At 38.2% G+C, this 68134-nt stretch overlaps 5 protein-coding genes and 1 long non-coding RNA gene across 9 annotated transcripts in view; 1 reads left to right on the forward strand and 5 right to left on the reverse strand.

Annotated features, from left to right (window-relative positions):
- The window catches only part of LOC116052092, a 17584-nt gene extending 10227 nt beyond the window's left edge, over positions 1–7357 (reverse strand). The window contains exons 1-6 of the mRNA XM_035994251.1: positions 7316–7357; positions 6332–6428; positions 5041–5382; positions 4598–4885; positions 4399–4518; positions 3712–4278 (exon numbers count right to left, since the gene is read on the reverse strand). Coding sequence (XP_035850144.1) covers positions 3712–4278; positions 4399–4518; positions 4598–4885; positions 5041–5382; positions 6332–6419 — 1405 coding nt within the window. The 5' untranslated portion in view covers positions 6420–6428; positions 7316–7357. The remainder of the gene's footprint in view (positions 1–3711; positions 4279–4398; positions 4519–4597; positions 4886–5040; positions 5383–6331; positions 6429–7315) is intronic.
- Positions 7358–7544: 187 nt separating this feature from the next.
- LOC116052097 lies at positions 7545–11101 on the reverse strand. 2 transcript variants are annotated; one of them, XM_031302614.2, is made up of 5 exons: positions 10866–11101; positions 10500–10660; positions 9440–9557; positions 8932–9018; positions 7545–8377 (listed from the first exon to the last, which is right to left on the reverse strand). In XM_031302614.2, the coding sequence occupies exons 1-5, from the start codon at positions 10921–10923 to the stop codon at positions 7962–7964; spliced, it is 840 nt and encodes a 279-aa protein (XP_031158474.1). In that variant the 5' UTR covers positions 10924–11101; the 3' UTR covers positions 7545–7961. The 2 variants fall into 2 exon arrangements, with proteins under 2 accessions (XP_031158474.1, XP_031158472.1); XM_031302612.2 differs by having other exon boundaries at positions 8932–9045.
- Positions 11102–14262: 3161 nt separating this feature from the next.
- LOC116052098 lies at positions 14263–17827 on the reverse strand. 2 transcript variants are annotated; one of them, XM_031302616.1, is made up of 5 exons: positions 17732–17827; positions 17361–17521; positions 15671–15776; positions 15122–15208; positions 14263–14679 (listed from the first exon to the last, which is right to left on the reverse strand). In XM_031302616.1, the coding sequence occupies exons 1-5, from the start codon at positions 17784–17786 to the stop codon at positions 14276–14278; spliced, it is 813 nt and encodes a 270-aa protein (XP_031158476.1). In that variant the 5' UTR covers positions 17787–17827; the 3' UTR covers positions 14263–14275. The 2 variants fall into 2 exon arrangements, with proteins under 2 accessions (XP_031158476.1, XP_031158475.1); XM_031302615.1 differs by having other exon boundaries at positions 15122–15235.
- Positions 17828–29312: 11485 nt separating this feature from the next.
- LOC116052091 (butyrophilin subfamily 3 member A2-like) lies at positions 29313–46323 on the forward strand. Of its 2 annotated transcripts, XM_035994361.1 has the most exons (12): positions 29313–29346; positions 29482–29583; positions 34536–34604; positions 35118–35162; positions 36149–36230; positions 37043–37384; positions 37508–37801; positions 39139–39273; positions 39546–39646; positions 44927–45085; positions 45274–45381; positions 45560–46323. In XM_035994361.1, exons 4-12 carry the CDS (start codon positions 35142–35144, stop codon positions 45683–45685), a joined length of 1368 nt encoding a protein of 455 aa, XP_035850254.1. In that variant the 5' UTR covers positions 29313–29346; positions 29482–29583; positions 34536–34604; positions 35118–35141; the 3' UTR covers positions 45686–46323. The 2 variants fall into 2 exon arrangements, with proteins under 2 accessions (XP_035850254.1, XP_035850253.1); XM_035994360.1 differs by lacking the exons at positions 29313–29346; positions 29482–29583; positions 34536–34604 and having other exon boundaries at positions 35081–35162; positions 36128–36230.
- On the reverse strand, positions 41756–58936 carry LOC116052103. Its single transcript, XR_004105491.1, has 3 exons — positions 58835–58936; positions 49305–49311; positions 41756–41770 (listed from the first exon to the last, which is right to left on the reverse strand). It is a non-coding gene; the product is annotated as an uncharacterized LOC116052103 (long non-coding RNA).
- A 3840-nt stretch (positions 58937–62776) lies between these two features.
- LOC116052094 (butyrophilin subfamily 2 member A2-like) lies at positions 62777–65857 on the reverse strand. Its single transcript, XM_031302606.2, has 4 exons — positions 65636–65857; positions 64987–65083; positions 63674–64015; positions 62777–63525 (listed from the first exon to the last, which is right to left on the reverse strand). The coding sequence occupies exons 2-4, from the start codon at positions 65072–65074 to the stop codon at positions 62777–62779; spliced, it is 1179 nt and encodes a 392-aa protein (XP_031158466.1). The 5' UTR covers positions 65075–65083; positions 65636–65857.
- Positions 65858–68134: the final 2277 nt, after the last annotated feature.

Genomic DNA, 68134 nt, shown 5'->3' on the forward strand with positions numbered 1-68134 from the left:
GGTTTGTCTCTGTGTGCACACAGAAATACATTTAAGTTTAAAGTTGCTGCTTAGCTTAACCAGTACTTACATGCCCTTTTATTAAACTTGGAATACTAGTTCTTTTCTCTACACTACTATCTTGTAATACACTGACAAAAATGTAGTGTTACAAGAAACATTGAACGCACGTATATGTTTTCTATTGAATACCACTATAACCATCAAAGAGCTGTTATAAAAACTTGAATTCTGTCTCAATAACTCATAACATTTCATTACAGTTTTAGTTACATTGACTACTTGTGGATGTAATCCGGGTTTAGAAGGAAGTTAGCTCAGTCTGAGCATAAGACTGTCAGGACAGAAGTAAACCGAGAAGATGATATTCATCCAAGACTGTAAACAGGTTGATAAATGAGCAGTTTCTGCAGCTTCAGTCTTAGGTCCTTTTCCTCCTGGTTGTTTGTGTTGATGGGCCCTGAAGATGGTCCAGTGGTGAAGGTCTTCGACTGGTGACGTGGATGACCTGAGGTATGTCGCTCAGGTGCGTGTGTGTCAGGAATGTGTGTGGCTTTATTTCTCTGCTCCAAATAATGAACACAAAAAATGTGACAAAAATGCGATGCGATTTGTGATTTTGCTTCGATTTGAACTTGTGAATTTCCACCGTTTACCAACGAGGAGGGAACAGAGAACGGGTAAGTTCATGTCAGCCCAGGTATGTCGAGCTAGCTAGCTTAGCCAGATAGCTAGCTTGACAGGCATTATGGCTGATTTAGTTTTCTTTTCACATTTTGTGCACAGAGCAGAATTAATTTAGGCATCGTACAGAAAAGAAAAACTAACTAGTTGTGTATATATACCATAGACTAATTCCCTGTGTGTATCAGACTGAAATAAAGCTGAAGTATATTGTAAATAAAATGTCCTAATCCAGTTTATTTCTGATGTTATTACAAACTGTAATCCGACTCATTTTGGCTTCAACGTACAGTAATGTGGTGCAACCCTGGGTTAGTGGACTAGACACTGACCATACAACGTCCCCAGTTTAAATCTGACTGGGACTTAACTTTGTTGTAAATCGTCCCAGTTTCCTTTCATCTCTACTGTAGCCAGGTTATGTTCAGTGACAACCTTATTTAACATTCTTGCTTAATACAACACCTTTCACATTGTCATGTGATAGTTTATTAATATAAAAGTATTGATTATGGCAGGTTTAATCATTAAATGTTGAAATTAAGAACAAGTAAATTGATCTCTTTTTAATTAATTGGTCTTGTTTAATTGTCTTCCCCTCTCATCGTCTTTATGTCCTGCAGTTGTTTCTTAATTTGCTCCATGCTGTTCTCTACTTTGTCCTTCTTTTACTTCCTTTAGGTTCCATGTAATTATATTAATGTCATCATATGTCCTCTTTATTAGTTTGTCTGTGTTTATTTGCAGGTTTTGAAGTTCTCTCTCCTCCAGGTTCTCCGTTATGATCTCTCTGAGTTTTAAGTATCCCTGAGCTTAGTTAGCTGTTTTATGTCCCGCCGTCTCTGATACTTCTTTCATCACTAAATTAACCGTCTCTTCATTCTCCCTCACCAGTGTCTTTGCCTTCTGCATCTGCTCGTTGAGTTTTTCTTTCTGGTTTTTTCAGTCCCTTACTCAGTGTTTCAATAACCTGTGTCATGTCTTTCTCTTTTTTCCTCTAACCTCTAATTCATTTTCTTGTTTTCTATCATGAGCTGCTCTCTGCTTCCTTCTGCTTCCATCAAACCCTGCTGCTCTGTGGTGTTATTAAAGCGTGGTCTTCTTTTCTTTCTCTTCTTTTTTATCCTTCAGTTGTGTCTTGATGTCTGTGTAGAAACAGAAGCAGTGTTATACAGTTCTGTTTTACTGTGTTGTCTTATGTTATCAGAACCATAAGCCTAAGAGATAGAATTACATGATTTTTTTAAGGCAAGTAAACATGTTTAACCATTAGGCATGAGGACATGCTGGATATGTAGTTTTCAAAGCATTTTCTAATTCAGTGAGTCAGGTTACCCGTGGTTACTGGCAGGCTGCAGAGGACAAAAAAGCCAGAATCCAAACCAGTTGAACAGACGCATAATAAATAAAAAGGCTGGTGGAACACATTCAGTTTACTTTTATTCAAACTTAAACTTATTGAAGGTTCAACAAAGTTTCAAAAAGTTACCTGACAAATACCCCAGAAACCAGGATCAGTTAAAGCTGCCACATTCTGAATGTCAATATATGTTCTTAACTTTAATCTCTTTAAAGCAGCCGCTGGATGAAATTAAAGGAAGAATTCAGTCACAATGGTTTGCATTTGGATCATAAAATACTTTAAATGGTGGTATTTGTCTATCTTTCTTAAACCAGTTTACTTATTTCAACACTGTACATTTACAGACACAGCAGCCTCCATGCTGATTTAGTTTGCTTTAACTTGGTCTGATAATTGCTGTAACGATGCTGCAAAACTAAGTTGTGATAACATAAAGGATCATTAGAAGAGTATCAGGTAGAAATATAATTATTTAATTTCCCTTAGACTGTATTAAACTGTGATTCAAAGTAATTCAAAGTCTGCTTACCTTGAAATAAAGCTGCACGTTGTTTGTCCAGATTGGACTTTAGACAATTTGTGATTTTATGGTTTTATAACCAGATAAACCACGACAGCTGGCTGCTTACTGGTTTTATACTGTATTAACATAAACTTTTCATCCTACAGACGTATCAACCAACGGCTGCAGTGAAGAGTTTCTTTTCTGCTCAAACTTTCTATTTGTACTCCAATTTGATTAACTATTTTGAAAAAGCAAACCACAAATTTAGAAAACTAAATATACAAATGTTGAAGAGAGTAGTTTTACTTGGAGTACAATGTGAATGTTGGAAAACAACAGTACAAGAGCAGAACATACAGTATGCAGCATTTTAGTATTTGTTTTCCTGTTTTTTAACGTGACACTTCAAAAAATAAATAAAGGAAAACTTCACATTGGTCTCATCTGAACATGTTAAATCTATTTTAATATCTGCATAAAATTGGGAGAAATATATACTTTACATATAACATTGTTGTGTTTTGTCTGAACTGAATGTTATGTTTTACTCTATTTGTAATGATTTGATATTTGGTTATATGTCAGCTAGAACAATAATGAAGTTGAATTAATTGGGCATAGTGCTGCTATATATTTGTTGGTCTATTTAATATTAAATATATGTCTCATGGTGAAACTGTGACATGATTTTGAACAGACGATGAAATAGCAAAGTTTATTTATACATCTACAGCAGACTGTTGGCCCAAACTGTTCAAATACACTCACACAATGAGGACAATTTGACCAATGAAAACTTCAAATAAAAACAGACAAGCATGTATTAAAAACCAAAAAACATAGTCAGTAAAACAATGAAAACAATTAAAAAAAAAAAAAACATGCAAATGAAAAAACATCCACAGATACAGATATGTCACATACTAACTGCACAAAATGTTCCTTTTCCTTAAGTACAGTTCCTAACTAGGCCATCCAACATTTAAATCATCTAAAGCTGATTTTCAAATGGCTACCTTTGTTTTAATTCTCTGTAGCTTCATCACCATGTGACACCTTTCACATTGTCATGTGATGATACATGATTTATGTAAAAGTATCGGTTTATAGCCTATTTAATAATTAAGATGAGGAAACCACTCTCTCCCCTCTTGGAGTCAAGTTTCCTCTAAATGTCCTCTGTCTTGTCCAGTTGTTTCTTTATTTGCTCCATGTGGTTTTGTATGTTGTCCTTCTTTTAGGTTCTCTGTAATTCTTTTAAAGTCATCATATGTCCTCTTCATTAGTCTCTCTGTGATCATTTCCAGTTGTTTAAGTTCTTTCTTTCTGTCCTCCAGGTTCCACTTGTTCTTTGTTATGATCTCTTTGAGTTTTAAGTATCCCTGAGCTTTGATAGCTATTTTATCTCCCTCCTTCTCTGATACTTCTTTCTCCACTGAATTAACCTTCTCTTCATTCTCCTTCGCCTGTTTCTCTGCCTTCTCCTTTTGGTCATGGAGTTGTTTTTTCTGCTTCTTCAGTTCCTGTCCCAGTTCAGTCAATGTATCAATAACCTGTGTCATGTCTTTATCTTTCTTCTGTAACTCCTCTTTTATTTTCTTGTTTTCTTCCATGAGCTGCTCTCTGCTCACTTTTGCTTTTATTAAACCCTGCTGCTCTGTGGCCTTATTAAAACCTGTGGTCTTCTCTTCCTCTTTGTTTTCATTCTTGAGTTGCTTCTTGATCTCTGTGTTGAAACAGAAGCAATGTTGTACATTTCTGTTATACTGTGTTGTATCATGTTATCAGAACCATAAAATGAAGCAATAGAAAATCCTTCATTAAAAAATTCTAATATTTTGCTCACCGATTTTGTTCTGTCTCCATTTCCAGACAAAAAGGACGACTGTGAGAACAAACATGAGGCCAAACAACACGCTCATGGCAACAGATGCACTACAGCTAGATGGAGACACGAAGAAATCCTCTGAAATAATAAAAGAGAAAACAACATTTATAGAAAACAAGACTTGATGTTTGACTGAAACCTATGAAAAGTTTTCTACCTGGAACATAAATGTGTGTCTCTCTGGTCTGGTTGATGTTCTTCTGCTGGACTCTACAGGTGAATCTGTTGCTGGGTCTCTTCTCCACAGTCACTCTGCTGCTGACAGTATAGAGATCATCAGGACCTCTGACTGTCTCTGGAGGTCCAGCAGAGAGGAGGTTTCCCTCACCGTCCAGCCACAACACCTCAGGCTCTGGATACCAGCCTTCAGACCTGCAGTCTAACATCACTCCGCTGGTGGCCTTATGGATGCCTGCTAAACTGATAGCAGGTGAGGAGGCAGCACCTAATGATGAGACATATCAAACAGACATTATTGGTCCAATCTTTGGATGATGTACAGCATCCTTTATACCTCAATCATCACATCAATGTACAGATATTGTACAATTCTAAGTTAGAAGAGTTCTATATATAGAACAGTGTAGTCACTTCACCTACCAACAAGAAGCTCAACAAGATATTCTTTATTCAGTTTTGGGAAGTAGCATCTGTATGTCCCGCTGTCAGAGATCTTAACTGAGGACAGTCTCAGTGAAAAGTCTCCGAGCGTCAAATTGTTGATGGACACTGATGCTCTTCCCTTGTAGGCCTTGTTTTGGTCAGTCAGAAGTTCCTGACCATCGTGCCATACAAGGACAAATCTGGGTTCCAGGTCACGTCTTCCCCACTCCATCGTCATAGAAACGGCATTCATCGGAGGTTCCAGTTGACATGGTAAAATGATGTCATCACCGAGCATCGCCACGACGAGCTGAGGTGGACCTGTCTCCTGAGACTGACCTGGAAGACAGTAGGTCTGTTTGAATACACATTTACCGCCGTGAGGTCAAATATTCACAGTAAACATGAAGTGTTGATTGCAGCTTGTGATGCGTCTTTAGAGAGTCAGATCTACAAACATTTCTTGTATGCATCAAGTGGCACGAATAAACTCAAAGTCACATACTGTAGTTACAGAATTTCAGTGTTTGTAATGCAGCGTTCGGGGGTTTTAGAAATGCTGATCACATTCCATTTTTAACACTATCCAATCCAAAACAATACATGATCAAATGTTATTGATAAGCAGGGAAAATATCATTCCTACAGGCAGATTATTCACATTCACTATTCATACTTAATGCCTATGAAAGTTAATGCACAATTGAATTCCTATATAACCCACGTAATCGTGAGCCAGCATGTGCAGGTGTGCAATAATGTCTGTGTAGGTAAGGATGGGTCAAACAAACAGGACTTTTACCCAGGAGACTGCTCTTTATGTCCTGTGTGATACCACAAGTCAACGTTGACTTAATTTAACTTATTTTTGTAAAGTAACTTACATACTCAGCTACTGCTACGTGCATAAGTTAGATGACAATTTCTTTTTTTATCTTTTTGAAATTTTTTTCAAAAAAATGTTGTGCACATATATCAACCATTGCATTAGGATATGTTAAAAAAGGACATTCATTTTTATTTTTCTAAAGTGATGAAATTTGACAGAAAGCAGCTCACACAACTAGTGTGAGTGTCTTTACTGCCTATGCATGGAGTAAATGTCTTGCTGATTAGAGCAAACTGTGCAGGTAATCTACCAAACTACAACCAACAAATGCTAAATGATGACAATGACTCAATAGTGCCTTACGTGTGTTTATATGTAACTTAAACGTGTGTGTGTGTGTGTGTGTGTGTGTGTGTGTGTGTGTGTGTGTGTGTGTGTGTGTGTGTGTGTGTGTGTTACCTCCACGTAAGTGGTTTAGGAGTAGTAAAACAACGATGTGTCGGAAAACACTGACAGGTCTGAGAAGTCCATCCTTGATGTAAACCATCCTGGAGTGCTACAAATTCAAATACACTTTTATGAAATGTAAATTTGTAGAATAAAGGTATTTAAAGCAATATTGTTTCAATAAGTGTTCAGCAGAATTATGTAGGTGTGTAGCATCTGAAGTAGTGTGCATTAACAATGATAACCAATAGATTTGGCTGTCAAACGGTTAATTTCAAGGCCTTCAGACAGGATTAACATTACAGGAGGAGGTGGGAAATGAAATGCACTTTTTTTAGGTTTGCTTCCATATCAAATAAATCCAGTGATAGTTGTGTGTAGATCCATGAGTACAATACAAGCGAAACTGTTAATAGCTAACTTTGCGTACTTTAAAATGTAAATAAATTTAGGCTACAAACACGACTCAAAAGAGAAATCCCGTATCCACTTGTAGCCGACATTACAACAGCACATTTGATTAGCTTTTGCTTTCCTGATGTCTTTAATCTTTTCGGTCGTCATATTGATTCTCAAATAGGTCTATATCTTGGTGTTTGCATGTTGAGATTAGGAAAACCTATTTCACCTGCTCCATTTTTAACAAATTTCACACTGACCTGATGAAGTAAAGTCCGACAAGCACCTCTTTGCGCGTAAAAAGAACTCAGAGATCCACTTTAAAATGGACGTCACATGAACCAGCCAGTTCACTGAAAAATAGGCTGTAGCTGCTGTAATTACAGTATAACAGGGTAGGGTTGTCACATGACCCACATACGCTTCGGACAGGATTAAATGGAGGTAATATTAAAACCACCTCCCTACCACCTCCCTAAAGGCATTAATCCAGTCTGAGTGAGGCATAACAATCTCACACTTCTGTTCTGAAGGAATACCTTCTTTCTTTCTACATATATGTGAATATAATAAATAACATTTGAGAATCTCACATACCTGATGTGTGTGTGTCGTCTCACCTCTCAGTGAGCTGGGCGCTCAAAGTGACAAATGTGTACTTTGAACCTAAGCGTGTATAACAAGAAGAGGTGTGTTCACTCTACAGCATTTATATGCATGTATGAAAATGCGCTTGTTATATTTGTATACTAGTAAGACTTTTGAGAATTAATTTATGCAGGTCCATCCAGAGCTGTAGGAAATCATTTCAGTTCAGCGTTTACAATTATGTAGAAAACTAAATATAGTACAATGCAAACAACATCACAATAGATGTCAGGAGTTGCAGGCTGCTGGTTTGTATATTAGAGTGAACAGCACTGACTGGTTAATATTTAATCTTAGGCCAGTCTCCGCACTGTAAACTGGAGCTGAGCGTCTGCTTCCTTTAGCACCCTTCACCATTTCATGTTGATTGGAATTTGTTTTTCATTCAGGAGATGAAGGCTTGTTCAAAATGTTCATACATTTCTTACTCTCTGCTGCACACTAAATAAACTGACCACAGACCAGATGATACAGAAACAAAAGCAGCACACATTCATTGCAAAAAGCATTTTATATAGAAAATGTACACATATTTGTAGATCCTTTAAAAAAGTAAAAAAAGATAAGCTAAAACAGATTTTCTTACATGGTAATGTCAAACATGTAACAACTCGGAGTCTTCTTCCTTCTTTCTGTGTATTTTATTAACCTGGATCTCTATTGGCTCCAGCAGTCTCTCAGTGTTGAGCAGCTGTCTCTCATTATCTTTCTTTGTCTGGTCCAGTTTCCACTGGGCTTGCAGTAGGTCTTCTTTTTCTCTTAGTAGTTCCTCCGGTTTGTCAAACGCTGCCTCTCGCTCTGTTATTTCCTTCTCCACAGCCTGGAGATTCTGCTTGTTTACTTCCCGCTCCCCCTCCACCTCCTCCAGGAGCTCTTTGAGTCGACCCCTCTGGTTCTCCAGTTCAGTATTCAACTCCATCAGTGTGCTGACCACATCTTCTCGCTCTTCCTCTGTCTTCAGCGACTCCTTCTGAAGCTGTGCGTTTCTCTTCACCGACTCTGCTTTCTCGCCTTCTCAATAATAGAAACAGAAATGTTCGTAAGAGTTAAGCAAATAGTCATTCATATCACAATTGTTTTATCTGATAGCATTTGGCTTGTGACATTAGATATATACGACAAATGAGACACAAATATTTGAAAAAGTTTTGGACTAACTTACGGTTAGTTTTTATAACTTATACATGTAAATAATGCTGCATAACAATATTTATTTGTCTTCATCGGCACAACAATTACAGTCAAGCCTTTGCTGGCTATGACATTCGGATCCCCATTAGCTGCCACTTAAATAGCAGATACTCTTCCTGGGGTCCACACACAACAAAACATAATATAAAAAAACATGTAAAACAAGACGTATAACACAAATAAGTCTTGATAAAAACATGTGTAAGACAAGTAATGTTTTCAGGCTGTTTCCAACAACGCTGCTTCAAAATGTATAAAGGAAAGAAACAGTAAAATGAGAATCCAAGATATAGACATAAAATAGTGCAGAAGTTAAAATGGAAAATATATAATATGTAATACAACTGTGATAGATAAATAGAACTGTGACTTACGTTTCCATCTGTACATGGTAAAAGCAGCTAGAATCAAACTTAAAGCCATATCAACCAGGACACCACCCAGGCTCATGTGGTGACACACTGTGGAAATGGATTCAACCAAACCAGCTGAAATGACAGCAGAACAACACACCATTCACTTTCCAATAGTCCAAATATCTTCAGGTATGGCTGCTAATTAAGATGAATGTTTTGGTTCTTCAGAGCTTGTTGCATCTTTGTAATGCAGATTTGTTTTCTGGAAACCAAAATGCACTTTTGCTAAAAGGATGCCATGTGCAGAACCATGCTTTACTAATGCAAAACTCATTTTTTTTGGAAATGGAGAAAATGTGACATTTAGCTAATTAAAAACTATAATTTTTAAATGTTAGAAGTTGACTTAAAAATTCTATATTTCACATTATGTGTGAATTTAAGACCGATAATACGACCCTTGAACATTAGAGTACAAAACAAATACTACTGCTACTACTGACCCCAAAATAAGTGTGTTAGTTACCTCCACATGTGTGTATAAGCAGAAGGATGAAGACGGTGTCAAGGGGCATTGATCCACTGATGGCTGTGAATGCAGGTTTAAAGAACAGTCCATCTGTCATGTTCAGCTTTGTGGGATTCTAAAAAAAGAAATGAACCGGCTGTAAATCCCAGAAAGAGTGGAATTTTGAAGAAAGAATTTGTGATATAGCAGGCAAAAATATTCATGACACTGATGTGTTAGGATGTTTGCGGTAGATAGTTCAAACATAAGGTGGTGTGGGAGTTAAATAACCAAGATAGAAGTTAATTACAACTTATAAGTTAATCTGGATCAATGGAAGTATACAGTATTTCAGGGTAATTGCCTCACATCACGCACCGGATGTCTCTCCCCTTCCAATCTGTGTGTTGCCATTCTCAAACTCTGTTCGCTACGACATACAACAACAAACTTCAAGCTAGCAAACTAAATGCCGAAAATGGCAACTTTTAAAGAAAATTTGGATCGTGCAATAAGGCAGGTCTGCTTGGTTCTTTCTGGAAATGATTGTAAAGATTTGCAAAGAATACCCGCTACTCCTACACTACGAGAGGGCCCAGCTATCACTTAACAAAGTCAGGACTGTTTGTTTTCCTGGCTCCTCAATGGAGGAACGACCTCCCCACTGACATTATGACAGCATAAACTCTACACATCTTCCATAAGATAAAAAGTTGTAGCTCTAGAAGCAGTTCAGCATATCAGAAGTTGATGTATCTGTGTGTTTCTTGTGCTTTTTGGGTTGTACCCACATGATTAATAGACTTGTTGTAAACAGCTTTGAATAAGAACATTGGCAAAATAAATGTAATGTACTGTATGTTGAAAATAGAGGGATGAAAGGATTTGCATCAAAGGTCCCCAGCACGGCGCAAGCCTCTGTTTATTCAAACATAAAACTATTTGTCAAATTTGCTCTCTTTTGCTACTTTTTCTCCAATAAGACGTTATAAAAAAGGAAATTGTGCATTATCTTTACAACATATAGGAATTTTGTTCATTTAAAACATCTGCAAAATGTTCAGTCTCTCTCTTTTACCTTTGTACATTGTGGTTGGATTTTCCTCGTCATGTTCGCGAGCTCCTTCTCCTGTTCCATCAATATGTTGGGCACATTTTCCAATTCTTTTTCCTTCTGTGACTGTTGTAACGGTGGATTTGTCTCTGCATTGTCCATTTTCTCATCTTTCGGGAAATAGTCTAAAATCAAACAGCACACAAAAGCACAGCAGAATTGTAATAAAACAGTCCATATTTATGTGGGGAGGCAAAAAAAAACAACAGCAGCAATAAGACATTCACTCAAGCCTTCCAAAGAGCAACATAAACCAAACAGTACAACACAACCAGACTTCCATAATGTGATCACAAGTATTTAAAATATGTGTATCAAACTGTGACTTACAATTCACTGTAGACAAGGCTATGAAAGCAGCAGCAACAACAGAGATGGGGGGACGCATGATAGTGATGATACAATATGTAGCACTGGATGACAATCAGCTGGAAAGATAAAACACAATACAATGTGGAACTTAAAGTCACTTACAGAAACATTGCAACTTACATGACAATGGGTTAAGAGTAATGTTTCTGTGATTACAAAACTGAAACCGCTTGCTGCTGCAGACAGCATGCATGCTGTTTAAACATTTCATCTATTTAGTTTGGACTTTGTAATCAACAAAATCATTGTGCATTTTCCAAAACACGAATATTTAGATTGGAGTTAGAAACTGATTTGTTGTACAACTTCAATAGAATGAGCAATGTATGTAGAAGAGTTGAATTTACAAAAGCTTCCCTACCCACTTTCTGCTTTACGGTCTCCTCGGAGATCACAGTCCTCTAATACAATATCTTGTACTTTGATCCCAGTCTGTAATCAGGTAAGGTGTGTTGACTTGTGATTTTCCTGCCTTTGTGATGCAGCTTTTACATAAATAATTATTATCTTTGACTATTAAAACGTTCTCACTTTGCAGCAGCAAGTCACACATTACTCCAGTTTTATCAACTCCCTGCTGGCTCCCTCCCACTTTTAAGACTGGTTTAAAATGTTAGCCTAACTTTTGACGTACAAGGCGTTACATGATCTGCCTCTCTGTAACGGAAGGGCGGTGCCCTCTGTCCAGAGATAGACCTCAAGTCTTTAAAGCAGGGATCTGTAATGTAGCTGTAGTTGCTCCTTGAATTTGAAAACAAAACAAAATCTTCTTAAAAAGGCATCCTTGAACCTGGTTGTTTTCTTTGGATTTTCTTATTTTTATAACTTTAAATTTAGTGGCATGTGCTCTTGTCTTCATTCCTTCTTTTGCTGATCTTCATCCTGTAAAACACTTTGTAACATCTGTTTTTGAAAGTGCTGAAACTTGTTTCTATAGCTTTAACAGTTAGGCAGTAACTCCTTTCCAAAAAACAAGGAAGTTGTGTTTAGTTGCGATTCTTTACAGTAGAATCAAACAGTGATACGATTCACAGTGAAAAAAGACAAACTTCCACAGAAGCTTTTTAGATTCAATTTTATTTAGATTTTCAAAAATACGTACAACAATCAACTAATTCCCAACAAAAAACTGTGACAATACTAAATGCCAAACAAATCAAATCCCAAAGAAGCTCAGTTAATACGGTTTATCTCTGACACCTTATATAAACACCCATATGTGTTATTAAAAATCTTATCCCTATACACATTTTTGACTGCATACAATCAGTTATATCTAGTTGATTTTATAACATCCATCATACATGAACTTCAGCTGCACCTAGTGATAATACACCCCTTTAATACTATAGCCTACACTGTGTCATACAATTGCAAGCTAAATTTAATTATTTTTGTTTAGTCCAAGCATGCATACATGAATTAATCTGTAGTTTTGCATTGAAGCCAGTTTTTGATTTGATTTGATTTATTTAATTGTATCAAAAATGCCTTACACATGAAAAAAAGACATCAATTACAAATAAGGATAAAAACACAATAAAGTCCAGGACTTATTTCAATTCTTCAACACATAACATCAGGACAAGACAAGAAATTCACAGAGTGTATAATAATCAATGACATAACATAAAAACATTTTTCTTAAATAAATAAAAATAAAAATGGTAACTTGCCCTTTGATCTATTCCGCAACCCTCTCTAGTAACCAGACCTTGATACTCTTTTTGAAAGAGTTCAGGCTGGAAATGACTTTAATATAACGATCTAACTTGTTCCACTGAACTGCCCCTATATAGGCAAAGGTTCCTTTCCCTAACATTGTCTTAAATTGATAAGGACACAGGTCAGATATGCTGTCACGAGTATAAATATTGTGTGTGTCCTTTACCTTAGTTATAAGACACGACAAAAAAATTGGGACACTACCAAACAATATTTTATGGATCATGGTCTTAACATAGTAACCCGAGACTCCACAGGGAGCCAGTTGAGCTCAACAAGTTCCGGGGTGTACTAATGACATGTTTGCTGACTTTAAATGTTCACCTGTTGAACTTTTGGTGACTTTGATTTGCTCTGAATGCTTTGTGTCTGCTTGACTAATCTACCCTGATTTGAACATCTCTTCTTTTAATTCTATTCAGCTGAAACTCTATTGGCTCCAGCAATTTCTCTACGTTTAGTTTCTGTCTTTCATAATTTTTCTTTGTCCTGTCAATGTTCCACTGAGCCTTTAAAAGGTTGTCCTTTTCTACTAATAAGCCCTCTGGTTTGTCGAATATCTTTTCTCTCTCTGTTATTTCCATCTCCACTGACTGAAGCTTCCTCTTGTTCTCCTCCTTCTCCGTCTCCACTTCTTCAAGTTGTTCTTTGAGTTGATCTCTCATCTCCTCCAGTCCTCTGGCCTGTTCCCTTAGTGTGGTAACCACCTGTGCCATTTTTTCCTCTTCTTCTGTCTTCCTCTTTTGTAATTCATTTTCAAGGAATAAAATTTTCTTCTGCAACTCTGTTGTGGAAAAAACGAACTATGAACAACATAGAAACAATGAAACCAAATAAAGTGTCATTAAACAGCCAACACTATTTCCTTAAAGTAGAGCCTGATAGCATTTCATACCAAGAGGAGATATTTAAAAAAAATATTGTATGTTTTGTGATGAAAGTAAAATCACTGATATAGGGCCGTATTTTAACGATCTAATTGCACGGTGTGAAGCGCCAGGTGCAGTTGCGTGTAGGGCATGTTCAAATCCACTTTTGCTAGTTTAATGGCGAGAAAAAGGGTCCTTGCGCCGGGCACATGGTTCAGAAGGGTTGTACTTTGTTTCTTAATTAATTCATAGGTGTGTTTCTGGCGTAACATGTTGATTGGAATTTGTTTTTCATTCAGGAGATGAAGGCTTGTTCAAAATGTTCACACATTTCTTACTCTCTGCTGCACACTAAATAAACTGACCACAGACCGGATGATACAGAAACAAAAGCAGCACACATTCATTGCGAAAAGCATTTTATATAGGAAATGTACACGTTTGTAGATCCTTTAAAAAAGTTAAAAAAAAGATACGCTAAAACAGATTTTCTTACATGGTAATGTCAAACATGTAACACGTTCACACCACAAACTCAAGTAAGTCAAGTAAAATGTTTGTAATAAATGAAGCATTTTGAAATATTTAAACATATAAAGGTATTCTCATCCGTTATCTCGAGTAAGCAATGGAGCACGAATCAATTCATCTGTAGTTTTATATTTACGGCTGTTCCCTGGAGTACTACAGTAATAATTTACTCCATAAAAAAAAGTTTATCTTTTAGACTTTTGGTGGCTTTAAGTTAAACACACTTTTTTCCCTCGGAGTACTTTACCCAAAGTCTACTTCCTTCTTTCTGTGTATTTTATTAATCTGGATCTCTATTGGCTCCAGCAGTCTCTCAGTGTTGAGCAGCTGTCTCTCATTATCTTTCTTTGTCTGGTCCAGTTTCCACTTGGTTCGCAGTAGGTCTTCTTTTTCTCTTAGTAGTTCCTCCGGTTTGTCAAACGCCGCCTCTCGCTCTGTTATTTCCTTCTCCACAGCCTGGAGATTCTGCTTGTTTACTTCCCGCTCCCCCTCCACCTCCTCCAGGAGCTCTTTGAGTCGACCCCTCTGGTTCTCCAGTTCAGTATTCAACTCCATCAGTGTGTTGACCACATCTTCTCGCTCTTCCTCTGTCTTCAGCGACTCCTTTTGAAGCTGTGCGTTTCTCTTCACCGACTCTGCTTTCTCGCCTTCTCAATAATAGAAACAGAAATGTTCGTAAGAGTTAAGCAAATAGTAATTCATATCACAATTGTTTTATCTGATAGCATTTAGCATTTCAATATTTAAAAATGTTTTGGACTAACTTACTGATAACTATAAAATGTGTGGAATCTCATGAAATATCACTTTAAATAATATCAAAGATATTTTAACATTTTAAATTATTAACCTTGGTTAGTTTTTATAACTTATACATGTAAATAATGCTGCATAACACTATTTGTCTAGCAGATACTCTTCCTGGGGTCCACACACAACAAAACATGTAAAACAAGACGTATAACACATAAATCTCGATAATAATGTGTGTAAAACAAGTCATGTTTTCAGGCTGTTTCCAACAATGCTGCTTCAAAATGTATAAAGGAAAAAAAACAGGAAAATGAGAATCCAAGACTAGTGACTTACGTTTCCATCTGTACATGGTAAAAGCAGCTAGAATCAAACTTAAAGCCATATCAACCAGGACACCACCCAGGCTCATGTGGTGACACACTGTGGAAATGGATTCAACCAAACCAGCTGAAATGACAGCAGAACAACACACCATTCACTTTCCAATAGTCCAAATATCTTCAGGTATGGCTGCTAATTAAGATGAATGTTTTGGTTCTTCAGAGCTTGTTGCATCTTTGTAATGCAGATTTATTTTCTGGAAACCAAAATGCACTTTTGCTAAAAGGATGCCATGTGCAGAACCATGCTTTACTAATGCAAAACTATTATTTAGGCCTATGTAGTAGTAGTACTAGTAACTACAAATGTAATTGGGCCAGATGTGGAAATGGAGAAAATGTGACATTTAGCTAATTAAAAACTAAAAATTTTAAATGTTAGAAGTTGACTTAAAAATTCTATATCTCACATTATGGGTGAATTTAAGACTGATAATACGACCCGTGAGTACAAAACAAATACTCCTGCTACTACTGACCCCAAAATAAGTGTGTTAGTTACCTCCACATGTGTGTATAAGCAGAAGGATGAAGACGGTGTCAAGGGGCATTGATCCACTGATGGCTGTGAATGCAGGTTCAAAGAACAGTCCATCTGTCATGTTCAGCTTTGTGGGATTAAAAAAAAAAAATGAACCAGCTGTAAATCCCAGAAAGAGTGTGGAATATTGAAGAAAAAAGTGGTGTTGATATAACAATAAATATTCATGACACAAAGTACTCAGACGGCACTGATGTGTTAGGATGTTTGCAGTAGATAGTTCAAACATAAGGTAGTGTGGGAGTTAAATAACCAAGATAGAAGTTAATTACAATATACAAGTTAGTCTGGATCAATGGAAATATATTGCCTCACATCACGCAGCGGATGTCTCTCACCTTCCAATCTGTGTTGCCATTCTCAAACTCTGTTCGCTTCGACAAAACAACAAACTTCGAGCTAGCAAGCTAAAAGCCGAAAATGGCAACTTTTAAAGAAAATGTATACTGTGCAATGAGGCAGATCTGCTTGGTTCTTTCTGGAAATGATTGTAAAGATTTACAAAGAATATATTTTGGCATTTACTCTCTAACTGGGATGTTTTGGGACCGATTGGTGGGATTGCTGTGGATGAAGTACTCAGGGTGATACACTGGTAAGAGCCAATGAGGTTTAACCATGTATCCAGCTAATTTAAATAGCTCATGTTACTGAATTGTGTGAACAGTTAACTTCATTTAATATTGTATGTGGCGTTTTCTTTTGCGGGGTGCATAGGTTCCACCAAAACAAGTTACTTCCTGAGACTATTTTGCAGAGCCGCCGTGGCTCCGTCCGGAGCTTAGCGCTGCTCATGTCGATTGTGATTGGTTTAAAGAAATGCATACAACCTAGAGAACTTTCTCCTCCTGTCCTGGAATGTATCTGTTGTGTAGCCAGATGTTAATCCACAGCACTGTGGAAATAGGGCTGGCAATGCAAGATTATAAGTTAGTTAATACTTTTAAAGACATGACATGTAATGTACACCCTCTCTGCGCAGGTGTTTAGTCATTCCTTAGTTACTGGTGGAAGGGTTAGACCAATAGGAAAACTTAATAATAAAAGAGTCAGAGAAAAACGTTAGCTACTTTATTTTTATTAAAAAGTTATTTTTTTGCACTTATTGAATGCATTTGCCATCACAGCTCTGCAGCTCATCAAGTGTACAGCAGCTCCGCTGGTGTTCAACCTACCCAAATTATTTGAAGTGGCTGCTCAAATACCATTCAAGTCACTGGTACTTGCCTCCCGTACTGTGAATGATTCAGGCCCTCGTATATATCCAGGACATGGTTAAAACCAAACACCCGAGGCCATCCACTACGCTCTGCTACTGCTAATCAGGTCGCTACTCCCACACTACGAGACTACAACACTACAACAGCTTTGAATAAGAATTGGCATAATAAATGTAATATACTGTATGTTGAAAGTAGAGAGATGAAAGGAAATGCATCAAAGGTCCCTAGCAGGGTGCAAGCCTCTATTTATTCAAACATAAAGCTATTTGTCGAATTTGCTCTCTTTTGCAACTTTTTCTCCAATAAGACTGGTGTTTTTATGCAACTCTTTTGCGTTATCAAAAAAGGAAATTGGGCATTGTCTTTACAACGTATAGGAATTCAGTTCATATAAAACATCTGCAAAATGTTCAGTCTCTCTCTTTTACCTTTGTACATTGTGGTTGGATTTTCCTCGTCATGTGCGCAAACTCCTTCTCCTGTTCCATCAATATATTGGGCACATTTTCCAATTCTTTTTCCTTCTGTGACTGTTGAAACTGTGAATTTGTCTCTGCATTTTCCATTTTCTCATCTTTTAGTAAATAGTCTAAAATCAAACGGCACACAAAAGCACAGCAGAATTGTAATAAAACAGTCCATATTTATGTGGGAAAGCAAAGAAAACATAACAGCAGCAATAAGACATTCACTCAAGCCTTTCATTCCAAAGAGCAACATAAACCAAACACAGTACAACACAACCAGACTTCCATAATGTGATCAGTATTTAAAATATGTGTATCCAACTGTGACTTACACTTCACTGTAGGCAACAAGGCTACGACAGCAACAATAGAAATGGCGCGATGCATGATAGTGATGATACAATATGTAGCACTGGATGACACACAATCAGCTGGAAATATAAAACACAATACAATGTGGCACTTAAAGTCATGGTTCGGAGTAATTTCACCCTAGGGTCCTTTGCACCTTGACCTCGAGCCAAACAACCCCCCATAAGCTTTTTTCCCTTGTTATGACGTTGGTCGAGTTAGCGTTACCAGCTGGTTAGCTTAGTGCAGGCACTAATGGATCCAGGTTTGTATCTCGTAAATTACCCCACTAATAATGCCCGAAATGATACCAAACTTCTACAGTAGTACAAATAGGTTATGTACTCATAAAACAATGGATTGGAAAGTTTGTAAGTACACCAAGAGTTTATTTAAATATCACTTGCCTGCTGGCTTCTGCTTTCTGCTGCTACTGCTACCGGGCAGTAAGAGTGCTTAGGGACGTCTACAAATTACAACACCGAAAAGAGATACAACAAAAATATTTATTAATTTAACTTATTTTTTAAAAGTAAGTGCTGTAGTACAACTAGCAGGAGACAAGTTATAATTGAGGGAAGTTTGGAGACACTACCTTATTTAATCATTAAATTAATAAATATTTTTCGGTGTTACAACTCTTTTCGGTGTTGTAATTTGTAGACGTCCCTAAGCACTCTTACTGCCCGGTAGCAGTAGCAGCAGAGAGCAGAAGCCAGCAGACAAGTGATATTTAAATAATCTCCTGGTGTACTGTAGTGGCAAAATTATATTTAGGCATGATTCTTTATATTCTTGTCTTATTTCTGTTTTACTTTGTCTCACAATGCTAAAAGTGAGTTTTTCTTATTCTCACATGTTGAAAGTAAGAGCCACCAAGTCTGGGAACGTAATATGTACGCTGAACAGATAGGGACTACAAGGTCACCTTAAACTATCTGTTATTTCTGCCTGAATAGTTGAGACTTCTCACATAGTTGAGATAAACGGGATGTCTAAACTTTGGGGTAGAAAGTGGTACAGAGGGGAAGAAGTGAGGTGGCTCCTGAATGTCTGACTATGTTTGATTGTAAGAAATGTGTGAGTCATGTTTAGAAAGAGGGGCATGCTCTTTCTATCTCACTGGAGATTCTTTTGTTATTCGTTGAAGAGACCTTTCACACCAGAGCTGCGTGCCTTTTGTGAACCGTGTGCTTCCTGCATTTGCAAATGTAAATAAATACTCAAAGACCAAACTTTGGTTTAATCCTCAAATCGTCCTTATTTGTTTCATCTGGTGTTTTTGATACGCACTCCTGCTGCTAACAAGAAAAACTTCCACTACAGTACTTACAAACTTTCCAATCCATTGTTTTATGAGTACATAAGCTATTTGTACTACTGTAGAAGTTTTGTATCATTTCGGGCATTATTAGTGGGGTAATTTACGAGATACAAACCTGGATCCATTAGCGCCTGCACTAAGTTAACCAGCTGATAACGCTACCTCGACCAATGTTCGATCCAGGTGAAAAAACCTTCTGGGGGGTTGTTTGGTTCGAGCTCAAGGTGCAAAGGACCCTAGGGTGAAATTACTCCGAACTATCACTTTAAAGTCACTTACAGAAACATTACAGCTTACATGACAATGGGTTAAGAGTAATGTTTCTGTGATTACAAAACTGAAACCGCTTGCTGCTGCAGACAGCATGCATGCTGTTTAAACTTTTTATCTATTTAGTTTGGACGTTTTAATCAACAAAATCATTGTGCATTTTCCAAAACACTAATATTTAGATTGGAGTTAGAAACTGATTCGTTGTACACTTCAATAGAATATGTATGTTCAATGTATGTAGAAGAGTTGAATTTACAAAAGCTTCCCTACCCACTTTGTGCTTTACGGTCTCCTCTGCGATCACAGTCCTCACATAAAATACCTTGTACTTTGATCCCAGTCAACTGTAATCAGGTAAGGTGTGTTGACTTGTGATTTTCCCACCTTTGTGCTGCAGCTTTTACATAAATAATGATTATCTTTGACAGCATTAAAACTTTCTCACTTTCCAGCAGCAAGTCACACATTACTCCAGTTTGATCAACTCCCTGCTGGCTCCCTCCCACTTTAAAGACTTAACTTTTAAACCATCATGTTGCATGATCTGCATCTCTGTAATGGAAGGGCGGTTCCTTCTGTCCAGAGATAGACCTCAGGTCTTTAAAGCAGGGATCTTTAATGTAGCTGTTGTTGCTCTCTGAATTTGGAGCAGCATCTCACAAAGTCTCTGAAAAACAAAACAAAATCTTTTTAAAAAGGCTTCCTTGAACCTGGTTGTTTTCTTTGGATTTTCTTAATTTTCTAACTTTAAATTTTGTGACATGTGCTCTTGTTTTCATCCCTTCTTTTGCTGAACTTCATCCTGTAAAACACTTTGTAACGTCTGTTTTTAAAAGTACTGAAACTTGTTTCTATAGCTTTAACAGTTGGCAGTAACCTCCTTTCCAAAAAACAATTAAGTTGTGTTTAGTTGCGATTCTTTACAGTGGAATCAAACAGTGATACGATTCACAGTGAAAAAAGACACTTCCACAGAAGCTTTTTAGATTCAATTTTATTTAGATTTTCAAAATACCTACAACAATCAGCTAATTCCCAAAAAAATAAAAATCCAAAGACTTAATGTAGTAGGCCCATGATGAGAATATGGCTGTATCTCAGAAACTACAGAGCACAAGTATTTGTATCTCTGATATTCAAATGGAAGACATTTAAGAAACACAATACTAGCGTTTTTGCTAACTTTGACTATAGTAAGTATGTGACGACCCTTCCCAATTTGCCTGCCTGTTATGTCTGCTCCTTTGTCTGCTCCTTTGTCTGCAGGTACTGGGAGTGGGCGGGCAGGTGGAGCTGGGAGGGTTGTCTGTACCTGGCCATCTGGGCGTGGCTTACAGAAGGCATAAAAGACTGCCCTCTTGGGAGTCTCACTCTCTCTCAGCTGGTCCTACTGCATCCATCCACCATTTTGTTCTTTGTTTGGTTTGTTGCACCTTACAACACACATCACACCATTTTATTCACTCATCCACACATGGCAAACACGACTGATGTCTTCTACATTTACACACCCCACTAGTGTATTTATGTTGAGTTAATTTGTGTTATTAGTGTATTTAGTTAAATAAACTACTTTTTGACTAACTTATCTGTGTGTGACCTCCCTTTTGTTGCCGGCCTTGAGCCAGACGGTAACAAATGGGGGCTCGTCTGGGATCTTTAGTACTGGGAAACTGGTAAAGAAAAAAAAAAAAAATGGGAGTGTTTCACACAGATTTTTTTTGCTCTTTCTGGTAATTGTTAATGTTAACATGTTTTCCTGTACTGCTGGGCAGAGTTGAAGGCTGGTGAGTCTTTTGGAACCTTTATTCCTGACAGGCATAAGCAATGACGGGCACTCGTTGTTCCCATTGACCTTTTTTTTTGTTTGTTTGTTATTTTTGTGCAGCAGGTGGTTAGAGCAGTTCCAGGAGCTACTCGGGTGCACTCCATGGCTGTCTAGGTGATTTTCAACATGCTGAAAGTTAAACAGGTTACTGGGTTTGTGCTTAATTTATCCCGCTGCTAGCCTGCATGAAGACTAGGGTTGAGTGAGAGAGGTAGTATTGGTTAGGCAGTTAGCCAGAGGAATGAGGTTCCATAACTAAAACAGCCTGTCATCTTTGTCTGGTGGTGGTGAAAACTTGTTTGTGGTGGTGTTTTTGCCTACCTGTAGTGTGTTAATACATTATTTCTATCTGGGAAAAGGTTCTGTCTGGAAAAATGGTTTCAATTGAGGAATTTGTTCAGTGTCCAAGTGAAGAGTTGCTTAATTCTTACAAAAAAGAGCAGCTATTTAGAGTGGCTGACCATTACAGCGTAGATCTCCCCAAGAAGTTAAACAAAGATGAGTTGCTGGACACCTTAAAGGCCAAATTAGTGGAGCAGGATGTTTTGCCTGTCCTAGTGGAGTCTGCTAGTGTGCCTGTGGTAGTGACTAGTTTATCTGATGTAAATGGGGATGTTAAAGTGTCTAACATGGCTCCTGTGCTGGCTGGTTTTGGGGCTGGGTTGTCATTTGAAGAGCAAAAACAGCTACTCTTGCTACAATTGCAGAACGCTATGGAGTTAGAAAAGGCACGACAAGATGTTCGTCTTCGGGAAGCTGAACTTGCCCATGATCAGGCAAGACAACAGGTAGAGTTGGAGTGCTATAGGTTGGACCTTATAAGTAAGGGAAAGCTTCAGCCTGGACCACAGAGGGCTGAGGACTCAGTATGGCTTGCTCCTTATACTCCATCATTTGATGTTTCTGTAAATTTGCGGTTGGTTCCTAAATTTGACGAACGGGATCCGGACATTTTCTTTGTGTTGTTTGAACGTTTAGCGGAGGCCCGAAGTTGGTCTGACACTGAGAGCACTCTACTGCTTCAGTGTGTGCTCACTAGCAAAGCCCAGGAGGCATTCTCAGCCATGAGTGTTGCTGACAGTGTTAGTTACCAATTGGTTAAAGCTGCGGTACTTAGGGCCTATGAATTGGTGCCGGAAGCATATCGTCAGCGGTTTAGGTCAGAGAAGAAAGAGAAGCGGTCTTACACTGAATTTGTTCGTGATTTGGCCACTCATTTTAATCGATGGTGTGCTGCGTCTCAGGTAAAAACCTTTGAGGATTTGCAGGAACTAATTTTGCTGGAACAGTTTAAAAATACTCTGCCTGGTCGTGTTGTAACTTATATAAATGAACAAAGTAAGCAAGGTTACAGATGCTGCTAAATTGGCAGATGAGTTTGTCTTGACCATAGAGGTTTTTTTGGGGAGAACCGTGGTCGTGGAGATGCTGCCCACTCTAACATGAGTTTGTCAGAAGGGACAGAAAGGTTTTCATTTGACGCAGACAGGGGTTTCCAGGGAAAGCTGGATCCAAATCGTGTCTGTAATTACTGTTTGGGTGAGGGGCACTGGAGAAATGAGTGCCCGGTGTTGAAGAAGAAGTTGAAGACTGGGTATTCGCCAGCAAAATCGTCTGCTGCTGCTGCGTCTTTGCGTGCAGAGCAAGTCGTGTCATTGCTGCTGTGTGGGATCACACAAAACCTTCATCAGAGTCGGGGACTAGGGTTCCTGTGATGGAGCAACAGCAGATTGTTTCCTCAGCTAATGAGGAGATTGAACCTGGTTATGCTGCGTTTGTAGCTGATGGTTATGTTTCACTGGTTGGGAGTGGCAGGAGAGTTCCTGTAAAAATATTAAGAGATTCAGGGGCGCTTGACTCATTTATTGTGGACTCTGTGCTATCTTTCTCCTCTGAGACAGACACCGGTTCCAGTGTTGTTGTCCGGGGGATGGGTTTGACTGTGTTTTTTCTGCTCCACAGCATAAATTGACACTTTTCTCAGATCTGGTGCAAGGTGATGTGATCATGGGGGTGCGGCCTTCCTTGCCTATGGGGGAGTACACGTCATTCTTGGAAATGACCTGGCAGGAAATCGTATGTGGCCTGGTTCATCTGTTCCGGTGGACACTCCAACTCACCAGGTAGAAGGTTCTGAGTCACTCAAAAACATTTCTGTGGTGCTTTCAGATTGTGCAGTGACACGAGGTATGAGCCGTGCCAGTGATGGTTCCTGTTTGGATAGTCCAGTTAAGAAAAGAGTCTGTGTTTCCTGTGCCTGCTTTTTCCTTGCCTATGTCTTGCAGTGATCTGGTAAAAGAGCAAAGAGATGACCCAACCCTTCAGGCTCTGTACAGCCAGGTTCTTTCGGATGATGAGGTGGAGAGTGCAGCTTGTGGTTATTTCCTCCAAGACGGCCTGTTGGTGAGAAAGTGGGTTCCCCAGGGGGACGGTTTTGTGGGGGATGAAATTGTGCAAATTGTTCTGCTGTCTACATTGAGACTTACTGTACTTCAGATAGCTCATGATGGTATGGCAGGTCATTTAGGGGTAAGGAAAACCTATGATCGAGTTTTGCGACATTTTTACTGGCCTCTTTTGAAGAGACATTTCTGCTTTTATTAAAACTTGCCATACATGTCAGTTAACTGGTAAACCAAATCAGGTAATTAAACCTGCCCATCTGTATCCTATTCCAGTTGCTGAACATCCGTTTGAGAATTTGATCATTGAGTGTGTTGGTCCTTTGCCACGCTCAAAAGCTGGAAATACCTTTTTTGCTTACAGTAATGTGTCAGGCTACACGTTATTCTGCTGCTTATCCCCTCAGAAACATCACCACTAAGTCAGTTGTGAAAGCTCTTACACAGTTCCTGTCTATTTTTGGTATTCCAAAGGTTATTCAATCTGATCAGGGTTCTAACTTCTGTTCAAAGTTGTTTGCAGAGGTGTTAAAGCAGCTAAATGTCAAACATTCTCAGTCCAGCGCTTACCATGCTCAGAGCCAAGGAGCTCTAGAAAGGTTTCATCAAACCCTAAAGTCTCTTCTCCGTGCTTACTGCACTGAGTTGGATCGTGACTGGGAGGAGGGGTTACCGTGGTTAATGTTAGCTGCCAGAGAGGTGTCCCAAGAGAGTTTGGGCTTTAGTCCTAATGACCTGGTCTTTGGTCACAAAGTAAGAGGCCCTTTAGCCTCACTACATGATGACTGGAAAGCTGAGGAGGCTCCAACCAATTTGATAGATTATGTAAATGGTTTCAGACAGCGGTTGTACCATGCAAATAAGTTGGCAAGAGATAATCTTCAGGGAGCTCAGAATAAAATGAAAACGCTGCATGATCGGCGGGGAGAACAGCGTGAATTTAGTCCAGGTGATCAGGTTTTGGCACTTCTGCCGTTGGTTGGCTCTCCTTTTCAGGCAAAGTTCTGTAGTCCCTATAGAGTGACCCGAAAAGTGTCAGACCTGAACTATTTTGTCTCAACTCCAAATCGAAGGAAGTCTGTACAGTTGTGCCATATTAATTTGTTAAAACCCTATTATGCTTGCTCTGCTATGCCAGGTCCCGGGTCTACGGTTTCCTCAGGTGCTGCAGCAGTTACAGTAGAGCATTCACCTCCATCTGTGGATCCAACAGTGGAAAATGAGGAGTTGATTACACCCGATGATGGTGTGTTAAGAGGGTGTCTTAAGAACTTTGAGTCACTTGCTGAACTGGAGGGAGTGTTAAAACATTTACCTGAACCAAAGCGTGCACAGTTGGTGAAATTGATGAGAACGTATCCGTGTTTATTTGTTGATGTTCCGTCTCGTACTCATCTTACTGAACACGACATTGAGGTGGGAGATGCTAAGCCAGTCCGACAATGTTTTTATCGCATGTCTCCGGATAAACGAGAGCAGTTGGGAGCAGAGGTCAGTTATATGTTGGAAAATAACATTGCTGAGCCATGTGCGTCTAGTTGGTCCTCTCCATGTTTGCTTGTAAAGAAGCCTGATGGTACGTTTAGACCATGTACTGATCTTCGTAAAGTGAACCAAGTGACGAAGCCTGACTCTTTTCCACTTCCACGTATGGAGGACTGTGTGGACCAAGTTGGCTCTGCTAAGTTTGTCAGTAAGTTTGACCTACTTAAAGGTTACTGGCAGGTTCCTCTGAGTCCTAGAGCTAGAGAGATTGCGTCCTTCATTACACCCAGTGGTTTGTAATCCTATTCAGTGATGCCATTTGGGTTACGTAACGCCCCAGCCACCTTCCAACGTCTAATGAATAAGGTTGTGTCAGGACTGGTGGGTTGTGCTGTCTATTTAAATGATGTTGTGATATACAGCGACTCTTGGGAGGATCATCTTCAGCGCATCCAGTCCCTGTTTGATCGGTTGGCCTGGGCTTGTTTGACCATCAATTTGGCAAAATGTGAGTTTGCTAAGGCGACAGTCACCTACCTGGGTAAGGTGGTTGGTCAAGGGCAGGTTTGTCCAGTAAGAGCAAAGGTGTTAGCTATTGACCAGTTTCCTGTTCCGACTACCAAGAAAGAACTCTCTCGTTTCTTGGGTATGGTGGGTTACTATCGTGGGTTTTGTAAAAATTTCTCCACAGTAGCAGCTCCACTCACTTCTTTACTAAGCCCAAAGGTGAAGTTTGTATGGTCGCTTCCATGTCAAGATTCCTTTGAGTCTGTGAAGTCGTTATTGTGTTCTGCCCCTGTCCTAGCAGCCCCACAGATGGACCAGCCTTTTTCGCTGTATGTGGATGCTAGTAAGGTGGGAGCTGGTGCTGTACTTATGCAGACTAATGAAAATGGTGTCGGCTGTCCGGTGAGTTTCTTTTCTAAAAAATTTAACTCTCATCAGCTGAATTATTCGATCATTGAAAAAGAGGCACTGGCCCTCATCTGGGCATTGCAGCACTTTGAAGTTTATGTGGGGGGTGGAGTGAGTCCGGTGGTGGTTATACCGATCATAATCCTCTAACTTTTCTCCACTCACTCCAAAATCCAAATCAGCGGCTTATGCGTTGGTGTCTTTTCCTCTAACCATTTCATTTAGACATGCGACATGTAAAAGGAGCTGAAAATACGGTGGCTGATGCCATGTCCAGAGCTATGACTATTTAAGTGACTTGGGTTTGCTTCATGTAGTATCTTTTTCTATTCGTTTGGTGGTAGTCTCTCTTAAATTGCTTCCTATAGGTACCAAGGTTTCTCAGAGGGTGACCTTGATGGGTAAGCTATGAGGGCGTCTGCAGGTTGTATTGACATACACAGGTTGAAAGTGATGTTCCAGAGTCATATTGTTGAAGATCTGAAATTTGAATTTTGAGTTGAGTTTTTTTTTTTTTTTTATAATGTCCTTGGGACAGCTGGAGTTACATGTTGAAATAGTCAGGACTCCCATCTTAAGGGAGGGGGTGTGACGACCCTTCCCAATTTGCCTGCCTGTTATGTCTGCTCCTTTGTCTGCAGGTACTGGGAGTGGGCGGGCAGGTGGAGCTGGGAGGGTTGTCTGTACCTGGCCATCTGGGCGTGGCTTACAGAAGGCATAAAAGACTGCCCTCTTGGGAGTCTCACTCTCTCTCAGCTGGTCCTACTGCATCCATCCACCATTTTGTTCTTTGTTTGGTTTGTTGCACCTTACAACACACATCACACCATTTTATTCACTCATCCACACATGGCAAACACGACTGATGTCTTCTACATTTACACACCCCACTAGTGTATTTATGTTGAGTTAATTTGTGTTATTAGTATATTTAGTTAAACTACTTTTTGACTAACTTATCTGTGTGTGACCTCCCTTTTGTTGCCGGCCTTGAGCCAGACGGTAACAAGTAGTATAATAAGATTTTTTTTTTTAATGTGATCTGAAATTTTCGAAGTTGTACTGTTAGATAATTAACCAAAGTATGTCTGTACCAGATTTCAAGACTTAATACCAATCGGTCATTTTTCCTTATCATACTAAATACTGTCTTTGGCACAACAGGGTTACTATATTAGTGTTGACTCTGGCTCTGAGGACAGCAGTGTCTGATGGCAGCTGTGATGCTGGACCAGCTTTTTCTACTTATGTTTAAGGTTAGCCACCTGTCTTTGATCTCTAGCATGACACTTATCTGCACTATAGCAGTTCTGCCTCACATAGATATTTTCTAGATAAACATTATTAAACCAGAAATAATGCAGACAGGAAGGGGAGGTTCTGATGTACATCATGTGTTGGTTGTATTTCAGTCGGTTGCTCAGACAGTCAGCAGGAAGACAGCATGGAGGTCACAGCTCTCTGCATGAGACTGTGAGTATGAAACTTTGTATCACTATTTTACTTATCTTTCCTTTTAGCCAGTGGAGAAATATCTGTGTTTTATTTGATAAACCGCTCTCTTTATGTGTCTCTCCAGGGATGGACATGTTGGTCATGCTGCTTGTAAGAGTTGACCACAGTTACTTTGCTCAGAAAGCTAGTAAGTTGGATTTAAATAATTAGGTGCATACTCCGTTTGAACACTCAGTTTGTGCTTGGCTGTGTGATATTCTGAATAATTATCTTATCGTTGTTTCTTTATTAACTGCTGAAATGTGTCATTTGTTTATACCTTAGCAACAAAGAGACCAAGAAAGATGAAATATGTAATCATGACATTGTAACCACAGTACTCTGAACACAAGCAGACCTTGACCAAGTTATCCTGCTGCTCCACAAACTGCTAAGAGTACCTTAAAATGTAGATGTTTTAATTATATGCTGTTAATACTAATGTAAAGATTTGTCTTGTTTTTTTGTAAATGGTAGTCTAGACCAGCTCTATATGAAAAGTGTCCTGAGATAACTTGAATATTTGGTTTGATTGCTCACTTTCTGTGTGTCCGTCTCAGATGCAGCTTTTCCTCGTGTTCTTCCAGACAGACTGCAGTTTTTTGAATATGAGAATGTCAGCGTGATCCTTCAAGAGTTAGGTGGTTTGACTGAATGGCGAGTGATGAGGAGGCTCAACAAAAGAAGTCCAACAGATTCTTGCACCTGGAACTCATCAGCACCATCCTGCACTATTAATCCCACCTTTAAACATCATAGTGGAGAGTACTGGTGTGAAGATGCAGAGGGGAACACACACAATGCTGTCATCATCACCATCAATCGTATGTTTAGCAAATAATCAAGAGGTTCAGTTTATTTGACGCAGTGACACAGTAAACTCAATTTAGCATTTTGAAAGAAGTTCTACAGTTCAACTATGGAACATTTTAATGCAAGTCAAGAGACATATTTAGGACAATAATATGAAGAATTACACATTACATTACACACAACTTTCTTTGCCACCTAAAAAATTGTCTGCTTTTTATGATAAAGTTTCAAAGTGTGATGTCTGTTACACTTGAAGTAGAAGGCAGCCATGTAGACAGTTGGTCCGTGTAACGATCTGTCCCCAAATTTCTGAGCTGCCAGAAATCCAACTGATTGTCCAAGAGCCAGTTTAAGGATCAGATAAATGAATCCAGTGTTGTGACCTCACACTGCACATCAGACAACTGTTAAGGTAGAAATTAGTCTGATTCTAAAATTAGTTGGAAGACCAATTTGGGGCTAAAGTAGGGCTTCATCTGTACCGTGTCGGCACGGCTTAAGTGACTCATGTTCATTAACCATGCAATTTCGTTTCCCTTAATTTTATTTATTTCTCTATTAATCATTTCCTGCTCAAAAAGTCCTGTAAGGGTTACTGTTCCTTTCAACAATATAATTTCATTCATACCAAATACAGGAATGGTCCCTTTCTTCCTTGTTCAGAGACTGGTTGTTTTCTACTAAACATACATGTTCAAAATTAAATCTGTTTTTATCACACTGACCAGCTGGTTCTGTGATCCTGGAAGTTCCTGCCAGTCCTGTTATGGAGGGAGACAACGTGAGTCTTTATTGTAGAAAGAAGGATACTCAGTCAAATCACATGGCTGAATTCTACAAAGATGGATCCACACTCGGGACCTGGTATTCAAACATGACCATCCAAAATGTTTCCAAGTCTGATGAAGGACTCTACAAGTGCAGCATCTCTGGAGCTGGGGAATCACCACAGAGTTGGCTAACTGTCTTAAAAGTAAAAGGTGATGAGGGCATGTTTAATAACTCCATTCCAGCAGCCGACGAAGAGAGTGATGGGACTTCTTCTCTGTAGGAAACACAGGGGTACAGCAACACTGTCTCCCAGAAATTACATGTGCATATTTACTTCAGTAAATGACTTGATTGATTCATGTCTCTCATCTCTGCTTTTTTACCTCCTCTGCTCTTCATTCTGTACACGTTCCTGTTCTTTTCTAGTTTTTCTATTGATGGCATTTGGTCTTTTCTGTCCTCCAGTATTGGGCTGTTTGTCGTCTGGAAAACCAACAAAAGGATCGCACTCACCTGCAGATCCTGCATGTGAGAAAAAGCCAAGATGTAACAAGGCAAACATCATATGCAAAATATTAACATTAACACATTGACTGCATGTTACCAAACTCCCTTTACAGTCTCATAGCTTCAATGGCCTGGTTATAAACTCTTCTTTCCATATCTCTTTTTAGCTACAACTTTTTCAGACACTTGTTTGCAATGTAATATGTTATCTGGCGTATTTGAGCAATTTGTGTTCAGTAATACCTGTGCAACGTTTTGCTGATATGTTAATCCATTTTGTGCTGTATTACTTTACTGGCACTTTCTTTTAGAGAACAATGAAGCCTCTGGAATTTAAGTTCAGTTTTATAAGGATAGGTCAGATTCTTTTAAGTGGGATTACTGTACACCAATGCCTGCCTGTCTTTGCTATATAGCTTAAATGCTATGCTATATGCTGCGTATAGATGAAATATTGTATGCCCATTAAGTTTTTCAGATAAAATACAGCATAAATGTCTGTTTTCCTTTTTCAGATTCAGGAGAGGACAGTATCGCTGATCCACATCATGCAACATACAATGTCAAAAAACAAAGAAGAAAGGTACGTTATATTGTTTCTACCTTCAAAGTTTGTGTAAAATCTTTTATTATAATTGTCATATTTTAAGTGATATAATGCTATATGTGCAGAACACATTTAACCCCTTTAATTATGATTAAACAGCTTAACAATGGAAACAGCCGTGAGAAAGTGTCCGTTTCTTTCAGTGTCTGATGGTGACATGCAGGTGATCTAGACCTTATGACATACGCTGTTTTTAAAAAACAAAGGAAAGGTAGTTTATATTTACTTTATTGCTTTACTGTTTACTGATTTACTTCCTTTCAGAATAAGACTTAAGCAAGTCTGTGGTGCAACATGTGTTGTCTTCAGTAATAGGCAACGCTACAATTACACAGAATATTCAACACCATGTTTAGGGAAGAACTAAATTAGTAATTAACCCTAACAAACCTGAGGCCATTTTTACAATTCTAGTCTTTTATTTTCTAAAAAAGCTTGTAAAAAAATCAACCCTGTTGTCTACAGCCAATCTATGTACATAATTTTTTTTGAGGAAAAACTGGGCTGCAGTGAGGTCATTTGAATGTAAAAAAGGTTGTAGGACCATAAAGACAAATAAATAAAACGGAACATGAATCTCACAGATATGTATTGACACCACACACAGAGCAATACAAGCTAAACCAATCTCCTGTCTAAAACACTTCTCATATGTCTTGGGAGTCAAACTGTGAAGAAATAAACATAATTTATACAGTTGACAAAATATATAATTTTTTTCAAAAAAAGTCCAGATGCTTTTGCCCTCATGACATTCACTTATGCCAATAATCAAAATAATGTCATATTTATTGATATCACAAACAACAATGCAAAGCATTCGTTTTGTCTATAACAGTTCTCCTATATATTTGGAGTCATGCAGTGCAAAAATAAACATAATGAACATTATAACTCATATAAAGGACAAACTATTTACATTTCTTCAAAAAAGGCCCAAATGTATGCCAAATCGCTAAACAGTGATGCCATTCTTCTCTGAATGGTAATAGAGCGGAGTGATCTATCTTTTCCACTATATACTCTTTGTGTGACGGACCTGCCTTCCAATTGGTTGAAAAACATCAACACTCGCAAAGCATCATGGGAGATTTACGCTAGACGGTAGCACGGAGCTAGCGGCAGAAATGACCGAAAAACGTGATAAATTATTGCTCAACAACTCACAAAAAAGGCACAAGTTCCAGGCTGGATTGAAAACCTCCTGTAGGGACTACAAAGACACCCCCGTGACGGCCAGAGTGATAACTTTTAGCTGGAAAAGACGGTAAGCATCTAGCTCTTATCGCTGTAAAATGATTAAAATATGAATCCGAGATGCCGTTTTCAATCGTGCACGATTGTTTAGGGTCCAGAGGGTGTTAATCTGAAATCAACTAAAGAAGAACGTAATGAATATTAAATCAAACACTACGTTTTTGTTATTGGGGTAAGTTCAGCAATTCATAACATGTTTTATTTGAAATGTGGTGAACATCTGCATCTTCCTATTTGGACACAATGAAAAACACTTCATTATGAAAATCTCAAATATTGAACTGTTATGAAAACAAACACAAAATCAACATATGAACTAATATAACAGGGATTTTATTTAGCATTTTTATCTGAATTGGATATATTAAATCTTAACAGATCTTTGTTATTCTGTGTTTTGTTTAGTTTAACTGTAATTGAGTTTATATAGGCTAGCCAATGTAGAATTTTGTAATAAAGAGATAAAAAGACAAACACAAGTTTGATTTCAATTCTGTTGAACTCCAAGTATTTAATTGGCAAAGACTTTTCTCATTCGTCGTCTTTGTTGTGCATGTGTTAATAAACAATTGTTCACTCATGCTGATGTACATTTATGATCAATATTTGCTTTGTAACATAAGACATTTCTGTGTTTTTGCTTGAATACTAAAAAATTATGAAAAAAAATAGTAAAACTGTTTAAGGCTGAAGCTGCAGGTTGTGAAAAAGAACCACTGTTCTTGTTTTCTCATCAAAAGCTGATCAACAATCTCTTTTTGAAGAACGCTAAAAGTTCAGCAATGATGGTAAAATCATCCAGTCGATACAGCAGATGTATATGTTTTTTCTGCTTTTTCCCCCTGTTTATCATCTCCTGACCCCTGAGATCACTTATAGGCACAGGTGCTCTGAGCTAAATGCTAAAGTCGTTAGGCTTGCATGCTCTTAATGAAAATCCTGACATGCTAGCTGGGGGAAATGTTTACCATTTACAGTTTTGTTAGCATTTGTTATATTATTATTGTACTATGTTGGGACATGCAGCCTAAACAAGGCAGGTGATGCAGTAACAGCAGATGGTTTAATATTTAGACAGACTCTATTCTGTCCTTATACTTCCCAATATACAAGACAGTTTACCCTTTACAGTGCTCTTTGTTGTTTCTACAGAGTCTCCTGAACGCCTCTTCTATAGACATGTTCTCATGTGGTTTGTGTCTGAGAATCTCAAATTATCAGCAGCATCTGTAGAGTCTAAAATAAAACAGACCAACACATACTGAGAAAACAGACAGCTCGCCTTTTAAAAATACTCCATGCATCAGGTCCCTCTGTGGTTTGTAACCTTTTCTGTGTGAAAAGCACACGTATGAATATGAAGAGAAGTTTGACACAGTTAAACACCCTACATTAACAAATGCCAAAGAAAATAAAAGATGAAAATAAAATGTTAAGAAATCTTGGGCACCTGGGTAGCTCACCTGGTAGAATATGTAGAGTCTTCTAAGAAGAAATTAAGAAAACTTGAGACTCGGTACTCACACAGTCTGATGCAGAGAGCTGTTACCTCCATGTTGTCTTGTTGCTGACTGTCTGGGTATAAGACTGAAGTCCTGTATAATGTGCATGAGGACTTCCTCTTCCTGTGCAGTTCTTCCTGCTAGACTCACAATGGCTTCAACATACAACATTCTGCCTTTATTTTATTTATAGTACGGCATTCTGCTTGTATTTGATTAATAGTCATTCAGTCACGATCATCTAACTTTGATCTTAGAAATGCACGCCAGTTATTTAAATAGGATCAGGGAGGGGAATTAATAGAAAACAACCCTTAACACCCCCAGCAGACATGAGTATCTTGTAATGCCATTTACACTGACTAATGTCCCAGCTGTTGTCCAGGGCCTAGTTAATGAGTTCCTCCTGGACGTGAATTTGGGTTTCCCAGGATGGCATGTCCCATCCTAAACTGCCTGACTCTGCCTCTGATTGGCTTACCCTGGTATTCTTACCCTAATCATCTTACGTATCACACCTAATCAATCAATTACTGGCCAATCAGAGTAGTGTGGGTCATGCCTTCGCCATCCTAGGAAATGCAAATTTTTCTCCTGGATATGTTGAACATACTGTATACTATTCACTTCTCAATTAGCAGCAATAGCAGCTATTAAAGCAGAGAAGTGTAACAACTTCCACCATGTCTTGATCTCACATTTTTCATTCATATTGGCTTTCTTTTCCTACCAGTTACTAGCTCTCCTGTCATTTCAGGGTTCTTTTGGACTTTTGCTCACCTGGCCGTTCCCCGACTGGATAAGTTTGCCTTGTTTTCTTGTCTGCCTGCTATTGAACCTTGCCTGACTTTTACTCTGACTAAAGCTGAACTTTTGATATCACCTGCCTGGTCTGCTTTTGGGTCCAATCCATTATGATCTGGCCAGTAAGGACCCAGTTGGCTCTGACTCTGTTACAAAAAGAACTAGCAGTGTAGGTGGGCCCCATTCATGATTACGTGCAGCAGCCTACGTCCATAGACCATTCTTCATCCATTCTTCATCAACAACAAGAAGACGATGATGGTGGACTTCTACTCAGCCATCCTCGAGTCTATCCTCACCTGCTCCATCACCTTCTGGTACGCTGCTGCCACCTGCTGGAAAATTAGATAGAATGCAGTTTTAAGGCACTTCAGCATTGGATTTACTTTTCGGAATGGGAAGCACCGTCCATTATTGTTCTATTTATGTATAATGTAACACTGAACAAATTGGCCGTTAATGACATTGATTGGGTTGTGAATTGCTTATGCTGATTGTGTCCTTAGTGTTTTCTTAAGCATTCTTCAGACCATACTGTAATGTTCATCACAAATGTACTGTACTGAAACGTTATCCATTAAGCCCTTCTCACTATCTTTCACAGAATCCAATGAGGGCAGCTGCAGAGTGTTCAGAATGACTTTCAGAATGCTCACACTCATTGAAAAGACAAATAAGTCATGTCAAGCTTAACCTCCTTCTGGTGGTTTCCAGTAGGGCAGGGGAGCCATGGTTTATTAGTGCTCAGATGCAATATGCATGCAAAGGGGACTGTTTGCCTGGCTTTGTGTCTCTCCTTCTAGGTAATGATTGACATGGCTGGATCCACCCCAACCAGCCATTGAAAGACAACTGATCTTTTTCTTTTGCAGGTACTAATTAGAGAAGAGCTACAAAAGTCAGCTTTAACATGACATAGCCTAATATCAAACTTTTTTCTTAACTGCTAATATAAGACATGAAAGAAATGTTATTGTTCATGATGGATTTGATTGCAGCTATATTATTTTATAACTGTGATCTGTAATCTGGAACTAGGCTCAACGTGCAGTTCAAACATTCAATATATCTATATATAAATATATACTTTGCCAAACTTGGATTTTATTTGGTAAGTGATATGAATCAGTTATATTATGTCTTTTGTAAATCTAAAATGTTGTTTTTTTGCTTTTTCATTTTAACTTAACTTGAGTAAAATGATTCTCTATAAATTAATCAATCAGGCAAACATTAAGGCATTCATATTCATGTGGTTTTAATATTTGTAAATTGGTATGCTTTGCTTTCACCATTAAACCACACAATTTATAGGGAAACACTGAATGGCTTCTTGGAAGTTTGTGGGAAGAAAATTATAAACCGAGTCTATCAATGATTTACAGACTCAGACCGTGCAGTCCGTTGAAATGACTGGTATCACGCAGCAGGTACGTCTGATTTCCCTATTCTTTATTCCCTATATATCCCTATTCTACATGTTTAGTTTAACTTTATTTTTTGAATTCATATTTCATTCATATTTATATTTCTTTTAAACAAAACTTTATACTATTAAAAGATCATTAAATATATTTGAAAGCTGTTGTTTTGATGGATAAGTAATCATAGTTAAACTGTATTTTCAATGCATTGCAGTTAGATCTAATCATAATCAATCCAATCAGCCTCTGTTTTTGTAGTTATTTGAACAGGAATCCTGTTAGTTTTAACACCAAACTGGAGGTTACTAAGAGTGTTTATCATCTTAAGTCCATGTTTTCATTTGGACTTTGTATCGTAGAAGGGCTTTTGGCATAGGCTGAAATATTAAACACATTTTGCAGCTTCAAAACACTTTTGAATACACAAGAGAGCAGTATTTGTTGTTTGCAACAAAAGTGAAAGTATGATACTATCCTAATTGCACAATGCACAACATATGCGTATGCGTAGACAAAAGTGAAAGTATATGGACACATTGTACATGTAGGCCTTTGCTTAAATTCAAATAGGTGACCAAAGGGAAGAAAAATATTATGTTTGATTTAATATGTATGATGTAGTCCTACTACTTTGAGTTAATGTTTTTTATTTCCCACACCCATACGTGAGGGTGGTGATGGCACAGTGGATATGACACATGCCTTTGGGGTGGGAGATCTAGGTTCAATTCCCACTACGATGCCTCAACCAATGTGTCCCTGAGCAAGACACTTAACCCCTAGTTGCTACAGAGGCATGCGACCTACATAGCATATACATAGCAATTGTAAGTTGCTTTGGATAAAAGCATCACCTAAATGACATTGTGACATGGATGGATGGATGGACGGACGAGACGACCCAAAACACACCAAAGACACCAACCCAAAAGCCATATTTCCAAACACTGTATCATCTGCTTAATTTCCAGAAATCTGGTCTTCTTCCCCAGATGGACGGACTGTCCCTTCAGGCGCCGCTCAGACGCTTTAGGCTTTTGGTTGTCTATCTTCACCTAATACATTCTTGTAGAGGTAACTCATACACAAATACACTCTTAAAAGGTCACAATTAGACTTAAAAGACACAAAATAATACCATTATACTGTATGCTATTAAATGTGGGACATAGGCGTTTCAGTTATCAAAACAACTCTCCTCTCTAGACAAAGTGATAGATATTTTCAGTGGCATCCACTGTCATTTTAAACATTTAAGGAGTTATGTGTACATGTTTTTTCTAATCGCAAAGTGACCAAATCACCTCTAGGTCTGTGACAGCTGACAGTGGATAAAACCAGGATCTGGCTGTTATTTTATCGTAGGCCCAACCCACATACAAGTAAAAACCTCATTGTGATTGGCTAAGCATGTACAGTACATACAACTTCAAAATCACAGTACCACAAATCCCATTTAAAAACCCTAGTTGTCACCAACATTATGTTTATCTGTCCATTCAAACCATTCTCACTCCCACCTGGTCAACATACTGATGCTTGGTCAGTCGCCCTCAGCATCAGATACCGACGAACGTACATCTTTTTACCCCACCCACAATCTCTTCCTATCTCTAACTTAGTGGTTAACCTGCACGTTGAAAAGGGACTCCAAAGGGTCCTGACCAAGCGTCATTATGTTGATGAGTTGGGAGTGACAATGTGCTGATCCACTGAGATGTGACACCTGAATAGGGGGACAATGTGAGTTTTTGTCCACCCACTTTTGGGTGTTTTGGTATGGTAACTATTAGCCAGCTGCACTGCAGGTCAGGTGCATGCTTCCAAGTGCATTGGGAGAGTGCCAAATGCAGGAATTAATAATTTATTTATCTATTCCTTTCCAGGTCAGTCTCAGTTAATTGGTCCTTCTCAGCCAATAGTAGCAAGAGTTGGCGATGATGTCATTTTACCATGTAGCCTGGAACCAACAGAGGATGTTGCTGCCAAGACTTTGGAGTGGACGAGATCTGACTTGAATCCTATATTTGTCCTTGTGTGGCGTGCTGGTCAGGACTTTGTACAAATTAAACATCCATCTTTCAAAGGACGGACATGGCTGTTTCCTGATGAGCTGAAACACGGAAACATTTCACTGAAACTGTCCAAAGTGAAACCTTCTGATGCGGCGAGATACAAATGCTACATTCCAAAGCTGAATACAGAGTATTTTGTTGATCTTGTTGTTGGTGAGTTGACACATACATACATGGTATTTACTTAAGGCTGATAAGTGTAGACTAAGATAAAAAGCACAACCACAGTCATCATTTTATTGCTGACTACTGATTAAATCTTTCCTTTTTGCTCAGCATCAGATGCCGTTTCCTTGCCTGTCATGAGTTTAGCAGGGATTGACAGAGACAAAGGAGGAGTAGTGCTACAGTGTGAGTCTAAAGGCTGGTTTCCAGAGCCTGAGGTGTTGTGGCTGGACGGTGAGGGAAACCTCCTCTCTGCTGGACCTTCAGAGACAGTCAGAGGTCCTGATGATCTCTATACTGTCAGCAGCAGAGTGACTGTGGAGAAGAGACCCAGCAACAGCTTCACCTGTAGAGTCCAGCAGAAGAACATCAACCAGACCAGAGAGACAGAAATCCATGTTACAGGTAAATTAATAGATGATAGCTATGGTCCATTTTAAAATAAATATCATGTTATTCCAGCAGTTTATAATGACCGAGAATTACATTTATTGTTTTGTGGCCAACTCTCATGGCTATCATTAGAGCAAACAAGAGTGTATATAACAAAGAGCGCCAAATTCTGCATAGAGATGGGTCAACAACCACAGGACTTTTACTCAGGGGTTCGTGTCCTATGTGAAACTAAAAGTAAATTGTCATTTTAAAATTAACGGAGTTTTACGGACCTAAGTCTGTGACGCTACACCGTCACGATACAGCCTCATTGTAGTAATTTTACGTGGTATATTTTAAGGCAGTGACAGACCAACCCAATAGTAAGCCGTCGGACAGTCTGGCGAGGTCGGTGACTCAAGTCTGTTTGGTGTGTTTCGTGCCATTGTCCGTCCGAGGAGCCTTCATATTGGCCTTCATATTGGAGGGCGGGCAATCGGACTCCATGAACAATCTGATTTGTGGAGTGTTAACCCGGAAATGACGAGTGGGATGAGCATGACAAAGCCTCTCAAAATCGGACGAAAATCTTTTAAACTGACCTTTGTCGATCTGAAATGAAGACAGATTCAGCAACTGTACGGCCTATTTCTCCCTCAAAATGTTTTCAGAAACACATTTCGGTGAACTATTTTAGTAAAATGTGAGATCATATTCTGAACAAGCCGCCATGACAGTCTGTCTTTGAATTTCCGGAGAAACCAGACCCACGTGGTGCGTTTGTCCAATCAGCTTTCGGTTTTCATTTTTTTAGGCGAAAATACAGATTAGCGCCGCCTGTGAATTTGCTGCCTAAACTAGTTCAATTTCATGTTTAATATGCATTTAAAACTGTGGCCGTTATGTTAAAATAGAACAGTCACATGACTACAGTTACATGATCAAACCACCACTATGCGGCAGTAAATAGAACGGTCGTATATGCCGTTTTGCGAGTCTAATATGAGATCATATTCTGAACAAGCCGCCATGACAGTCTGTCTTTCAATTTCCGGAGAAACCAGACCCATGTGGCGCGTTCGTCCAATCAGCTTTCGGTTTTCATTTTTTTGGGCGAAAATACAGAGTAGCGCCGCCTGTGAATTTGCTGCCTAAACTAGTTTAATTTCACGTTTACTATGTGTTTAAAACTGTGGCCGTTATGTTAAAATAGAACAGTCACATGACTACAGATACATGATCAAACCGCCACTATGCGGCAGTAAATAGAACGGTCGTACATGCCGTTTTGCTAGTCTTTGTAAATTGACCTTTAATGTCGTTTAGGTATGAGCATGTGTTGGTTATTGTGTTTTTTATGATTTCAGATGATTTCTTTGAGGTCCAGTCCAGTTCTTCTGTTCCCATCAACACTGGTTTGGCTGTTAGTTTGTCTGTTTTTGTCATCCTGTTTATTCTGTTACTTCTCTTTTCTGTGTGGAAATGGAGACAAAACAAAATCAGTAAGTCACAAATTAATTGCAGTGTTTTGTACATGTCAAATGATTCTGATGTTTAGGGGAAATAGTGATCTTGTCTAATGTTATTTGACTGAAATGTCAGTGTTTTAAAGGTAATGTAGTTACTAAACATGGGGTGGTTTGTGTACTTTTTTCTGACAATCAGACAAATTTGGGTGTTTTATACCTCATTTTAGACTCAAATGTGTCATACGCTGTTATTTCCAAAAAATAAAGTAAATGTATTTTAACACTAATGCCTTTTTTATACACAGACATGAAGACAAGCCACAGGGGTGAAACTGATGAAGAAGAAAACGGAACTAAAGATCCGTCTGTCACTGCAGAAGAAACCGAGGCTTTGACAGGAGAAAAGGTAAAGACGATCAAACTTGTAAGTAAAGAAACAGGAAGGACTTTCAGGAAGAGAAAAAACTAAAGCAGGTAAAAGCAAGTAAAGTTTGATCTGAGCTAGAAGGATAGAAAATGATTACTTCAAGAAACAGGATCTGTGTTTCCAAAGGAAGTAAGAAGAGTACAAAAGCAGCTAAATCAACTAACTTTAACTAGATTACTTTAATCGATGTTGGGACGTTCAGAGGTTCAAGAGAAATGAGACAGAAGAGGCCCAGTTCAGACAGACAGTCACATGAGGATGAAAGCAAACATCAGAGGAGATTAGAATAACAGAAGAGAGTGATTAACCAGAAATATAGGGACAACATCTGATAAGAAATATGTGGTCAACAGAAGAATTTGAAATTCTCAAAAGTTTTTATTTTGACAGTGACTAACTTTTGTTGTCCATAAGTCTTGAAATAGAGGGGGTTAAAACTGTGGGAGGGTTGATTTGGTGAAACCAGTCTGAACCACTGCAGACATATAGAGTATTTATCAAACTGAAACTAAAAATTCACCTTCCAAATACTTCTCATAGATACTTATGTTACATTAAAAGTTAATCTACTCAATTGCAGTTACGTTCAAATGTTGCAAAAACAAGAATTGAGTTATGATTAATATGTGCCATTGTGTGGTATCTTTACTAACCTGCCCTAATAAAATGATGACCCACATGTCACACTGTTCATCTCTCTCCAGGAGCAGCAGAGGAGGGAGGAAGCTGAGAGAGTAAAGTATTTATTGAACTGAAACTCAAAATTCACTTTCCAAATTATTTAGGTAGATACTTATGTTACATTAAAAACTAACATTTCTCAAACGCACTGAAGTTCAAATGCTGCAAAAATCAGACGTTATTATTATTTTTGGCATGTTTCATTGTGTGGTATCTTCACTAATATGCCCTGATAAAATCATTTACATCTCTGTCCATCTCTCTCCTGAGAAAGCTGAGAGAGAAGTTCAGACTCTGAAAAAGGAGCTGGAGACCAATAAGAAGGAGGTTCATCTTCACTTTAATAATAAAATACACTGATTTCAGTTTAAAGTCACACTCTTTATGCCATAGATAGTGTAGACACATTCAAACTTACAGTAGTGTGTGCAGGTCACTTACAAAATAATTCCAAGACCAGATCCACAGGGATTTGACCAAGTCCAGAATCAGATCATATTGATTTACGTAAATTTACACATCAAAACCAAACCAATATTACACGTTTATTTTTATATTCCTGTTAATCAATTTACAGCAGTGCTCAAGAGCAAAAGCAAGAACTCAAGAGCAGAAAGGAAGAGATCAAAACGCTTAATAGAGAAGTAGACACACACACACACACACACACACACACACACACACACACACACACACACACACACACACACACACACACACACACACACAGTAGGCACAGTTAAACACAATGTGCCACTGTAAGTGGTGCAGGAGCAAAAAAAATTATAAAAGTAAATTTTAATACATGTTTCATAACAAACATGAGATTTATGACCCTTACAATCTAACAGTTAATATAATAATATGTCATACATAACTCTCAGTCCAGTTAGTGGTTAAAACCAGTTAAAGTAGAACACTCAGGATAGAAAATAAACCAGAGCACTGAGCTGGTGTTTCCAGTATAAATGGGTAGACTGATTAAAGCTTTACTTAAAATGGACATATTATGCTCTTCCCTATTTTCTGTCATATCTACAATGTTATAATGTTGGATTTTCATGTTAAACGTGTCAAACTTCAAATAATGAGGTAAACAAATTTTAGAGAAATCACAGTGAGCTAAAACGTTCAAATTTCCAACTGTTCTGAACGCTCCGGTTTCAACAGTTTTATCTACTCTCGGCTAAGTGTTACACTACTCTAAGCCAGCCTGCTATGATTGGTCATCTGCTCCAGGTAGGCAGGACTGGAGTTTTTAGATTTAAAAATGTTTACATTGTGTGTTAACATTGTCACATGTAGCTACATGCTAACGGAAATAAAATGTGTCATCCTGGCTGCTAGTGTGGTTAAATCCCCCCCCCACCCCCACATTACTACTGAAGCATTTTCTGTTTATGTAGTATTTTGTTTAAAAGCCTTTTTCTGCGATGTTTGACTGTAGTAAACAATGTCATCTGGGCTGCCAATTGTTGTTAAATTGCGGGTCTGCTGAAACATGTCCGATTGGGTAGTGTTTGGTGCAGAAGCCTTTATCTGTGATTTTTGACAGTAGAAAGTGCTGCTTCATTCCACTACAATCTAACCTTAGCATACTGCTAACTATTAAGTAGCTGCATGCTAACACAAAATAGCTGTAATCTTGGCAGCCAAAGCTGGTAATTTCTCCCCAAATTCCGGTCACTTTACTGCTGGGACATGTCCGGTTCTGTAATATTTGGTTTAGAAGCTTTTATTGGTGATTTTTCATGGTACAAAGTCCTGCTATATACTCCGTTGCAGTAGCTTCAGCTTCAATTAGCTAGTGAAACAAAACTGGAGCGCACTGGAGATTCCAGGAAACACGCTGGCTTTATTGTGTTAGAGTGCAGTAGCGGCGCCAGAGATGTTCTTTTGCTGGTGCTTTGGGGTTGCTGGACATTTCAGTGAGGGTGCTCTGAAATTTTTTGTTTCCCTTGACACAAATAGCCTAACATTACACACACACGCGCAGATGCCCACCCAACTCCGCCGCGGTTTACTAAGCGAGCGAACGAGAGAGATTGATTTAAGGTTGCCGATACAGCAGCACCATAGAACTCTGATTAGCCCACCAAACATATTTCAAATACCAACCAACAAGCTGGGTCCAAAAGAACATTACTGCAGCTCTCATACATTGGCTCAAGAGTAACGCAGCAGGCCAAATTTATACAGCACACATAGCCAAGCACACACGTAAAAATGCACGCACATGTATCCACACACAGTTTTCACACTTGCACATATGGTCAAAATAATGTAGTCATATCTGTAGTGACTTAATATATCTAAATAAGCCACTGAGGGCGAACATGTTTTCTGGGCTAAAAATAAACCGATGTCCTGTATAACTTCAGATTCAGTGATCCATTTATTCACATTTCTGTAAAACACAAAACTCATCACTGTAATGTTCTTCTACGAGACAGAGATAAGAGTAAAGTTCTTGCATGGATCCCTATCAGCTGACTCACCCACTGTGGCCTGGCTGTTCGATCTCTTGGTCTAATGTCATGTACAGCAGGGTGACGTTAAGCATCCTCAGCATCAATCACAGCCGTGGTCAGATCACCTTCCTCCGGCCGCTTTTCTTCGTCCCAGTTGGTGACAAGTTCACCATATCTCTCAGTCTCATTTACAGGTTTTGATAAAGTCTCCACACCTTGACTTTAGGGAGTAAAAAACTATCCATTGCTAGCATTAGACCTAACGGCTCCAAATATTGAGCTCTTCTTTTTTGTGAATACGTTAATGCGGAAGTAAGGTCAAAAGTTCAATGTGTGCTGCACCCTTAGGCCGAATACGATCAACTGTGTTTTTTAGCCTAAAAATAATCGGTTTGTTTTATTAATGTATTTATTAATTTTTCAAATATAAATTATACTATTTACACATTAACGTTTTTTTTTTATTTATTTATAAATCAACCACAGCAATTTATTGGGGGTGCTAAGGGGGTGCTATGGGTAGCTACAGCACCCCCTAGCCCCTCCCTGGCGCTGCCTATGTTAGAGTGCCATCTACTGGGCACAATTGGTAATTATCCTGAAATATGGGAATATGTTCAGCTTACTTCCTGTTCATGTGTGGAAAAGAACTATGGTTTACACGCTGGTTCAGTGTCTCCTGAAACTTTGGTTATTCTGCAAAAAGAACAAGTTGCTTTAAAGATAATTCCGTTCCCTGTGAGGGCAATACCTGTAAGTACGATTGTTTTCATTGCATATGTTTTGTGTAACAGAAACCGCTGTGACGTGGTTAGGACACATTTGCTGTGGAGAAGGCACCAGTTAGGAAATTGTTGGCGAGGTCATTGCAGCCTGATTATTAGCATATCTTTTCAAACCAAACATCTCTGGTGTGGTTTTAACGATCAGAAAAGTAATTTACCTTAGCTATATACTGAAACAGGGTAATGATGTTGAGTAGCGACTGCTGTCGCATAATTGTGGAACAGTGAAATTTGTGGCTGCAAAGGACTTTTCTAAAACTACTCACTCTCACCCATAAACTGCGCTAAAATGACGTATTTAGTCAAAATCCGAAACATTTCCTGTGGGGAGAAATCGTCAGACATCCATTATTTTGGTATTCAGGACCCCTGGTCAAAAATAGGTTCCCACGCACCTGACTGGGCTTTTTCGGTAGGAGGGATTAAAGAGACAGGCGCTGCTACCGAGCATCTCATACAGAGGGTGAAGTGTTTTTTTAACATTAAAGCATGTAAACATGTTCTAGTACAAACACAAAATTCAAGTTTTATCCTGAAAATGCTATATAATAGTTGCACTTTAATAAAATAAAACATCTCTCTTCTTCTTTCCTCCCTCCCAGTTAGACAAGCATCTTGAGGTTCATCTTTTCACCCAAATCATTTTTTATCTTCTCCATATGAAGTTGATTTGTTTCTGTTCAAACTAACCATGAGAACAAATCTGAGACACAAATAACTGAAACTGGACTCAAATAAGTGAAACAGTGAATCTATTATTGTCCTGTGAGATAACATATAATACTGATCAGATTTTATTGATGTACAGTAGACCAGACCAGGATATTATGCACACTAAATAGTACTATGGATAAGAACCCCGGCCTCTTGGGTGAAAGTCTTATGTTGTTTGACCTATCCAACTAGCTTCCTTTCATTTTCCTACTACCCACTGCCGTTGTCTCTCTTCATACTACTTCAATTTACAGCACTGCGGTTGAGCTTCTGCTCTGCCTGTTTGTCCAAAACAGATGCTAAAGATTTTTGCATCGTTGTTTGAGAGCCACTGAGCAAGCGTCAGTATGTACAGTATTGAGTTGGGAGTGAGAATGGGTTGGACAAAACCGTGTCTCTCCTATGTAGGAGATAATATTTAATTATATTTTTAACAAAACTCACCAGTAGAAAGACAACATGTATCTCAGTCAGCAATTGAACAGTTTTCTGTCAGACTGTCACTTCCTGCAGTAATCTACTGCTGACAGACAGTAGATTACAGATATGTCTATTAGCTAGTTAATTAGTGTTGAATGACTAATATGTATGTGTTGTCTCTCTGGCAGGTACATGCAAGCAGAGTTGAAGTGGGGGAGCATGAACATTCTGAGTCTGAGGAGGACAAGACCGGCTCAGCCAATCAGAGCTCAGCAACAGGACCTGTCATTGTTCATGAGGTTGGGCGAACTGGCAAATTAATCCGTCTCAGAAACACATTGAGTGAGGTAATGTTTGTGTGTGGAACAACACTGTATAAACCTGCTGTTTACTGCAAAATCAATGTTCTCTTGTTTTCATGTAAATAATTATATGACATGCAACAATTTATTAACACACTATTTTAACTGTAACATTCATTTGTTACTCTCTCTTTCTGTCATCCTAACTCTCGTGCCTCATTTTCATCCTGCAGGACCAAAATCTGGGAGAATGGAATTTAGAAATGCAGATCAACGACACACAACCCATCACATACACATTTCCGAAATCATACAAGCTCAAGGCTGAAAGAATCATCACTGTGAGTCTTATTTTATTTCTCACTTTATGTTGTTGCATTTTTATTATTATCTTCTTTCACCTCTGTTGAGTTTCCGTTGAAATCAAAAATATGTATAACGACAATAATGATATTAAAAATAATAATTGTATTGTTGGATAATTCTGCTTGTAAATCTTTGATCTTTGCATGTTTGCAGATTGTGGGGCCAACTTCTGGTACTGATCTGGTGTGGAGGGACTTGAAGTCCTGGAACCCCGGAGACAAACTCAAGTTCACCCTCACCACCAACAAGAGAGAGATCAATTCAGTATATGAAACATAATAATTAGCCTGCTGTCATACTATTTTTTTACCTGACCTTTCTGCTCCTTTTTACTACAATAATCTCCCATTTTGCTGCTTCAATCAGCAACAGAAAGCACCATAGAAAAAATGATCACATTAACACATCAGAAACATCAGGACTCAGATCTTCCTGTAAAAACCCAGATTGTAGTGATGCTCTGTCAACATGATGTCACGTCTCTCTTTAATCATAACATCATGAATATTAAATCAAACTCTACGTTTTTGTTATTGTGGTAAGTTCAGCAATTCATAACATGTTTTATTTGAAATGTGGTGAACATCTGCATCTTCCTATTTGGACACATTACTGAAAAAAACTCATCATGAAGACAAAATATAATTCTAAAATCAAATATTGAACTGTTATGAAGACATGCACAAAATCAACATGTGAGCTAACATAACTCAGGGATCTTCGTTATTCTGTATTTGTTTTATTTAACTGTAATTGAATGTATATAGGCTAGCCAATATAGAATTTTGTAATAAAGAGATAAAAAGACAAATACACGTTTGATTTCAGTTCTGTTGAACTCCAAGTATTTAATCGGCAAAGACCTTTCTAATTTATTGTCTTTGTTGTGCATGTGTTAATAAACAATTGTTCACTCATGCTGATGTACATTTATGATCAATATTTGCTTTGAAACACATCAACTTCCAAATATGTTTTTTATTTGTTCTGTGAAATGCTAACTGAGTTAAAATATAATATGATCCCACTTGCCATTATCACACATCACGTATCACTGTGGCTTAATTTTACTATGGTCACTAAACGCAACGTACCTGTGGACTTGGGTCGTGCACCCCGGGGGTACAGCAGTCAGACCTTGCTGTCCCCTTGGTAAGTGCACAAGTTATGAGCTCCATCATCGTTTTTATTATCTTAATTTTATATAAAACGAGTGGTTTATTTTGTTTGTGAAACGTATAGCTCCCAAACGGTCGAGCACGCTCTTTTAATGTAAAGTTAACGGTGGTTTTCTTTATTTATTTATATAATGTGGCCAGTGCGACATGTGACGCTAGCTAACAAGCTAACCTCTTTTTATTTTGCACTTGCAGTGAGACGTATGCGTGTGTGTGTAAACCGGGACTGACTGACCGATTAATCCTTCGCTAGATGCTGTGAATAAATGGCGGGTTTGCCAAAATGATGAGTTTCCTTCGCATAATTAACACAAGGCAACGACAGAGTACACAACCGCTACACATAGGAGCGGGGAAAGGAGGAGAAAAAAAGCGTTTCAAATATCCACAGCATCTCTAGGTCGGCTTGGAGAGGCCGCAAGCTTCACAGCAGCCTCTGCCAGACCTCACCAAAACCCTGATGCTAATTATTATAAATAAGCTAAAGAGGAAGCTATCGTTTGTTATTTTGCAGTGTACTCTTAGTTTGCCACAAATCTAAAATCTTACTGAGATAGTCTATGCATCTGCAGAGCAAACAGAGGACAGGAGAGATGTTCATTCCCACAACATTTCACTCAGTTTATCATGTTAAATATGATTTCATTTATTGGCATTTCAGATTTGTTGCTTACTGTGGCTATATATTTTTATTCCATATATGAAAATGCTTTGTATGTGTCATATTTCAACTAAAAGAAACACCACTTGTTGAAATTATGCATTTACCATCTTTTTGAGTTGTTACAGAGCTACTGATTAGCCTTAAGTATCCGATTTGTGGGAATTTGAAAAGAATTAAAATGATCTATCCAAAAACATTTGCTGTGATAATTTGCTTCCACATGCTTCCTAAGGACCATCACCTTATTTGGATCCCTTTATTTCTAATTCCCTCGTCTATATTTTGCTCATAATTTGATATGAAGCCTCATTGTTCTCTATTCTGATTCCGTTTACACTGTTTAAATGTTGATTCTGCATTATTCTTGATACATATGGCACAGCTCTCTCTCTCAACAACATGAAACTAGACCAGCAATGCTCTACTGCTTTTTTGAAGAGAGGAACAGAATCACAGCGGCAAAAATCCAGGATTTTCTTAGTTTAAGATTTAACATATGTGGAAATGGTTCAGATTCTGTATAAAAGATGTGTAATTTTTTAGATCAGAGCGATATTTTCAAATATTTTGACAGCATATTATAAAAAATACATTGGTTTGACAGTGGTACAGTTAATTTTGGTTACATGATTCTGTAGTTTTAATGTAGTATTACTTGTAGTATTCTGTAGTTTTAATGTATTATTTTTTCTTTGTGTTATTGTCCTTAAGCCCAAACCAACAACTTTCTACATTTGACACAGTGCCCTCTCAAGCAGCAACTACAGCAAGCTGTGTCACAAGCAAAGTCATCTGGCTATTCAGGTAAAACTAAACAATTGTGTAGTGCTTTGCACTTCATAAGTTGTAAGAAGTTTACCATTATCACAGAATATACATACTATTCCAAATTAAAATGGAGCAGAATATATTTTGAATTGTAAAGTTATGTGTTGCGGCGCATAAAATGTAATGTATACAAAAGTTGAAAGGACAATCTGATGTTATATCTATTCTAGTGATATGAATATATAAATGTAATTTTGCTTGATAAGTTTTGCATAATGCATGAAAAGCAAAAAAAATGAAATTTGACACAATTAAGTGAAGTATACCTAAGGCTGATCATTGCCTTTTATAACAAATCAATAAAAGAAACAAAATGCATCCTTTCAATAAGTAGTCTTTATTGTAAGTGCATTCTGGTGTTTTTTTCAGTTTGATGCATTCCTAAAAGTCTCTAAATTAACTCAATATCTCATAACAAAAGAATCTAAAATGTCAATGAATTAAATCATATTTCTGACATGAAAAACAGAGTGAAATTTGGGGTAATGATAAGGCCTGTCTCCTGCTCATGGGCATCATTTATGCCATGAACTTGAGTTTCCCCCCCAAAAACGAAGGACACTTTTGATAGCTTCTTCTAGAGCTTGATGTCCTTAAGATGTCCCCAAAAATCCTGTCTCTGCGAAACAAGCTTATAGCTTGAGTGCACATGTTTGACCCATGAGTTGTCCTTTCAAAGTGGGCGCTAAAAGAAAAATACGGCACAGTTGCTTATGTGGCTATTTGTCTATTTTCTTATTTTTCTCTCGTTTTAATGATGTAATTTTTATTTTAACTTGTTGCACTGTATTAAACATGTAGCCACGTAGAGTGGCTAAGTTTTGGGAACAAAAGAAAAGAAGTTGGATCAGCATTTTCAAGTTAAACCAGAGGTTTTCAACTGGTGGGTCGTGGGGCCATTTTCAATGGGTCACGGATCTGAGTGTGGGCATGAAAAGAGTGAAGGGCGAAATATCGCACTTTTTAGTGTCAAGATGCTCTGCTTTTTGTAGGATATTACTCATGATACAGAAACAGACATTTAGAACCTCAGCGCAAAACACTGTTCTTTAAGATGAAATGTTTTAAGATGAAACCAATAATAAGCATGTCTTTTAAGATGCACTGAGGGTTCCTGAAGCATGTCAAATGTTTTTTTTGAGAGTTTAAGTTTAAAAAGCCTGTCCCAAGAGATAGGCTACATATGCTCTATGCAAACAGTTCCTCAACTTTTCCTTGTGCCTTTAACAAGCTACCTCAAACCCCTTTTAGCCACCCTAAGATGAAATTTCTGTCATCATCTACTCACCCCAATGCCGATAGAAGGACTGAAGTTTTGTCAACATTCATGCTCTTCTGGGAGTTTGCCGAGATGTTTGTTTCTCACAAAACTGCAGTGAACAGCAACTTGGCTTCAAACATCCAAAAAATGTCATGAATCAAATCATCTGAAGTAATCCAAGTGTCCTGCAGCTTACACATTGCTAGATGTTTTGAAAAAAACATAACTATCAAGTGTATTTTAACTGTGAGGTGCCCACACTTGAAAAGGACCAGACTTGGGATTTCACTCTGAAGAATATTTATTTTGATCAGTTGAAGTAGCAATGTAATAGGATCAGGATTCGAAGTAATAGGTGAAAAACCTTTAAAGAGGAAAAAAAACAAACAAAAGAAATCCCAAAAAGCATTTTAAATAAACAGGTATATTCCAAACACAGGAAAGGTCAAATGCATTTTTTCCCTACAGGCAACAGCTTGGTTTTTTACCCTGCATTTTACTAGATTTTCCATATAAACTATACCAATCTAAAAAATTGATCTCATCAGTTTAACACCTCTTTAAACCATGCAGTAATAATTTCTTTCAAACTTTACCTCTAACATTTAACACATTTACCACATTAAATACAAAACAGACAAAGGATCCAAACGAAAATCTATATGAAACAAGAGTCCACATGAGCTTACCGATGCCTGTCATAATCAGAAAGTCCCAATTCCTCACAGTGAATGCGTTTGTGCCTCTGCTGAACTCTTTCTCCGTCGAACTCCAGTCAAATGAACGATGCGCGTATTTGAAACACTATTTTAACTGGGAGCGAGCTACTAATCACCCCAATTCAATTCACCTGGTTGAGCCGGCACCAGAGCGCGCACACAGTCACGTGTGGGCTGGCATGCAGAGCGCGCGCAGGGGAGGCGGCACGCAGGAGGAAAAAGAAAATGACAGATACACGGAAGAAGACAGCCACACCTCCACCGAGTTAGCGCGACAATAACAAAATTGTGTTTGGGCTTTTTTTGCTCTGCTTTGCTTCCTCTGTGGTGCTGCGTGAACACGGATGGGCTGGCTGGAAGTTAGTAGTGTTGAAGTTTGCGTGCGGCGTTGGAAGGAGCATGCATGGGAAGAGCAGCAGAGCAAACAAAGCTGAAAACACAAGTTTGTAATGTTTTTTACAAATGTCTTGGCATGTGTAAGCTACAGGACACTTGGATTACCTCAGACAAGCAGTATGGAGACATTTTATTGATTATTGATGTATTTTTGGACGTTTGAAGCTAAGATACCGCTCACTGCAGTTGAGTGGAAAAAATGTCTCTCAAACTCGCAGAAGAACAAAACTTCACCAATCCTATTGACAAAGGGGTGAGTAAATAATAACAAAAAAAAATCATCTTAGGGTGAACTATACCTTGTTGTTTTGCCATGCAAACTTGCTGGAAAATGTTTCATTGAAAAAACTTATTTTTTCACTTAAGAAAAATAAATGGATTGTTTAATTAAACAGTTGCCTCATTTTTTTTAAGTAATTGTTTCAATAAACAAAAAACATTAAGAACAAATTTAGGCCATTTAAACTGCAGAAGAATTATGTCAAATATTGTGTAAATGTTACTTAAATATAATGAACTTATATCTGCAAGTAAAGTTTACTTGATGACCGCCCTTGTAGAATTTACTAGAAATTTCAAATTTCAAAAACTTTCCTAGGTTTTCCCAAGTAAATAACACTCAAAACATTTTTCTGTGTATTTGTTGTCTTAACTAGTTCCGTTTCACATTTACTATGTGTTTAAAACTGTGGCCGTTACGTTTAAATAGAACAGTCACATGACTACAGTTACATGACCAAACCGCCACCGTGCAACAGTTAATGGAACGGTCATACGTGTCGTTTTGCGAGTCTTTGGAAATTGACCTTTAATGTCGTTTAGGTATGAGGATGTGTTGGTTATTGTGTTTTTTATGATTTCAGATTCTTATTTCTTTGAGGTCCAGTCCAGTTCTTCTGTTCCCATCATCACTGGCTTGGCTGTTAGTTTGGCTGTTTGCATCATCCTGTTTATTCTGTTACTTTTTTATGTGTGGAAATGGAAACAAAACAAAATCACAAATTAATTGCAGTGTTTTGTACATGTCAAATGATTCTGATGTTTAGGGGGACTAGTGATAATGTGTACATGTAATGTTATTTGACTGAAATGTCAGTGTATGGTAATGTAGTTACTAAACATGTGGTGGTTTGTCTACTTTTTCATCGGTCAAATTTGGGTGTTTTAAACCTCATTTTAGACTCAAATTTCTCATGTGCTGTGATTTTCAAAAAGAAAAGTAAATGTATTTTAACACTACTGCCTTTTTTTACACAGAAATGAAGATAGACAGATGTCTAAATCTCTGTTAACCAATAGTTATCAAAGAAGGAGGTGTACTTTATTAATCACTCTAATTTTTTATTAGTTTTTTTTTAATTTAAATTAAATTAAATTAATTTCTTTGGACCCTGCTGTTATTTTACACACACACACACACACACACACACACACACACACACACACACACACACACACACACACACACACACACACACACAAACAAAGCTCTGAAATGCTGTATACATTTTTTAAGTTTTTACCCCTAAAACATGTTATATAATATTAAATATGTTTAAAGTTGTAAGGCGACTCAAAGACCATGTTTACAATGTTTATACAGTTATCTACATATTTGTAAGTATTTACATATTGCATGTTTAATTATCTAAATCAGCAGTTATTTCCAGAATTCTCTGTGGTTTTCCTTACATTTACCTCAGTCTTAGCTCTGTTAGCGTCTGATTGGTTAGTTCAGCTACAGAAACAAGGAAGTGTTGTTGTGGAGCTGATGAAGTGAATAACAGTAAAGTGCTGCTTAACATTATTATGTTATTATTATCTGTCTCCATCCGGCTGTTTCTTCTTATTTAGAGTGATCCAACCACCACATACAGTGTCAAACTCTCACGTTACAGATTAGGTTAGATCATCTCAAAATAAAAACTTAAAATGTTGAGCTACACTTAAAACCATCTGGTAATAATTAAGTATTACTGCAGTGGACCAATCATTAATATGCACCAGGTTTTGGTTTAAATGAACAAAATCATTAAGCTCAAGTTATTCTAAAAGAAATAGTAAAGCATACTTTTTATATAATTTACTGTAAATATGTGTGAAATAAAAGAAATCTGCAAATGGCAGTAAGTTAGTATAGAGGGTTTTCACGACGCATCATCAGACCCGAAGTCGCCATGTTGGAGGTACTCCGCATCACAACAAAGCACAGGCACTGAAGTAGATCCCGAACGGCATCTTGGACGCGTTTTGATGAGCTTTTCTGTTGTTTAGACATAAAGTATTAAAGTATCCAAAGTGCACAATACTCCATTACTCCATTCAGTTGTTTACACCGAGTGCTCCAATATGGCCGATCATCTAGGTTACCGCCCAGAACGTGACGTCGGTGAAAACCCTCTATATGGGCAGTGTTAACAGGAAATGCTTTTATTTTGAAGTGCAAGAAAGTGACCTGCTTAGTGCTTTTGTCACTAGTTTTAATGATGAAATGTTTGTAAGATTTCCGCGCAAAATAAGCGGGGCTTGCATGATTTCATAATCCCTGTGTGACAGGATGAGGTTTTCCCCTCCCTCTTACCTGTGCACGGGAGTGCGCAGCACACCTGGGGCTCATCCCCTTTGATTGGGAAAGGTGGGGGCATTATTTAAGCCTGTGTGTGGACTTGTTCTGTTTGTCTTCTCTTGCTGGGTGTGTGGAGATGTGTCCGGGTTGGTGTGCTGTACGTTTTGCCGCTGCCCTAGGTCGTCAGTTTGCTGCGGTGTGGTAAGGGCACTTTTTCATCTTTGTACCTTTTTATTGTTTTGTTCCGTGCATGTGGCACTAACATGCGTTCTTTCATAGAGCGGATCCTGTCTTGGCTGTGGATTTCCCCACGTGGTGTTGGGACCACAGCAAGGAAGAATCAAACTGGATATTAAATATTATCTTGTAAACAGCGGATTCAGAGCAGCGGCCTCTGAGATAAAGAAGTCATGACCAAAAGGTGGTCATCCTGAACAAAGAGCACTGTTTAAACTCATCTGAAACAAAGAGCACTGTTTAAACTCATCAGGTAACAAAGAGCATGTGACCTGCTCAAGAACACTGATTTCCGATCGGACCATGGACCAGAGGGCCGCGACCAACTGACTGGGGGAATAAATACGCTGAGAACTGACTAAACTTTGTCTTCCACTGGTGGCTGAAGGAAGCGCGCAAGTGCTTGTGCTAAAAACTTCTACTTTCTGGCGAAAGTGGATTTATCTCTCGGTGTTGTGAAGAACACAACTGGATCCTGGAAACACGCACCTCGTGTTTCAAAACTGCAGAAGAGAACACCGTTTCTCGCACGTTGTGATTTATTAATCTGATTGAACCGCCGAGTCCAATCCGTTTGCTGTGAATGTACTCTGATCACAGTGCATTGTTGATATGTTGTGTTGATATTGCAGCTAGCTTGTTAAAACTGTAATTGCTACCTGCTAACTCTCCTTTCACTGAGTTTTAGTTATTGTACTGAGTGAGAGAATCAGGTTTTTCAAAGTGTCTTTCTTTCTCTAAGGGGCTTTCTTTCTCCTTTCGCTAACACACAGCACAAATATGGACATATAGCTACACACACGCGCTAAGGTGAACAGCTGACCAAACAGCGAGTCACATAACCCGCAGAGCGCACACCGCTCCACAACGGCGCTCCTGTGTGTCCCTGTGTTTTCCCTACGTTAGTTATAGAGCTAACTGGCTAGCCTAGCCACGTGGATCCTGCAACGCAGCCCACTGCCGCCCTCTTGGGGGCTAACTAGCTTTTGTGCAGCTAACACCTAGCTTAGCTCCAAGGAGCTAACGGCTAGCTAATCTGGGCGTAACCAAGCAACCACGGGTTTCGCCCCTCCCCCTCCTATTTTCACATACACACACACACACACACACACACACACACACACACACACACACACAGAGACATGGTCACTACATGTCTGTCGTTTGCTTTGTTGGATTGTACTTAAAAGAAACGTATATTGGTTTTAATTGATCAAAGGATTATTGATTGGCCATTGATAATTTTGAAGTTAATAAATTCTACTATACTTTAATTAGCAGTTGTTTATGGTTATTTGTGTACCTACTGTAATAACAAGCTGGCTGAACACAGTCTGTGCTCGGACTCACACTTCCTTTTGTCCCTTTAAGAATGCCAGATAGATTAACCAAGTTAAGGTCGGTATTTTAAAGGGAAAAACATCACTAATGAGACTATTTCACAGATCAATGTTGGCCCCTGAAGTTTCAGGGTGGTGCCCCGTTTTGATTTTGTTGATTTGATAAAGTTATTAATAACAATATTCATAACTTTATTAATATTGATAAACATCTTTGATAATATGCCAATAACTAGATCTGTACCCTACCGGAACCCAACAGTGGGTAGACGTATACCTGGGCTGCTGGCGTTGGGTCTTGGTAAGCTGCATGTCTCCCTGTCTCAACCCATTTGGCGTTACCAAGATCTGACAGTCTTATTTGTTTATAGTGTGGGCCGCTGTATGCGTGTGCGGAGTGGGTGCCTCCGCCGGGGTCTGAGGGCAGCGTGTCCTGTTAATCGGTAAGTTGCCCTGTCTGTCTGCCTGCCTGCTTGTTTTAAATACATTGTGGTCCTGTTTTAATGGTGTGTTTCACAACACAGCTGGACCGGGCTGCAGCCTTATACATGCTGCTGCGGGGCTATCGTGGTGCCACAACTAATTAAAGGGCCAGTACTACCTGGCGCGTTCTTCCCCCACTGATGCTGTTCTGGATTCTGGTAAAAATATTCTGGATATAGCCTAGAGAGTGCTGGATGCAGAGCGTTCTGGACTGATTGGTGTTGGAGCGGATGTAGCTCTCCTGGAGTATAGGCTAAGGGGTTGGAAAATTCTGATAACTGTACAAAAGGATTGTTTTAGATCAATGTTGTATATTAACTGTATCTCTTGCATGGTGTGATTTTGGTTCATTTTGTTTAGTTTTTCTTTTCATTATGCATGGTGGTTTATTGATTTGAATTGTTTTGTTTATTATTTTTCTAATATCATCACTTACCCTTTTAACAGAAAAGATATTGCCATTTAAAACATATTTAACTAAATAAAATTGTATATTTTTATAATTACTTTATTGTCTCTGACCCCTGATTTTGAGAACAAACCTGTGTGCTTTTAAAGGTCTTGGGCCTATCCCGAGTGGCGTTGTCGGACATTTTTAGCTTCTCGAGTGTCATAGGCCACTCGCGTACTGCCACACCTGCATTTTTGTTGCAAAAAAGTCACATATATCTTAGCAGAAAGTTATCATTCCATCGCATTTGTTAAGAAAACGTGCCGCATAATCAAGGATTTTTGCCCGCAAAATCACAAAAAAACTCCGTTTTGTTAACACTTTTTTTGTGTGAAACTGCAGCATATTGGTAAGTAAAATTTTAAGTTTGAATGACACCTGTCTGTTTTTTTATTAGAAGCTTCAATTACAGAACAAAAAGTAAAATGTAATATCATTCACCAGTAGATAGCAGTAGCAGCTTTGCTACGTTAGCGACTGGCGCTAATTCTTCCTCTGAAGAGAGTTAACGTTATCCCGGTCGGAGCACGTGGCAGTCAGATTAGCAGCAAACAGAGAAGCTATTTATCCAAAACTGTCCTTTTGCTGTGTTTGCAGGTGAGAAAAGCACCATATGTACATTTATGTTCAGTTTATTTTCATGTAACGTTAGTGGGGCCATGTTTTTATGTTTAGAGAGTCATTTATGTTAGAAAATAAGGCAGCTAACTAAAGCTAGCTTAAAATGATACTCTGGGCAAGTTGTGCATGCTAGCTGCATGGCTTTATGGTAGTGAAGTGTATTACTTTGTGTTCTATGTAAGATGTGACGTTAAAAGTCTGAGTCTTTTGTAGTAGTAGCAGGCTGCACATTTCATGTTGTGTTTCATAATGGATTTTTTCATGACAGTTTTAGTTACCTTAATTTCATTTATTAGAATCCCATTAGCTGTAGCCGAAGCAGCAGTAAATAAAGTTGCTGAATTACTTGTGGCTGTAATACTGGTTTAACCCTGGTGTTGTCTTGTGGTCGACCATGAATTTGTTGTCCTTCTTGGTCACAATTAACACTTTGTTTTTTAACCTTTTTTAAATTATATTTTTGACACATTTGATATGTTTGTCACTTTTTTTTCGTCACTTGTTTCAATGTTTTTGTCACTTTTTTTTCCTAAGTTTTCGATGCTATGTTTCACTAGCACCAACTTATTACCAATAGTTTTACACTTATTTTTGGAATTCATGATCAATAAATCTCATTTATAGGACCTAATTTTGAAATAATTAATGATTTTGACTAATATTAGAGGAAGTATGTTGGTGGAGAATCACAGACGTGTGGATGTCAAAGTTTAGTCAGGTTTTGAAACCTTTCAAATGCTATAAAATTTAATACCCACAATTCAATGAAAGTAGTAATCGAGTACTTGCAATTGTACTTCATTTTTTGAGTAATTTGGTTAAAAAGAAACCCATATTTCTGATATAGAAGTTTTGAGAACGGGTCAAATCTGACCCGAGAACAACATGAGGGTTAAAAAGAAGTTAGCCTGGTCTGAGCATAAGACAGTCAGGACAGCAGCAAAAAGAGAACAAGACTGTAAATGTTGTTTGCAGGTTGATGAAGTTTCTGCAGCTTCAGCCTGAACTTCATTCTCCCTCTGGTTCTTTGTGTTGATCGGCCCTGAAGATGGTCCAGTGGTGAAGGACAACAACCGGTGACGTGGAGACGTGGCATCGAACCGCAACTTGGATGCAGGTATGGATGGATGTTGGTGGAGATGGATTGGATGGAGGTACGTCACTCAGGTGTGTGTGATATATGTGTGTGTGGCTTAATTTTTCTGCTCCACACAACAAACACTAAAAAATTTCAATCGCAATTTTGCTTCTTTTTCAACTCTGGGTCCAACTTGAACTTCAACTTACACCCTGACTTGGTCAGATGACCTGAGGTACGTCAATCAGGTGTCTGTGATGAATGTGTGTGTGGCTTCATTTCTCTGCTTCAAACACGATTTTGTGGCAATTTCAACTTCAACCGTCAACCGCAGGGGACAAAGAAAAGGTAAGTTTATGTCAGCTCAGGTGTGTCCAGCTAGCTAGATTAGCAAGCCAGCTAGCTTGACGAGCTTTTGGCTGATTTTGTTATCACTTTACATTATCTGCAGGCTGTTCTACTGACATGGCGGGTGATAGTGGGTCAGGTTTCATCTAAATTTCAGTCCTGGGTTATTGGATATCAGATATGTTTGTTCAATTTATATATGCAGTCTATTGTTTTCTGCAATAATTTGAACTGGTACTAAGGCTTTATTGATTTCACTCTTTATCTCTCTCTCTCTCTCACACACACACACACACACACACACACACACACACACACACACACACACACACACACACACACACAAATATGAAAATATACTGAAACAATTTATTAATCATGTTTTTTTTAACATACTGATTTACGGCAGCAGTGAACATATGCACAAAATGATTTGGACATTTATTTACTTTTGCTGATGTAAAATGTGTTGATACAGTACAATATGTTTTGTTGAAAGCATGCAATTGTTACAATCTAATAGTCCTGTAAATTACTCAGCAGCACAACACAGCGATTACACAGTTTGTCCCATTATTATTATTATTATTAGTCTGAGTGAAAGTACGCAGCTCATTTCAATAAACTGTGCATCAACACACAGGCACAAGTTAATGATCAACTCTAGCCATAACCCCAGACATCATCCGTTATCACCACGTTATCTAACTGACCAGTCAAGTCAAACAAGCCATATCAGTTAAACAAACAAGAAGCATTTTCACTTTCACTTTGAGTTTATCTGCACAGTCAGAGTCTGGGAAAGTGGGTTGTTTAATGGCCAGTTGCTTTAATACCAAAAACGTTACAATTTCCTGTAAATTAATACAATCAATTAATTCCAGAATCCAGTTTTTAAAATGCATGGCCATATCTTACACATTGCACCTTTTATGCCAAACAAATATACTGCGCCTTCCAAGTGTTCAAAGAACCCCTTAAATTAAATTGTTTTTAGAAAGGAAAAGCCTCAAAACAACAATTAATCCAATGCATGATGATGTTTGGGGGTCAGCAGTGGAATAATCTAGAGCAGGGGTGTCAAACTCAATTTCCCTAAGGGCCACACTGGAAAAAGAGAATCCCACCAAGGGCCAGACATGTATAGTTTATTGACATGCTTTTATTTCATCGAAAAAGTAAAATATCTTCGACTCAATTATTGCATGTATCATATAGTCTTCTCACTTACAGTTGGGTCCATATAAAGCCCTGAAACCACACAGCTGACTCACAACAACCTCTTTCACAGCCTGAATATTCAAACTCTCTGATTCTGTGGGAATTTCTGAGTCTCAAAGTCGGCAAATTTGCCAAATTTGCCAAATTCTGCTTTGAGTGTGTGGGTTTGGCGCACAACTAGGCGGGCCAAAATTGATTGTGAACCTAAATTGATATGCGGGCCGGATCAGAATGTGCTGATAGATGTATGATAGATGACATTTCTGCAGGGGGCAGAATAAGACTTATCATTGATTGCCTGCTCTTTGTCTTCTAATTCCATCACAGACTTGAGTCACAGGGTTTGTCTCTGTGTGCACACAGAAATACATTTAAGTTTAAAGTTGCTGCTTAGCTTAACCAGTACTTACATGCACTTTTACTAAACTTCGAATACTATTTCTTTTCTCTACACTACTATCTTGTAATACACTGACAAAAATGCAGTGTTACAAGTAACATAGAATGCACATATGTTTTATATTGAACACCACTATAACCACCAAAGAGCTGTTAGAAAAACTTAAAATGAATTGTGTCTCAATAATTCATAACATATTATTACAGTTTTAGTTACATTGAGTACTTGTGAGTGTAATACGGGTTTAGAAGGAAGTTAGCCCAGTCTGAGCATAAGACTGTCAGGACAGAAGTAAACCGAGAAGATGATATTCATCCAAGACTGTAAACAGGTTGATAAATGAGCAGTTTCCGCAGCTTCAGTCTTAGGTCCTTTTCCTCCTGGTTGTTTGTGTTGATGGGCCCTGAAGATGGTCCAGTGGTGAAGGTCTTTGACTGGTTAAGTGGATGACCTGAGGTATGTCGCTCAGGTACGTGTGTGGGTTAGTAATGTGTGTGGCTTTATTTCTCTAGCTCCAAACAATGAACACAAAAAATTTCAACATTTGCGATTTTGCTTCGATTTGAACTTGTGAATTTCCATCGTTTACCAACGAGGAGGGAACAGAGAACGGGTAAGTTCATGTCAGCCCAGGTATGTTAAGCTAGCTAGCTTAGCCAGCTAGCTAGCTTGACAGGCATTATGGCTGATTTAGTTTTCTTTTCACATTTTGTGCACAGAGCAGAATTAATTTAGGCATCATATAGACAAAGACAACTAACTGGTTGTATGTATATAAGTAATAAATAATAATAATAAAAATTAAACAGAAGAAAACAAGAAACCTGAAACCTTGTCTTGTTGCTGCTGTCTAAGTATCAGACTGAAATAAAGCTGAAGTATATTGTAAATAAAATGTCCTAATCCAGTTTATTTCTGATGTTGTTGCAAACTGTAATCCGACTCACTTTGGCTTCAACGTACAGTAATGTGGTGCAACCCTGGGTTAGTGGACTAGACACTGACCATACAACGTCTCCAGTTTAAATCTGACTGGGACTTAACTTTGTTGTATATCTTCCCCATTTCCTTTCATCTCTACTGTAGCCGGGTTATGTTCAGTGACAACCTTATTTAACATTTTTGCTTCATACAACTCCCTTTCACGTTGTCGTGTGATAGTTTATTAATATAAAAGTATTGATTATAGCAGGTTTAATTATTAAACGTTGAAATTAAGAACAAGTAAATTGATCTCTTTTTAATTAATTGGTATTGTTTAATTGTCCTCCCCTCTCTTTGTCTCTATGTCCTGCAGTTGTTTCTTAATTTGCTCCATGCTGTTCTCTACTTTGTCCTTCCTTTAGGTTCCATGTAATTATATTAATGTCATCATATGTCCTCTTCATTAGTTTGTCTGTGTTTATTTGCAGGTTTTGAAGTTCTCTATTTAACCATCTCTTCATTCTCCCTCACCAGTGTCTTTGCCTTTGCCTGCTCGTTGAGTTTTTCTTTCTGGTTTTTTCAGTCCCTTACTCAGTTCAGTCAATGTTTCAATAACCTGTGTCATGCCTTTCTCTTTTTTCTTTAACCTTTAATTTTCTTGTTTTCTATCATGAGCTGCTCTCTGCTTCCTTCTGCTTCCATCAAACCCTGCTGCTCTGTGGTGTTATTAAAGCGTGGTCTTCTTTTCTTTCTCTTCTTTTTTATCCTTCAGTTGTGTCTTGATGTCTGTGTAGAAACAGAAGCAGTGTTATACAGTTCTGTTTTACTGTGTTGTCTTATGTTATCAGAACCATAAACCTAAGAGATAGAAATGCATGATTTTTTTAAGGCAAATAAACATGTTTAACCATTAGGCATGTGGACTTGTTGGATATGTAGTTTTCAAAGCATTTTCTAATTCAGTGAGTCAGGTTACCCGTGGTTACTGGCAGGCTGCAGAGGACAAAAAAGCCAGAATCCAAACCAGTTGAACAGACACATAATAAATAAAAAGGTTGGTGGAACACATTCAGTTTACTTTCATTCAAACTTAAACTTATTGAAGGTTTAACAAAGTTTCAAAAAGTTACCTGACAAATACCCCAGAAACAAGGATCAGTTTAAGCTATATTTTGAATGTCAATATATGTTCTTAACTTTAATCATTTTAAAGCAGCCGCTGGATGAGATTAAAGGAAGAATTCAGTCACAATTTTGCAGTTGGATCATAAAATACTGTAAATAAGTAACCTGGTAAAAACCAGGTTAATTATTTCAACACTGTAGATGTACAGACACAGCAGCCTCCATAATGATTCCATTTGCTTTAACTTGGTCTGATAATTGCTATTACGATGCTGCAAAACTAAGTTGTGATAACATAAAGGATCATTAGAAAAGTATCAGGGAGAAGTATAATTATTTCATTTCCATTAGATTGTATTAATCTCTGATCTAAAGTAATTCAAAGTCCGCTAACCTTGAAATAAAGCTGCACGTTGTTTGTCCAGATTGGACTTTGGACAATTTCTGATTTCATGGTTTTATAACCAGATAAATCACGACAGCAGCTGGTTACCGGTTTTATACTGTTTTAACAGAAACTTTTCATCCTACAGACACATCAACCAACTGCTGCAGTGAGGACTTTCTTTTCTGCTTAAACTTTCTATTTTTACTCCAATTTGATTAACTTTTTGGAAGACCAAACCAAAAATTTAGAAAACTAAACACACAAATTTCTACGAGAGTAGTTTTACTTGGAGTACAAAGTGAATGTTGGAAAACAACAGTACAAGAGAAGAACATACAGTATGCAGCATTTTAGCATTTGTTTTCCTGTTTTTTTAACTTAACACTTCAAAAAAATAAAGGAAAACTTCACATTGGTCTCATCTGAACATGTTAAATCTATTTTAATATCTGCATAAAATTGAGAGAAATATACATTTTACATACAACGTTGTTGTGTTTTGTCTGAACTGAATGTTATGTTTTACCCTATTTGTAATGATTTGATGTTTGATTATATGTCAGCTAGAAGAATAATGAAGTTGAATTAATTTGGCATAGTGCTGCTATATATTTGTTGGTCTATTTAATATTAAATATATTTGTCATGGTGAAACTGTGACATGATTTTGAACAGACGATGAAACGGCAAAGTTTATTTATACATCTACAGCAGACTGTTGGCCCAAACTGTTCAAATACACTCACACAATGAGGACAATTTGACCAATGAAAATTTGAAATAAAAACACACAGGCATGTATTAAAAACCAAAAAACATAGTCGGTAAAAAATCACAAACAATTAAAAAAAAAACATGCAAATGAAAAAACATCCGCAGATACAGATATGTCACATACTAACTGCAAAAAATGTTCCTTATCTTGATAACTAAAGTACAGTTCCTAACTAGGCCATCCAACATTTAAATCATCTAAAGCTGGTTTTCAAATGGCTGCCTTTGTTTGTTTTAATTCTCTATAGCTTCATCACCATGTGACACCTTTCACATTATCATGTGATGATACATGATTTATGTAAAAATATCGGTTTATAGCCTATTTAATAATTAAGATGAGGAAACCACTCCCTCCCCTCTTGGAGTCAAGTTTCCTCTGAATACCCTCTGTCTTGTCCAGTTGTTTCTTTATTTGCTCCATGTGGTTTTGTATAATTTCCTTCCTTTAGGTTCTCCGTAATTTTATTAATGTCATATGTCCTCTTCATTGTGTCCATTTCCAGTTTTTGAAGTACTTTCTTTCTCTCCTCCAGGTTCCAGCTGTTCTTTGTTATGATCTCTTTGAGTTTTAAGTATCCATGAGCTTTGATAGCTATTTTATCTCCCTCCTTCTCTGATACTTCTTTCTCCACTGAATTAACCTTCTCTTCATTCTCCTTCGCCTGTTTCTCTGCCTTCTCCTTTTGGTCATGGAGTTGTTCTTTCTGCTTCTTCAGTTCCTGTCCCAGTTCAGTCAATGTATCAATAACCTGTGTCATGTCTTTATCTTTCTTCTGTAACTCCTCTTTTATTTTCTTGTTTTCTTCCATGAGCTGCTCTCTGCTCACTTTTGCTGTCATTAAACCCTGCTGCTCTATGGTCTTATCTGCCTCTTGGTTTTTATTCTTGAGTTGCTTCTTGATCTCTGTGTTGAAACAGAAGCAGTGTTGTACAGTATAGAGATCATCAGGACCTCTGACTGTCTCTGGAGGTCCAGCAGAGAGGAGGTTTCCCTCACCGTCCAGCCACAGCACCTCAGGTTCTGGATACCAGCCTTCAGACCTGCAGTCTAACATCACTCCGCTGGTGGCCTTATGGATGCCTGCTAAACTGATAGCAGGTGAGGAGGCAGCACCTAATGATGTCAAACAGACATTATTGGTCCAATCTTTGGATGATGTACAGCATCCTTTATACCTCACTCATCACATCAGTGTACAGATATTGTACAATTCTAAGTTAGAAGAGTTCTATATATAGAACATTGTAGTCACTTCACCTACCAACAAGAAGCTCAACAAGATATTCTTTATTCAGTTTTGGGAAGTAGCATCTGTATGTCCCGCTGTCAGAGATCTTAACTGAGGACAGTGTCAGTGAAAAGTCTCCGAGCGTCAAATTGTTGATGGACACTGATGCTCTTCCCTTGTAGGCCTTGTTTTGGTCAGTCAGAAGTTCCTGACCATCGTGCCATACAAGGACAAATCTGGGTTCCAGGTCACGTCTTCCCCACTCCATCGTCATAGAAACGGCATTCATCGGAGGTTCCAGTTGACATGGTAAAATGATGTCATCCCCGAGCATTGCCACGACGAGCTGAGGTGGACCTGTCTCCTGAGACTGACCTGGAAGACAGTAGGTCTGTGTTAATACACATTTGCCACCATGAGGTCAAATATTCACAGTAAACATGAACTGTTGATTGCAGCTTGTGATGCATCTATAGAGATTCAGATCTACAAACATTTCTTGTATGCATCAAGTGGCACGAATAAACTCAAAGTCACATACTGTAGTTACAGAATTTCAGTGTTTGTAATGCAGCGTTCGGGGGTTTTAGAAATGCTGATCACATTACTTTTTAACACTATCCGATCCAAAACGATACATGATCAAATGTTGTTGATAAGCAGGCAAAATATCATTCCCACAGGCAGACTATTCACATTCACTGTTTGTACTAATGCGAAAGTTAATGCACAATCGAATTCCTATATAACCCACGTAATCATGAGCCAGAATGTGCAGGTGTGCAAGAATGTCCATGTAGGTAGGGATGGGTCAAACAAACAGGACCTTTATCCAGGAGACTGCTCTTTATGTCCTGTGTGATACCACGAGTCAACATTGACTTAATTTAACTTACTTTTGTCAAGTAACTTACAAACTCAACTACTGCTACATGCATAAGTTACACGACAATTTTGTTTTTTGGGATCTTTTCCTGAACGTAACTAAGTAGTTTTGTTGCATTAACAGGTATGAGCAGGTGTACGGATTGCTCATGGTGCTCGACATTTGTAGGATAACACAAAAACATGTTGTGCAGATATATGAACCGTTGTATTAGGATATGTTAAAAAAGGAAATTCATTTATTTATTTATTTTCTAAAGTGATAAATTTCTACAAAAAGCAGCTCACACAACTAACACAGAAAAAAACGATCAATTAAATGTTCTGTCCAAGTGTCTTTACTGTCTATGCATGGAGTAAATGTCTTGCTGATTAGAGAAAACTGTGTAGTAATCTAAATCTAATCTAAAACTACAGCCACACTGTGTGTGTCTGTGTGTCTGTGTGTGTGTGTGTGTTACCTCCACGTAAGTGGTTTAGGAGTAGTAAGACAACGATGTGTCGGAAAACACTGACAGGTCTGAGAAGTCCATCCTTGATGTAAACCATCCTGGAGTGCTACAAATTCAAATACACTTTTATGAAATTTAAATTTGTAGAATAAAGGTATTTAAAGCAATATTGTTTTAATAAGTGTTTAGCAGCATTAATTAGCTGTGCAGCATCTGAAGTAGTGTGCATTAACAATGATAATAAATAGATTTGGCTGTCAAACTTTAAAATAACGTTAATTTCAAGGCCTTCAGACAGGATTAACATTACAGGAGGAGGTGGGAAATGAAATGCACTTTTTTAGGTTTGCTTCTGTATCAAATAAATCCAGTGACTACATCCATGGGTACAATGCAAGTGAAACTGTTAATAGCTAACTTTGCGTCCTTTAAAATGTAAATAAATTTAGGCTACAAACAGGACTCAAAAGAGAAATCCTGTATCCACTTGAGCCGACATTACAACAGCACATTTGATTAGCTTTTACCCTCCTGATGTCTTTAATCTCTTCGGTCGTCATATTGGTTCTCAAATAGGTTAACAAATCTTGGTGTTTGCATGTTCAGATTAGGAAAACCTTTTTGACCTGCTTCATTTTTAAACAAATTTCACACTGACCTGATGAAGTAAAGTAGGACAAGCACCTCTTCCTGCGTAAAAAGAACTCAGAGATCTACTTTAAAATGGACGTCAAATAAACTAGCCGGTTCACTGCAAAACAGGCTGTAGCTGCTGTAATTACAGTATAACAGGGTAGGGCTGTCACATGACCCACATACGCTCCGGACAGGATTAAAATCACTGAGCGGAGGAGGTAATATTAAAACCGCCTCCCCTAAAAGCATTAATCCAGTCTGATTGAGGCATAACAATTTCAATCAATATATCAAAGATATTTTCACATTTTAAATGATTAACCTTGGTTAGTTTTTATAACTTATACATGTAAATAATGCTGCATAACAATATTTATTTGTCTTCATCGGCACAACAATTACAGTCAAGCCTTTGTTGGCTATGAAATTCGGATCCCCATTAGCTGCCACTAAAATAGCAGATACTCTTCCTGGGGTCCACACACAATAAAACATAATATAAAAAAACATGTAAAACAAGACGTTTAACACAAATAAGTCTTGATAAAAACGTGTGTAAGACAAGTAATGTTTTCAGGTTGTTTCCATCAATGCTGCTTCAAAATGTATAAAGGAAAAAAACAGTAAAATGAGAATCCAAGATATAGACATAAAATAGTGCAGAAGTTAAAATGGGAATAAAATATATAATAAAACTGTGATAGATAAATAGAATTGTGACTTACGTTTCCATCTGTACTTGACATAAGCAGATAGAATAAAACTTAAAGCCAGGACACCACCCAGGCTCATGTGGTGACACACTGGGGAAATGGAGAACAACACACCATTCACTTTCCAATAAAAGTCCAAATATCTTCAGGTATGGCTGCTAATTAAGATGAATGTTTTGGTTCTTCAGAGCTTGTTGCATATTTTTAATGCATATTTGTTTTCTGGAAACCAAAATGCACTTTTGCTAAAAGGATGCCATGTGCAGAACCATGCTTTACTAATGCAAAACTATTATTTATGAATATGTAGTAACTACAAATGTAATTGGGCCAGATTTGAAAATGTAGAAAATGTGACATTTAGCTAATTAAAAACTACAATTTGTAAATGTTAGAAGTTGATTTAAAAATTATATATTTCACATTTTGGGTGAATTTAAGAGCGATAATACGACTTGTGAACATTAGAGTGCAAAACATATACTACTGCTACTACTGACCCCAAAATAAGTGTGTTAGTTACCTCCACATGTGTGTATAAGCAGAAGGATGAAGACGGTCTCAAGTGAAATTGATCCACTGATGGCTGTGAATGCAGGTTTAAAGAACAGTCCATCTGTCATGTTCAGCTTTGTGGGATTCTAAAAAAAGAAATGAACCGGCTGTAAATCCCAGAAAGAGTGGAATATTTAAGTATAAAGTGGTATTGATATAACAGGCAAAATAGTCATGACACCAAGTACTCAGACGGCACTGATGTGTTAGGATGTTTGCAGTAGATGGGTCAAACAAGATAAAAGTTAATTACAACTTACAAGTTAGTCTGGATCAATGGAAGTATACAGTATTTCAGGATAATTGCCTCACATCACGCACCGGATGTCTCTCACCTTCCAAACTGTGTGTTGCCATTCTCAAACTCTGTTCGCTTCGACAAACAACAACCAACTTCGAGCTAGCAAACTAAATGCCGAAAATGACAACTTTTAAACAAAATTTGGATCATGCAATAAGGCAGGTCCGCTTGGTTTTTTCTGGAAATTATTGTAAAGGTTTACAAAGAATATGTTTACAGCATTTCCTCTCTAACTGGGACGTTTTGGGACCGATTGGTGGGATTGCTGTAGACGAAGTACTCACAGTGATCTTACAAGTGGTAAGAGCAAATGAGGTTTAACCATGTATCCAGCTAATTTAAATAGCTTACGTTACTGTATTGTGTGAATACTTAACTTAATTTAATATTGTATGTGGCGTTTTGTTTTGCGGGGTGCATAGGTTCCACCAAAACAAGTTACTTCCTGAGACTATTTTGCAGAGCCACCGTGGCTCCGTCCGGAGCTTAGCGCTGCTCATGTCGATTGTGATTGGTTTAAAGAAATGCATACAACCTAGAGAACTTTCTCCTCCTGTCCTGGAATGTATGTTGTGTAGCCAGATGTTAATCCACACCACTGTGGAAATAGGGCTGGCAATGCAAGATTATAAGTTAGTTAATACTTTTAAAGACATGTACATGTAATGTACACCCTCTCTACGCAGGTGTTTAGTCATTCCTTAGTTACTCGTGGAAGGGTCAAACCAATGGGAGAACTTAATAATTTGTTAGTGAGAGTTAGTGAAAAAAAGTTAGCTACTTTCTCTTTATTATAATTATTTTGGGTTATTTTTTGGCACTTATTGAATGCATTTGCCATCACAGCTCTGCAGCTCATCAAGTGTACAGCAGCTCTGCTGGTGTTCAACCTTCCCAAATTATTTGAAGTGGCTGCTCAAATACCATTCAAGTCACTGGTACTTGCCTCCCG

This window comes from Sander lucioperca, chromosome 17 (genome assembly GCF_008315115.2).
Source record: "Sander lucioperca isolate FBNREF2018 chromosome 17, SLUC_FBN_1.2, whole genome shotgun sequence".
In the NCBI taxonomy this organism is placed as follows: domain Eukaryota; kingdom Metazoa; phylum Chordata; class Actinopteri; order Perciformes; family Percidae; genus Sander; species Sander lucioperca.

Bases quoted from the DNA above. Each gene is read 5' to 3' on its own strand.
- LOC116052098 (XM_031302615.1), bottom strand. From the start codon at position 17,786: ATGCATCGCGCCATTTCTATTGTTGCTGTCGTAGCCTTGTTGCCTACA. The intron at 15,236-15,670 runs GTAACTAACACA...CTGTCATTTCAG, and splicing joins GCTTATACACACATGTGGAG to CTGGTTTGGTTGAATCCATT. The intron at 14,680-15,121 runs GTAAGTCACTAG...ATTATTGAGAAG, and splicing joins TACCATGTACAGATGGAAAC to GCGAGAAAGCAGAGTCGGTG.
- LOC116052094 (XM_031302606.2), bottom strand. From the start codon at position 65,074: ATGGTTTACATCAAGGATGGACTTCTCAGACCTGTCAGTGTTTTCCGA. The intron at 64,016-64,986 runs GTAACACACACA...ACTGTCTTCCAG, and splicing joins CCTAAACCACTTACGTGGAG to GTCAGTCTCAGGAGACAGGT. The intron at 63,526-63,673 runs GTAGGTGAAGTG...TGACATCATTAG, and splicing joins TCTTGTTGAGCTTCTTGTTG to GTGCTGCCTCCTCACCTGCT.
- LOC116052091 (XM_035994360.1), top strand. From the start codon at position 35,142: ATGACTGGTATCACGCAGCAG. The intron at 39,274-39,545 runs GTAAGTCACAAA...TTTTATACACAG, and splicing joins ATGGAGACAAAACAAAATCA to ACATGAAGACAAGCCACAGG. The intron at 45,382-45,559 runs GTGAGTCTTATT...GCATGTTTGCAG, and splicing joins AGGCTGAAAGAATCATCACT to ATTGTGGGGCCAACTTCTGG.
- LOC116052097 (XM_031302612.2), bottom strand. From the start codon at position 10,923: ATGCGTCCCCCCATCTCTGTTGTTGCTGCTGCTTTCATAGCCTTGTCT. The intron at 10,661-10,865 runs GTAAGTCACAGT...GTTTGATTTTAG, and splicing joins AGCCTTGTCTACAGTGAATT to ACTATTTCCCGAAAGATGAG. The intron at 9,558-10,499 runs GTAAAAGAGAGA...TTCTTTTTTTAG, and splicing joins TCCAACCACAATGTACAAAG to AATCCCACAAAGCTGAACAT.